This window comes from Myotis daubentonii, chromosome 10, assembly GCF_963259705.1.
Source record: "Myotis daubentonii chromosome 10, mMyoDau2.1, whole genome shotgun sequence".
Classification (NCBI taxonomy): domain Eukaryota; kingdom Metazoa; phylum Chordata; class Mammalia; order Chiroptera; family Vespertilionidae; genus Myotis; species Myotis daubentonii.
This window is the reverse complement of record NC_081849.1, coordinates 75118397-75179344: the sequence shown is the minus strand read 5'-3', so window position 1 is coordinate 75179344 and position 60948 is coordinate 75118397. Positions and strand designations below refer to the sequence as shown.

Below are 60948 nucleotides of genomic sequence, written 5' to 3'. Positions count from 1 at the left end.
GGTTCTGTTAGGCTGTTTTTTTGTTCGCTTTCTTCTGTTTTGTTTGAATAACAGCAAGTACCTACAACTTAGTGAGCATCAGGAATTCTGCTCAGCAGTTTGCATGCTCCGTCTAATGCTCTCACTGTACCACAGTGCAGGTATCATGCTGCGCTGATGGGAAAACTGTAGAGAGGCTACTATGCCAGAGGTTAAACATGGAGTAGTGCCCGCGTCCACGTGATTCCAGGTCCATCTGACTGAAAATCTGCTGTTTTGCCCATTATGTCAGCGGCTGTCCTCTTGAAGCCTTTAAAAATCACTGAGGCCAGCGTGGCTCAGTGGTTGAGCATCGACCTGTGTGAACCAGGAGGCCACGGTTGGATTCCCAGTCAGGGCACATGCCTGGGTTGTAGGCTCGATCCCCAGTAGGGTGTGCAGGAGGCAGCGGACCAATGACTCCCTCTCATCACTGATGTTTCTATCTCTCTCTCTCTCCCTTCCTCTCTGAAATCAATTAAAAATATTTGTAAAAGATCACTGAGACCCAGACTGCATCAGAGGCCAGGCGCCGGACTTTAATAAAACCTTCAGTAATTCTAATGTGTAGCCGGTTTGAGGCCAGCAGGTGACTGAAATAGCTCCTGAGCTCCAGCGCTGCTGTCTCAGCTCTGAGGCAGCCGGGAGCCATCACAGCCCCTTCCACAGGACAACGTGCTGCAACCTGGACAGGTACCTAAAATTGTTAGGCAATACCTCCATGTGGTTCCAACATCACAGCACCTGTAAAATACACTGTCTTGCAGACCACATTTTTGTTTCTCGTGCATCCTTGTTTTTATTATGCAATCAATGCACATGTATAAATACATATGCAGGTTTATATACATTCTAATTTCCTCCCTTCACACACAAAGGGAGTACACAATACACATGATTCTGCACGTTTCTTACTTATACAACCTAGAGCTCTTATGTCAGGACATAGGGCCACCTAGCTGTGTATTTCCTTTATAAAATCAGTTCTCCGTGATAGAGTGTTGGCTATTATTATTAAAAATGCTGAAATAAATATTAGTGTTTTATGTCATTTTGAATGTGTGCATTGGTCATTTCTACTGCAATGTAGGTAAATGCCGAGAGTGTGCTAATGCCAGGACTTGGCTAACATGACAACTGAAAAATAGTCTCATGGTGCCTTTAATTTGCTTTTCTCTTATGAGTGAGGGTAAGCATCTTTTCATATATTTGAAGTTTATTTGTTTTCCTCCTGTGAAATATTGGCCCAGGTCCTTTGGCCACTTTTTCTTACTAATAATACCAACAAGTATGACCCTCATTTATCCATGTGTCTGTATGTCCATGGGCATAGGCATAAAACAAATGTTCAATGTATGGTTGGTGGGTTAAAAAAAAAACACGGATTATATGAATCCTTTAAAAATAAAAGCTTTTACATATCAGAATTAAAACAATGTCTCATTTAAAATTGAAAAGATTTTGTTTGTTTATAATCAGCTTTAGGTCCTGAGAAACCAAGTAGAGGCTCCCATTGGGAAACCAAATAAGACCAAACAGATACAAGAAAGATGCAATTTAATTAGAGCTCCTGCTTGATTCTCATTGATTTGATCAAACCTCATTAGGCCAAATACCCCCCCCCCCCCTACTTGCAACCAGTGTGCCACAAGGATTTTTAGAGCAGTAAATACCTGACTTTTTAGTCAGGGGCACTGACCTCTTTTCCCTTAAACTGTCAAATTAAAAAATGACAACAGCCAACACAACAATAGCCTGCTGGTGTAAATGCCCTGTCTTAAACCGTAAATACACAGGTCATTAAAGAGTTGCATCTTATCGATTACACCACATAATAAGGTTGCATGTGATTGGTTAATTCTTGGTACTAGAAATCCTTATATACAAGTATATGCACCTGATTTTTTAAAAAGTTACTTTGAGCAAAAAGGGTAGGTAATTACTCTTATTGTTTTTATAAATTAATCAAAATTATAACTACTTTTTGTCAGATTAGCAAAAAACATTTTTTGTTGTGCTGCAGAGTATTACCAATTCTTTTACGTGTGCCATGAGATGAGAAAGATTGAAGATCGCTGATTTAACAGAGTTGAAACTATTTCTGCAAGGGGGAAAGGGAGAAGCAGAGGGAACTTAAAAATCACTGAGTGTTTTGTGTGCTAATTTCACAGCTGGGGCATTGCTAGCCAGTATCTCCTGTGGCTTCAAACTTCGTGGCCACTTCCTTCCCCAGCTCAACCTGGGCTCCCCTGACACCGGAGGCGAGGCGGAGAGGAGGAGAGCGGAGGTGGTGGTGGAGGAGCCAGTGTTGGTGGGGGAGGGTGCTGGTGCAGCTGATGGTGCTTCATGTTCTCAGGCCTCCTTTGTTTACGTGCTCCGGCAAATGTGGTTGATTCGTGGAAAATGCTCCAACTCAAACCGGCCCCCACTGGTTGGGTCTGTACCAGTGGTGGCTGAGGTGTTATAAGATAAAATAAGGGCAGTTAAACCACAACCACTTTGAAAAGGCCACAGCTAATGTGAAGAAAATATCCATCTACAGACACAAGCAGGCGGTCGTTATCAGACATGCACTTAGGCTGTGGGGAGGGGGTCCCCACTTTTCATATACAAGGCTTACTCCCATTACTCCTAGACCAGGAGGTCAATAAGGCTTACCCTATGTGAGTTGGAAATTTTATGCCCAGGACTGTTCAGATGCTGCCCCTTCAGGCCATCATGACGCTGTTCTGGAGGAAAGAGCAAACAGCACTGGGATAATCCCTAACATTTCACCCATTATCTGGGCTTTTCCACGGTATTTGATTTACTGATCCTGTACCTTTCAGGTTTCATTTTCTCAGTGTCGAGAGGGTGACACTGTGTCTGTGAACCTCGTAGCATGGACAGACCGTGGATGTGGGCAAGGGTGATGAGCTTTCTCCTTCATGAGAACACAGCGATAGCAAGGCCCTACTGTATCCCTGAATGTCCTATATGGAATCCTGTAAGCCCCCCTAAAGAAAGAAAAATACTTCAGTCAACCTGCGCAAAGCTTAATAGGGGACATGCACATCAGATAAAAGGGAGATTGGGGTCAAGTAGAAGAGGGCTGGTCAGCACTGTGAACACAGAGAGCAAATGTGCCCACCCCACCCATGCACGGTACAGAGGGGTGCCCAGGCCCACAGGCTCGGTCTGCACGGGCCTGGGGGAAGTGTGGCTCTATTGTTGAGAACAACGCTTCGGGCTTTCAGTCTCACTTCACGCACATTCAAACCAGACACCTCCTTCTTCTTGGTCTGTGCTCTGAGAGCCAAGTGCTGGGAGGCTTGGCTCCCTATGACGATGGGCTGTACCCCACGGGTCAGTCCAGCATGTTTGAGCGAGAGCTCTTTCTCAGCTTAAGTGATGGCAAGGACATCCGGTTTAGGCATCATCGAGGGCGTGGTGTAGGCGTCCACTCCTGAGACAGGGCCTTCTCGCCGTGAGAATACCAGTGAGTTCCTAAGGTTTTAGTCCAAAGCTGGCCCCTGGAGCTTTCCCTCACCCCTTTCTCCACCATGAGAAGCTCTTCCTGGTTAGGCTCCAGCCTCCTGGAGAGCCTCCCCCATGGCATTCCTGTCGTTTGGCCCATTCTCAGAACAAGCACAGATGGACTTGATGTCTCCCTGCAATCGGTCGGGTTTGGAGGCTGAAGAAAGCCAAGGTCTCTTAGATGACCATCTGGAGGTGGCCAAGCACTTCAAATCTCATGGGTTCTCCAGCGACCAGGCTAGAGTGGGCTCCTCTGCATGGCTGGCTGTGGATGGGCTGGTCAGTGCCTCAGACAGTGTAAGGAAGATGCCTTCTCCAGGACAGACTGGATGGTAGAGACATTGGATCCCAAGGAGTTTGACTTTGACGACCTGTTTAGATGACCTTGAAACATGCCCTATGGGCTTTGGCTACATGGGACGACACATGTGATCTCTGTGACCCCCTAGACCAGGAGATTAATAAGGCGTCCCCCTCACCCCTAGACAATGAACCCAATTAGCCATCTTTCAGAAAGTTTACTCTAAACTGACCAGGTTGCCCCCTTCACCTTCCTGCAACCTCTTCCCTTCTCCAGGGGCCCTGTCCACTCCGGATCATTCCTTTAGTTTAGAGTTGGGCAGTCAAGTGGATATTTCTGAAGGAGATAGGAAGTCCGACTCAACTCTTTTTATTACCACCATCCCTCAATGCATAAAAGAGGAGGATGTCACCTCAGGCAATGACAGGGGCATCTCTGAGCCCAGAGTCCTATCTGGGCTCTCCCCAGCAATAGTCCCTCTGCCTCCAGGGCCTCTCCAAGTAGGTATGTTCCTGCTGTCTCTAGGCACCCTCTGTGGCTCTGCCCACCCCAAACCCTACAGCTTTCTGGACACAAGATGGTAGCAGCAAAAGTAAAGGGTAAGAAACTAGATAAAAAGCTGAAAAAATGGAGCAGAGCAAGACAACAGCCACCAGGTACCACCAGAAAGAGGGGAGAGCAGGAGGCCCTCCCTGATGAGTATGAAGAGCAAGACAAGAAAAACGAGGCTCTGAAAGAGAAGGCAAATTCCTTCGCCAAGGAGATCCAGTATCGGAAATATTTACTAGAAGAGGTCCGCAAGGCAAGGGGAAAGGAAAGGCCCCCAGTTAGGGTAGTCGGTGTGTGCTTGTACATTGTACATAGGGGGCTTGTGCTGGAGCTGTGTGTTGTAATAAAGTATTCTGCAGTGAAAGTAAAAAAAAAAAAAGAAGACGACGACGCAGCAGCAGCTCACAATAAAATGTAGTCTACTTTAATTCAAACTAGGTAAGTAGTTTGAGGCAGAGGTTAAACATGGAGTAGTGCCCGAGTCCACATGATTCCAGAAGTCTCACCTCCCATTCCATAGTTAGAGCCTCAGTTACTTGGGCTGGCTCTAACTAGCTGTGTCATTTATTCTCTTTTTTAAAAATATTTTTATTTTATTACAAAGGGAAGATGATAGCAATGATTTCATAGTTGGGTTCAGACGCCTTTAGAACCACACTAAGAAAGATACTATTCATGATAAAAATAATACAAATGTCTGGTGACCTATTATATGTATTCACAATTCCTCCTTGTCCCCCTTTTGTAATTCCCACACTTTGGGCCAAATGCAAAATGAGAAAAATAAAACTAATAATTTTGATATGTTGGATTTTATTACTTTTAAAATTGTACAAAGAGCACATGTGCATGAGTTAAAAAAGACAAAGAAAATGTAGGGTGTTAAAAAAAGAAATCTGAGACATAAAACAAAACAATTCCACTCTGTGAATTCAAATAAAAAGGTATTTGCTTACCAAAGAAGTGTTATGCTAATATATTAAGAAGTCCTTTGATTAGGATACAGTATAAGACCATTCTGCAACTACTCATTAACAGGTCAGACTCAATCTCACCAATACAGGATGGATCATGACATTATCTTACCAGCCACAGGCAGGTTACTAAACGTTTGTGAATATGATACAGTGTCTGTGAGGTATTACGATAAATAAATTCTTTATTAGCCAATCAATCACGTCAGCAGTGATGTCACCATTTCAACCTTCCAGACGGAGACCCCATCTCTGGTGCTTTTTGCCTCCGGTGATTCTCAGTGAGGGTTTTTCAAACTTAGAAAAAGAAAGAACACAAAAATATTTGAGACGTGTTGAAAGGAAGAATGCTACATGTTGCCTTATGTTTTCATAGCAAAGTCTGTGCCGAAGATGGCTGTGTTACAGACACTTAGAGGGCAATGGTGTGGTCAGGAGAGAGCCTGTGTTAAAGGGTGTAGAAGAGGATCAGCTCTTCACGTGACCACACGTCTGCTTTGTCTCAGGACCGTTGTGCAAAGAACGGAAGGAGTACGGGGTGCTGCTGATGCAGGTGCAGGGCCTGCACTCGCCAGGACTCTGGCCGCCTCTGCCGGCCCGGCTGTCACTATGCTGGCTTCCCAACTATGCTGAAGTCTGTCTACTATGCTTACCTTCTTTTAAAAATGCTATTATTAGTTTATTGAGATCTAATTGACATATAACTTTATATTAGTTTCAGGTATATAATATGATTCAATATTTGTATATATGACAAAATGGTAGCCACCATAAGTCTAGTTAACATCCATCACCAAACAGAGTGACAACATTGGTTTTTTCTTCTGATAAGTACTTTTAAGATCTACTCTCTTTCCCCTTCTGTGTTTAAATAATTAGAGTCACTGCTACTACAATTTATGTTTATTATCTTCTTGTATTTCTGAGGTTAAATGTTCTCCTTTGATGATTTGAAGGGATTTAACAACGTGCCCCACCTTGAGGTACATCAAGCGCTACTGCTTTGAATGACTGATCACATCTTCCATCTCAGGAGCTCCACAAACTGGAGAGACAATCAGTGCAGGGTCAGAGCGCACACTGGAACCAGACTGGACGGCCTGCGTCCTGGCTCTGCCACTCCCTCCCTATCTGTGCGACCTTGAACAGGTTACCTACCCACCCACCCTAACTCTCAGCCGCCTCAAGTGTAAATGGAGACAGCAGCAGTACCACAGCTCATAGGACTGCTACGCTCACATCCTACATAAGCTAGGGTTTGTAATTAAACGATGTCTGACATGGAGACATTCTGGCCAAGGAAACAAAAATGAATTAATCTTTATTTAGAAACTGAGGTCTCTGAGGTATTTTTCATACTTCACGAATTTATACCCATACAAAAAATGTTAAGACCTTTTGCACAAGTTACAATATGATTAATAAATTCATGTAAATTGGAGAAATCTGGCTAAAGATTCACTCATATTCTTTGAATTTTACTTTGAATCCGCTCGAAGAAATGCTCCCTATTTCAACACTTTGCTGTTACAGTTTCATTTTCAAAGACTTACTTTAACAAAAGTAGGACTCATAGCTCTAAAAGTGGCTTTTCACTGTCCTGCTTTTCTTCAGCTTCTTCAGATCCTATGTGGTAAGAAAGGAGAATGAGAAAAAGTATTGCTTTCTATTAAAGTAACAAACGATGTCTTTAAAATTACAATATATACACATGTTTTAAATGAGAGATACATGTTTAATCCTCCAGAGATTTAGGTTAAAACTGTAACTATAAAATAAAGTTTTACTGTATTTCTTGTAGGAGAAACTTGGAGACAGGATCTATAACTTGCACTACTCTTTTAAAATGGATTTCATTTACATATGGTTAATAATCATACAGACCAGAAATTTAATTACCCAAGCTCTTCCTCCTCCACCTCTGTGCTGGCAAGCTTGCCTATGTTTTTCAAGGGCAAATAACTGAGCTTTGGTACAAATAATTTAATCTACATATTTTAAGAAGCACTGTCCCAGTGAGAGAGCAGTGAGGGCTTCCTGATGCCCAGGTGATGTCAGATGGTCCCCGCGTGTGCTGTTGCCAGTGACCCTGTTCTAACCCTTCTGGGCCAATGTCCAGGGAGCCTCACATTAGTTGTGCTTTGACCCAATCATTCCACTCTTGAATTATATCCTTAGCTTGTATCCTTGAGGAAATAGCACTTATTCTATATCATGTAGATTTTTTTCCTCTCAGAAGTAGGGGGAAAAAGTCTAATTCTGAGAGCAGAAGTTAAAAATGCTTACATTTCCATGAAATATCTTGCTTCCATTTAAAATTACATTTATATAGTTTATAACATAAAAAAATGCATGTTGTAATGTAAAAACAAATATATAAAGACAAATTATATATATATTGTAAGGACATGTTCGATAAAAATAAAACACTAAATACATATGTGCAAGTCAGAAAGACCAGGAGAAAAAACAGGGTGAGTTTGGGTAAGGGTGGTCACAGAAGTGCATTCTGCCAGGCTAAGGAGTCACGACTTTTGTAATCTTTGATGTCACTGAAGGCTTTTGGCCAGGGCAATAATGTGATCAATTTTTAATGTTCATTCATGTTAAAAGGCTATATATTTATTAGCTATGAGCGTGGACTCCAGCACTAGAGCCAGGGTTCAAATCCTACTTCCAACCCTTGTTCTTTGTATGATGTGGAACAAATACCTTCACCTCTCTGTGCCTCAATATACTTATCTCTAAAATAGGGAGAAAGACTTTCACATCAGAGTGGTTATGAGAAACACTTAGAAAAATGCGATTGTTATTTTTAATACTGCACTCTGGTGGCTGCTTGTGAGAAGGCAACTAAAGCAGGGAGATAGGCTGTTGCAGAAACTGAAGCAAGAAATGCTGAATTGAAGCTCAAGGTGGAATTAAGTGGTACACATCTGATTTCACTCATATGTGGAATCTAATGAACAAAAAACGAGCAAAATAGAGACAGACTCATAGATCGAAAGCAGCTGACAGCTGTCAGAGAAGGACTGGGGGGCTGGGTGATGGGGGGAGTGGAGGGATTGAGCAAAGAAGAGAAAGAACTCGTGAGCACATACAACAGTGTGGTAACTGCTGGCGGGGCGGGGAGTGGAGGGAGGGGGAGGTGGACAGAAGTCCCCTTCTATCACCATTTATCCCCGCACCATTTACAGGGGGGATGAACGGTAATAGAAGGAGACTTGACTTAGGGTGGTGACCATGCAATCAGTGTACAGATGCTGTGTTGTAGAGCTGTGCACCTGAAATCTGTATAATTTTGTTAACCAGTGTCACCCCAATAAATTCAATAAAAAGGGAAAAAAAGAAATTAAGTGGTACAATTTGAATGAGATACAGGAGGCAGAAATAGAGAGGATCAAAATGGCAGTCCCCAGGGAGGATCTGGTTTCTGACTTGGAAAACTGGGGGGACAGTGCTTCTATTCCTAAACATGGGGGGCCCTGCAGGAGGGTCAGTAGGGAATGGCAGGTAATAGAGCGAGCATCGAAGCCCTTATCTCTCCTGCCCGTCTTCTAGGCTGCAGGCGCTAAGCCACAGTGTCCCTGGCCCTCTATTCCACTTAGTTTTACATCTCTATGTCAGACCACTGATCACATGTCAAGACCATGTCTTAGCTATTCTCATATCTGAAATACCTGGTATGTTAAATATTTGCTAAGTGTTTTGAGAAGTAGAGGGAGAGACAGCGGCTGAGCATTTGAATAATGGACAAAAAAACACAAATGATAATCAAATTTTTTTACCTGCTTCAGATTCAGGAGGAGAATAAAACTGGCCATCGGAAAGGCCACCAGGAATGAGTGCCGCCCTCTCCGAAGCATCCTGAACTATCAGGAGTCCTGAAAGAGAAGAAATCAGAGGTTGGGATGGTGCCACTGTTCTGGTAGCTTCTTGGCAAGGCTAACCTCAATAAAGTGATGTTAATATTACATTTAAAAACAAGTCTTAGCCAAAGAGATACTTTGAAAATCTTTCCACCAAAAACTACATTTTATTAATAAACTGTGAACCTGTACTGTAAGGACAGATTTCAACTAGTTTTAAAAAACAGCCTCATGTAACTCATGTGATTCTGTGACTCGGTATTTACAGCATCTTCCCTTGAGAACAGCTTCTCCCTACAGAAATCAACATCAGAACCAAACACAAAGCAAAACAGAAAACCTGGTCAGCTCGGACAAGTGGTCTATCGTCTGCATGTGGTTGGAGAACTGCCAGATGTAAAACACAATGAATGGACAGACTCTTGTAAGTATGTAAAGAGTAATTAAGATGGTGAAGAAATATTATCCAGTAAAAAGGTCCTCACAAAAGAAGGGTATTAAAAAAAGAAAAAACAAAGAAAAGAGAAGAAAAGGAAGGATGATGTGGACAGTTCAAGAACACTAACACGTGATGAGAGGCGATCAACAATGAGCTCTGAATGTGAGTTAACAATGAGAAACAGCAGGCCAAATAGCAGATACCAGGTAAGTCTATAAAGTATGCTACAGACAGTAAAAATAAGTGCTATTGTAAAGTGTTTCATTAATTGTGTGTTCTGCTTTGTTACTTATTTTGAATCTGATTTAAACACATAAGCATTCAGGCCTCAGTCACATTAATAGTTGTTCCACTTTCAATCAAGTTCAATTTATATATAATTTAAAAAATGATTTCCATTAACTTTGTCCCAAGTCCACAATATGTTTTCATTAAGGAAAAGAAGGCACAGGATAGATAAGGCTTGGTCTGATTAATGTGTTTTAAAACCTACTCTTGAATAATTCTTTTATTGTAGATGTCTTCTCTGAAAATGAGGTTTTTCCTAAAGAAGGCCATTTCCAATGTTACTTTTCGTTCTGCTGTTCCTTTGGGTTATAATCATGTTTATCTTTACATAAGACAGACATTTTTTTCTATCAGGCAGGGCAAACAGAGCCAGGTGACTGAGGGGGCATGAAAGAGCATGTCTTAAATCTGCCTGGGTCTCTGTTGAGCTTGGATCATGTCACCAGCAAAAGGGCAGGTGGAGTACGTGGGCTCCCACTAAGGCCACAATTTAGAAAAGAATTCCAGCCCAATAATTAATCATAAAGCTCCATGAGTCACTTGGCCTTCCTAGTCAATATCCAGGGATGCTCAAAGCCGCACAGGGAGAGTACAACAGCTTTGGCAGGACGCACAACTCCACAACGCTAGCTATCACTCAGCCACTCGGAGCGTGGTGCATTTCTTGAATGGCTCGCTGGCTCGCTCTCATCCTCTTCCTGAACTCCACCTTCAGCATCAACCCACCACCAGTTGTACTCTAGGCGCTTAATGTTCTAAGTATGGCACATCCAAAGTCACAGCTGGCTGATAGCCATGGGAACTCTGGAGAATCCTGACGTTTAGAACGGCGGACTCAGTTCACCTAACATGTTTCACATTTCTCTGTCCTTATACAATAGTTCTGTTTAGATGCACAAAATGCCTTGTGCCCTGAGTATTAACAGGTAGAAAGGTCAACCTGTCTGAGGAGAAAGCGGTGTTTACGATTTCTGTTGTTTGCATGTCTTTGTCACCAGTGTTCACACGTCTTCTCAGGAAGCCAGGTCTAACAGCTGGAGGGAGGAGCCACATTCTGTCACTGCCCTTTCATCCAACTCTCCTTGCGATATCAGCTACACCCACTAAGGAACACAGACACCACGACCTGCTAACTTCAGCCACCGGCCGCTCCGTTCAAATGACGGCACCCTCAGCTCTTCCTTCCAGCTCAGCACTTAGCCAGTCCCAGGAGGCCAACGTTGAGAGGAACTTACTGTTTTCTTCTTCTGACTCTTGAGGTAACACTTTGAAGTCCAGAAACCACGTCTCGATCCAGGCAAGGATGAATGAAATGATGGGCAGCACATAACCGAAAGCCCCTTGAGAGAAAAGCTGGAAGAACAGATGTGAGCAGCAGAGGGAAATCCAGTTACCATGAGCTCACAGTGGAAAACGAGGCATGGTTATTATAGATGGCATTCTTCAGAAAAAGTGGTAGGCCATACCTTTGAGAGGATCACTTTTGCTAGTAAAAAGGCACTGGTCACTGCTGTTGTCAACTGAAAGACACAAAAGTCGGCACCATTCAAATTAGACATTGGACATTGTGGAGGCACCTTCCTCACACAAGAGACCCACCTGAGCCAGAAGTACACAAAGCCCGAGAAGCTATGCCCAGGCCAGCTCCTTCCCATATCACTCTATCTCTATCCCCTAAACCCAGACTGTGGCAAAGTGGACTTCTATGTAACACACAATCCCTGGCTGGCTCTAATGGCCTTTCTCCCACATTTAGCAAGCTGGTGTGTTGGGAAACTAGCTGGTGTGTTGGGAAACTAAATTTTATCCAAACACACTATCACCACAGAAGAAAGGACAGTGAAATGCAGAGGCAGGGGTCCTGGGATTGGGGTTGGGATTATCCCATAGGACCTGGCCCTAGTCACTCTGTCCTCCAACTAAGATTTGTGGCAATATGAAACCTGACCAAAGTGAATGCCAAATAGTCGCCTTGATTGACAGACTGGAGGTCAGGGGACATCAGGTGTTGTGCTTAGTGACGATTAACAAAGTTGCAGAGTAGGTATTTGTTAGCAAAACACGCCCCGATACACACACACACACAAACACCAGCTAAAATGAGTTACTAGGAGAAGAAGGATTTTAAATTCTGATACTAATTAACTTTACAGGCTGAACTAAGTGCTGTTTAGCTACCAGCTGACTTCTTCCAGCTGCCTGGACCCTTCTCTACAAACATTTTTCAAAATAAAAACCAGAAGCAATAAAATGAATATGCTAAATCTAACCTGTCCTCTTGATAATTTACAATTAGAGACTGAAGATACTTTGTTAAAACTCTCACAGAATGTCAACCATTTTTCTGAACACAAAACACTGAGACAGTTGGACTGACAAATCCTACTGCATGTTACAGAGACTCAAATAGGGACTATTGTAGAAAATCGGGAAGGGACCATCATCAGCTATTTGGTATTGCCAAAGAGCTATTTTGTATTCAAGAGAGGAGTCAAGTCTGGCTAAAACCGTCCGCCGATATCAATGAAATGCAAGCTTGGGGCTCAATGGATGGTCTAAGGATTCCGTGGATGCTCAGAAGAGATGGCCCAGGCAGAGGCGCCCCCTGGTGGATTGTCTTAGGAGTGCTGGACAAGCCTGTGCCAGCCCACACACAGACCAAGGTTTCCCACTCAAAAGCAGGACTGCAGGCTATTTCTAAGCAGCATTCCCCTCCCTCATATACCTGCCTTATTAGAGCTCTCAAAAAGGTGAGTGTTCAGGTATCTGTGGAAATAGAAAAATTGCTTATAATTCTTCTTTCAATCAATAAATATTTGTTTAGGGTGAATAGTATGTGCTCTCTGCTGGATGCAAGGAAACAGAAATGAGTAAAAAGGCCACTGCCTTTAAGAAGCCTAAAGGCAATAATAAAAAGGAACATGAGAGCGTTTCCCTCTAAGACAGGAGGAAGGGGAATAAAACAGGGAGGAAGGCAATTATCAAAATGAGCAGAGAGCAAGTCATGAACAATCACTAAGCAGTTTCAACCAACAGGAAAATTTCTAAATATCCTTGTGGCAGAGATACTGATCTTATGTCTCATACAATGAGGCAGAGGGTGAGTTGGTGCCTGACCAGTAATCCTATTAGGCCTCTGGGTTTCTGAATTGGTTCAGTATGCATATAGACAAAGCTCGTTAGTCATTACCATTGGAAAGAAGCTAAACTGTTGAAAGGTAGAGGAACGGGGACTCGGGAAAAGCCAGATGAAAACTGCCTCTTCTCCCAGCTCAGCCCTGCTGCACGCAGGCCCTAGCCACCAGCACCGGAGGAGGCGAACCACTCATCCAGGTATACTCACTGCTATTGCCCACCAATGGCGCAGTCTGCATACAGCGTAGGCAAGTATTAACACTTTGAACCGAAAAACTGCCAAAAGCTGTATTAAAAAAAGAAAAGACGAGTTTTTAAAAATATGTACAAAAGAAGAGTAACTCAGTTTTATGAAGAACCCACCAAAGTGCCTTCATTATTCTGATTTAGCTGAAGACTGCCATAGACTAGCACTAGTCTACAGACCACCATTTGAGATCCCTGCTCTAGAATTTATGTAGTTCCATCCAAATAAGGATTCAAATCAATTTCCCATTCTCGACAAAAGAGCATGAAATTAAATGTTTGTTTTTCCTTTCTACTTAAGTCCACATATATTTCCGATTCCACTTCAGGGACAAATGCTCACTTTTGGAAGACAGCAGGGTTTTAGTCAAGTCTTCAGCAAAGCTCTGGGTTACTGGGGTATTGGGAGAGTTCCGCCTAGCCCAGTAGTTACTATCTGGTTATTCAGGATGGTTCTGGGACTTTTGTGAAACCCTTTATGTGTATTATTATCCCATGTAATTCCCACCACAACAACCACATGAGTCAACCACTATCATTAATCATATTATACAGATTAAGATGAATAGAAACATTGTTCAAAATCCCACAACTCCTTAGTGAGAAAGCCAAGATTTGAATCCAGGTAGCCTGACTTCAAAGACTAGGCTCTTAACCACTATACTACAGCTGTCTTAGTAACTCTCATCCACTACGAAATAAACACAGAATAACAATTTACCAATTTTACTCAGAAAATATGTTTATTCTGAGTTGGACCCTTGAGACTCAGGGTAGAGGTCTGCCAAAGTTCCTCACTCGTCAAAACAGCTAAAAGGCTGCAGGCTGAACATTTTGCTGCCATTGACTAGATACCTCACTTAAGATTCTGTTACATAAATGAAGTTCACAGGTTATATTTGTCTTTAATTTGCTGCTTTCATTAAAAATGTGTTTGCCAATAATCTAACCATTTAGTTTCTCTCCATTCCAAATTCTATCTCCACATTCGGGACTTGGCAAAGTATTTCTTTACCCCTCTATCTTGACATCTCCCAGGTCCCAAGGTTTCATGCTCCCAGGTCCCCTGCTCAACAGTCTTTCCAATCTGAGCTAATGGGCTCTCCCTATTTGTCCAGTAACCCCCTAAGCATGGGGCACAGACAACCAATGAGATCTGACCAGCGCATTAACCTGGCTTCCTGACAATTCCTGACTCAGGCTAATTTAAGATAAACTCAGCAAGGGAAATAAGAGAAAAAAAGAGAAATCAATTTTGTTGTTGATATGTCAATAGTTTCAAAATAAATATCATAAGATTTGGAAAATAACATGTTCTGCCACCAACTTCAATGACCTAGGCTAGGTCAGGATACTGAACCATGAAACACAATTTCTTCATTTGGAAAAATAAGGGGATTGCATTATATTAGTGTTTCCCAAATATTTGGCAGCATTCAAACACTTTTTCAACCTACTGTATAGAATCTTAACATACTAGAAGTTAAAATGAATTTGGGGGAATTCACTGTGAATCTTAACTGCCTATGCTCTGTCTACAGATAAGAATGAACCCTCACATTCTATACAGATAAAAATGGAGCTAGTCAGGTTTCAAGGGGGTGATAGCAAGGGAATCCTGAGCTCTACTTATTGGGAATTCCACTTTGTTCCCCAGACACACTTATTCCGGCCCCTTCAAAAAGGAAACAAGAATTTTAGAATAGTTTGAAAAACATTAGAAAATATAATCATTAAAGTTTTCAACAAAAATAATGACATTGATTGCAGATCCTGAGCTCTACCTATCATGGGGTTATGTGTTTTCCATGTATGATTTCATTTACTTTTCAGAATGATGATGATGATCTCATTTTAAATACTAAGGAAACTAAACTTAGACATAATTTATTCAAAGATATACAACTAGTAATAGTGTTGTGAATCAGGTTTTCTGACTTTAAGGGTTCTATAGTTTCTAAAGACAGTGAATAAAGAAGTTAAAATGAATTTGGGGGAATTCACTGTGAATTTTAAGTGCCTATGCTATGTCTAACACAATGCTAGAATCTGATCTACTTACGTCATAAAGAGATATACCAGGGAGATGTGTCAAACCCAATCGAAGTGTGTCCTAGAGCCAGCAGGCATGGCTCAGTGGTTGAGTATTGACCTATGAACCAGGAGGTCACAGTTCAACTCCCAGTCAGGGCACATGCCCGAGTTGCGGGCTTGATCCCCAGTGGAGGGTGTGCAGGAGGCAGCCGATCAATGATTCACTTTCATCATTGATGTTTCTATCTCTCTCTCCCTCTTCTTTCCTCTCTGAAATCAATAACATATATATTAATAATGTATATTTTTAAAGTGTCCTAGAGACACTGCAAGCATGTATTTGAATAAATGAATGCCTCATCTACAGATAACTGCATCTGTAATTCCACAACTGACTAATGTACCCAAGATTACCAATACATAACTTTCCCAAATTATATTAGAGAAAAATGAAACAGATTTATTATTGAAAATATACTGAAAAGAAAATGCATTTTCATAATGTTACATAAATAGGTAAATTTTCCTTTTAGTGATTAGTGCCAATGGCTTCTATTTCAGCTATTTGAAAAAATAAAGAAAATCAGAAATGGCTTTTTCTTCTGCCTTTCTTATATCTTTTATCATCTTGAGATGACCAGTTAATTCCTTAGAAAGAGGTAAAGAGAACAGAGAATGGGCCAGTAACTAGGGGGGGAAGGAAATATAGTGTTCAAGGGAGGAAACAAATAGAACTACATAGAATATGAGGTCTATTGGGAGGAAATTTGCCTTTTGGTTAGTTTCATCATATCTGGCATAAACTATAATAGAAAATACTTACAAATATATCAAAATAAGAAGAGTAGAAATCATATTGCACCACCTCCTTCTCTAACGTGTTCTCAATGCCTCCATTCACCTAGGAAGGAGAGTAAAAAGTAAAAACAAAAAGAGATTTATGTGTGAAAGTAATGCAAGAGAACATGTACAGAAGACAATTGATCAATGTTTCTCTCTCACAGTTATCTCTCTCTCTCTCTCTCTCTCTCTCTCTCTCTCTCTCTCTCTCTCACCAATAAACATATCCTCGGGTGAGAAAAAAAGAAAAGAAAATGAAGGGAGCAGATGAATTTTGCCTGGGAGGAAAGCCTTTTGGAAGAGTTTATCTTGTATTGTTGGTAAGAAATGTAAACAGAACCAAGGCTTTGGGAGAAAACAGGTATGTTGGGTTAAATAAAATATATTAAAATTAATTTCACCTATTTACTTTTAGTTTTATTAAATAAATGTAGCCACTAGAAAACTTAAAATTACATATGAGGTTTGTATTATATTTCTATTGGGCAGTACTGATCTGGACCAGTGATTTTCAACCAGAGTGCTGCAAGAATTTTAAAAACATGCAATGCCTGATTTAGTCAGAGGCACTGACTTCTTTTCCTTTAGATTGTCAAATAAAAAAAAAATTACAGCCCTAGCTGGTTTGGCTCAGTGGATAGAGTGTCCACCTGCAGACTGACGCGTCCAGTGTTCCATTCTGGTTAAGGGCATATGCCCAGATTGCAAGCTCGATCCCCAGTAGGGGGCGTGCAAGAGGCAGCCGATCAATGATTCTCATCATTGATGTTTCTATTCTCTCTCCCTCTCCCTTCCTTTCTGAAATCAATAAAAATATATTTTAAAAAAATTATAACAGCCAACACAACAATAGCTGTCCTGTGTGAATGAATCAAAATTATACCTATTTTTTGGTCAGAATGGCAAAAAATGTATTTTTTTGGTGCACCACAGAATTTTACTAATTAGTTTATGTATGCCATGAGATTAAAAAAAAAAAAAAGGTTGAAAATCACTGATCTATATAACTAACTGCATAGGTCAAAATATAGACAAACCTCCAAATGGTTCTAAAATATTTTTATAACATGAATTCATAATCTCTTTGCAAAAAGGTAGAGTAAATAACATGCAAAATCTTAAGTATGGGAATCAGAAAAGGAGATGCAACATCTAAAATATATTCCAGAAGCATGCTACATTTTTATAGAGCAAGGATCAGCAATCTATTTTCTGAAAAGGGCCAGGGAATAAACATTTTTGCCTTTGTGGGACAGAAGGACTCTGTCACAAATACGCAACCACTCACATTAAAGCCAGCCATAGATAATAAGTAAACAAATGGGCAGGGCTGTGTTCCAATAAAACTTTATTAACAAAAGCAGTCCAGCTGAATTTGACCCCAGGCTGTAGTGTGCCAATTCTCACTATAATACAAAACACCATGAATTCAAATTCCGAAATCCCAGACAAAATGAATTTTAAATTAACAAGGTTTGGTTTACACAGTAAAGAAAAAGAAATGTCCAATTCAGCTGGAGATCAATATTGCCTCATTTGGGGGGAAAAAACAAAATTCACTGACTGAGACAAAAATGATATAAAAAAAAATAAGAAAACGGTTTTGTCTCTGGAAACAATGCTTATACTGCTATGGGGAAAAAACCACTTACATTTAACTCTATTATCCACAGTAATGTTACAAATAAGAGGTCAAAGGTGACAAACAAACAGAAAGTCCTCCTGACATCAGATATGCCTTTCTTTTCCCTTCCTTCATAGGACTCAATCCTGGCCATGAGCTGTGCAGGGTTGATGGAATGGACATCGCGCAGAGACGCGCGAGAGCTCTGGCTCCCTGTGAGCGCGTTCTCCATGTCTGCTGGCAGGGAGTTCATCCTGGAGGGGACTTACAGGAGCCTTTTTCCAACCTCACCATCCCTAGAGAGCAGAGGCCTGAGGGAATAAAAGAGGGACACCATGTGAGATCAGAGCTCACCCAACCCACAGCATCACCCCCGCCTCCATGCACTGTTTCTCTAAGGGAGCACGGAGAGTCTTAGATGAAAGCATTTATGTCTTGATGAAGACATAAAGAGAAAGTGAAAGGAGAAGCGATCCTTAATGTTAACAATTAATACTACAGAACAGCTGCATGGAAAAGAATGGCCATAGAGAAGAATGCAAACTTACAGTGGTACAGGATCAAGACAGGATGTTAACCCCAACAAAAAGGTGTGCCCGGTAACCTGGAGAGGGCCCGCTGGTGAGCAAGCCAAGCCAGGTCTCTTGCTGTGCCAAGAAGAAAACCTCTACAATTCTGTCCTCACCCACGGACTAGGAAAACTAACTGAATAGCTTCCCAGAGAGCATGTAACCGGAATGTGTAAACTACCTAGAAAAACGTGTGCCCTAAAGAGGAACTGCTTTCCACCAAAGGTATCTCATAAACCAAAGTTCGTTTTCCCCCATCACCTCTTAATGAATAAGCATGTTTCTGGGCTTCTTTAACAAGAAATGCGCACACTGCAAAACGTTCAGCAACACATAAGCGCCCCACTGGCAATGACAGTAGTTCCACACTCCTGTAGGGAGGTGCAGAACCTCCTCCCCCAAGGCCAGGATGTACGTCATTAGTAAAAGTAAGAGATTTATATGGTTGGACAAGCATGGGAGAAGGCATGTTCTTTTCACAGCAATTGGCAAGAGCACATTAGAATAGCTAAAACATGTAAACACATTTAACATCTCTGTATATACATCATGTTTGCTCACATTCTATTGGTCAAAGTATATTTCAAGGCCAAACCCAAAGGCAATAGAGCTGGGATGTATATTCCACCCAAAGAGGAAGAGTAGGTAAGTGAGTATTTGTTGATTAATATTCCAATCTAGCACAGCTATCAATGTTCTAAATCCCAGGTTGACAAACTATAGCCACAGAGCCTGCAGGTTAAATATGGCCCACTGCCTGTTTTTGAATATCGCGTTTTATTAGACCACCACCAGATCCACTCTTATTGCCTATGGATGCTTTCACACTAAGATGGCACAGATAAATTGCTGCAACGGAGACCATATGGTTAGCAAAGCCTAAAATGTTTATTTTATTATCTGCATCTTTTTTCTAGAAAGAAGGACTACTTTTTTTATCAGCTTCTCAAAGGGGACCAAGGTAAGACTGAGAGTTATTCAGATTAGGCTAATTGACAAATATTAATTTACATGCTCTTAAACTTGTAATTCATTTTTATTTTCCACAGGTTGCTCTAGTGACACACTACAGTTTAGGTACAGATGGTCTTACCTTATGTTGGCTTATCTGAGGGCCACTTCAACAGAACTTACAGTATGAACACCTTATTCTCTTTCTTTTATTCCACACTACTAAAACTGGAGAAAAATTCTGCCCCATCTGTACTGGTAGCTTCCTAAATGATGACATCTTTCCCACATGAAAACAAAAATAAAAATTGTATTTATAAGATCATTTATTAAATAGTGTGGACCAAATGGGGACCATGTATTAATCCTGACAAGCTCAGGAAAGGCCTACATGGTGGACTTACAAACTCAGAGATCTAAAGGAATCACATAGGATGGTCTGAAATTAAAACCTTTTTAACTAAAAGCTGTTTATAGCAGGTAGTCATGTCCTAGGCTAGAATATGCCCTGACAAAAGTCAATCTTTACCTTAATTAAGCCTGTCAATTGTCTTTTTGCATCTATGATATCATTACTTTGGAATGTCAGGGTAACTTCCCTTTTACCAGACCCTCAAGGCACAACCAATGCACCTGACAGAGAATAAAAATCCTCTTATTGTTATTATTTGTTGACTGTTAACTATACTGTACCTTCCCTATGTAAAAGAAGCATGTGTCTACATTTTACTTTTTATCCAGTCCCAGAATTCCCACCTCACCCCGCCCCCTGCTATGCTTCCTCCAATCTCCCTAATCTATTACCAATGGATTTCATGTAGCCCACTTACGTTTTCTCTTTTGATTATAATGTATAGAATAAGATGCAAAACTGCCATTCTCTGGGACATTTTCTTAATCCATTGTCCACAGTTTGGCTCAAATAAATTCACAAAAATTCTCTGCAGGTTTGAATGCTTCATATGTTGACAAAAGTTTACTGAGACCTTTAACAGACCACAAACTCCTTAATCTTGCCTAATCTAGCAAATGGCCTAATTTTATCTACTTCTCCAGTACCACTTCACCACACTAAAAATCACAAGCAGTTTCCTTAAAAAAAAAAAAAAAAATCACATTCTCTGGAACCTCTGTTTCAATTTTTCTCTCTTCATGGAGTGCTACTCTCCTTACCTCTATGGCTCTTACTCTTCCTATCAGCCTTAATGCAAAGGTCACTTCCTTAGGGAAACTTTTGATTCCTCCTACTCTTTCATCCATACCTATCAGAGAATAGTGTACGCCAAGCATGTCAAACTCAAAGGCTAACATGGGCCAAATGAACAAGGTTTAAGTTTATGTGGGCCGCAAAAAAATCAAAAGCTTCAATTTTCATAGAAATGTAGGTTTATTTCAATAGAAGACATGCTGGATACAAAGGGCTGAAATAAATGAGTAATCATTAACATAAAATAATAGAACATTTTAATAAATGTTGATGTAGGAGTTTAACCAGGTCATCAGCTTTCAGCACTGCTGGAGATGACAATGGAAGAGGAGCAGTAGATGATAACAAGAAGGTAACAACAGGCAGGGGATAATACTCCATTATAAAGACTCTGAATGAGATAGAAAGCCTTTGGGAGGTTTTCAGTAGAAGAGAAACATGATCCAGGTAAAACGTTAAGAGGCTCTCCAGATGAGAACCATAGAAGTGGCAAGACCAGTTAGTGGACTATGGCAGTAATTCAAGAAGAGAGATGACATATTGACTCAGTAGACTTGGGCTGTGGTAGTGCAGGTGGTGAGACTGACTGGCTCTAAATACAGAGCCAGACGCATTTTGTGATGGGATGGATAAGGGGGATGGGATAAAGGAAGGACTGAGGGAAAACTGCTAGGTCTATAGCAGCCGTGGGCAAACTACGGCCCGCAGGCCGGATCCAGCCCGTTTGAAATGAATAAAACTAAAAAAAAAAAAAAAAAAAAAAAAGACAGTACCCTTTTATGTAATGATGTTTACTTTGAATTTATATTAGTTCACACAAACACTCCATGCTTTTGTTCCGGCCCTCCCGTCCAGTTTAAGAACCCATTGTGGCCCTCGAGTCAAAAAGTTTGCCCACCCCTGGTCTATAGTCTGAGGAAAAGGAAAGGTAGAGTTATGTACTGAAATGAAGAAGATAGAGAGGGGCAACTTTGAAGAAGAGTATCAGTTTAGTTGGACATATGAAGTATGTGATGCTTTTCAATATTCAAGTGGGAACAAAGTAAGTGGTTGGACATAAGTCAGGACTTCAGTGGGGAGGTGTGAGCTAGAGGTAGAAATTTGGGAACAGATAGATGGAACTTAAAGCCTTGAGCTATTAATTGTTGTAGTAAGTGCTAACTGCTTGTAGTAAGCGCAAGCAATTTTCAAACGCTCTCTATTCTCAGGTCAGAACTGGCAAGCTTACTGATTTAGATCTGAAAATCATTAATGCCTCAAGGCAGTGAGCTCCCTGCTCTCCCAGGAAGAGAAGGCGGCTAAAAGTGTACACTTCTTTTAGTAACTACTTTCTTCATCTTAAAGACTAGAATTAAAAATTGTTTATCACACATTCTTCATAGCCTCCCTAGACCTGCCTTCTCTATACAGACAAAACAGAAGATACACTCCAAGGAGCCCACCAGTAAGTAGATAGCAAAGCTGCCAAGGTGGCTATTCAGAGTCAAACAACACAAGGCTTCTTCTCTACAGATGAGGGATCCTGAAAGTGTCACTTTAATTGACAGAGCAATCGTCTCCTCACTGCTCCTGTGGTGGCCCTATAGCTGGTAGAAGTAGCACACTGATGACAATGCTAGGTTAGACATGACGTCAACTGTCCCTGGAGTTTTCCAGGGCCAACTTCCTATTTCAGAAACTAGAGCAAGTCAATAAAAGGGAATGCTATTCACACGTTTGCCCAGGAATATCTAACCAACAGGCAGAAGTTACATATACTGTACTTTGATATACAAGGATGATACAAAGTTTATATAAAAAAAATACTAATGTCTACTATGAAGGAAGGGTTGAGGTCCAAAGCTTGGTGCATGTGACAGATAAGGAAATCCCAAAATCTTAATGCCTTGATTTAAAAAATATCAGTAGTCAGTACCCTAGTCTTTTTTCATCAGACTTCATCACACAAGAAACCAGACCCTCAAGATATCAGCATCAGATGACTTTTTCAACCTAGCTCATGATGCAAAAAACAGAATCACATAAACATAGACTCAATGCAACTATAGGGTAATATATCCAGAAAACAGATCATGAATTATAGCCTAATAATGAGAAAGGGTTCAGATATTACAAAAGTAGTAGTAGGGCTGAAACTGGACAACCAATGGGTACAGGCTGGCTGTCACTACTTGAGCCAATTAAGCAGAAACAGGGCTGAATCATATATGAGCGTTTGTTCCATTAATGCTGGCACTATGGGAGAGCCTCGGGTCATCCATGAAAATCTGCCTGGCACCCCTCATACGCCAGCTGCTTATATTGGGTAAGACAAAGATTACATGAGGAAGTAGGCCAAAGGAATAAGAATGGGTATAACGGTTACAGGTTACAGGCAATACAGGGCAGGGACTCCACTGTTTGGGAAACAAGGTTACTAATCTTTCCATAATAGACTGCATTCCAAGGTTGACTCCTAGGTCCAAGGTTGACTTCCAGGTCCCAGGGGCATAAAACTCCCAGCCAGGTTAGAATGTGCTTTCTTTAATCAGAACAAAGCAATCACAGTTAACAGAGTATGATTAATATTTCTTATATAACCAATCCCCAATATTTTATTTCTGCCCCTAACAGGGCCCTTTTTCAGATCACAGGTTCTCAATGAAGATTTGAAACTAACTCCACTCTCAAGAAATTTGCTCTCAAATTATTTAACAAGGGTAAGCAGTTAGAAATCAAAAAGGAAAACAGTAAGACCAGCAGGAGTTCCTCTGCTACTAAAATGTAGGCAGAGAGCCTGGTCAGTCAAAGAGAGTTAAACCCAGACTCAGCTGTCTAAAGGCTGTTGTGGACAAAAACGGGCCACATGCTAACCCCTTTTTGTTCGAAGTGTGATGGATGGCCAGCTTTAATTCTCACTCTTTTGACATAAACGCTAGTCTAGAAGCCCCACCCCAATCATCCTCGTTTCCTGAGCCTTCAAAGAAGGAAACTCGCCCTCCACACAGAATCAAATGAATGTACACTTCTCTATAATCTCACATTGCTACAAAGTCTACACAGAAAAAAACTGCAAACTGATAGCCTGGAGTCAAAGGTTATCCATATACAGGTCACAGAGTTGTCTGTCTGTTGGCTTGAATTGTGTGTGTGTGTGTGTGTTGATTTCAGAGAGGAAGGGATAGGGAGAGAAACATCAATGATGAGAATCATAGATTAGCTGCCTTCTGCATGCCCCAACTGGGGATGGAACTGCAACTTAGGCATGTGCCCAGACGGGGAATCGAACTGTGACCTCCTGGTTGATAGGTAGAAGCTCAACCACTGAGCAACACTGGCCGGGCTTATATTTTGTTTTTTAAATATCTAATTATTTGCCAATATTAAAAAATGAGAGTTTCTCACACAAAGAAAATCCAGATTTCCAGAAACAGGTAATTCTGGCAATACTCTCCAGTTCGCCAATTTACCACCTAACCATCTCATTTATTTCCAATCCTGCCTGGTCCCTGTTGGCATTTCTTTTGTTTCCTGTGTGGATGAAAAAGGGGCCACATGCTAACCTGACTAACTCAGGGAAGGCCTGCATGGAGGCCTTGCAAACTCAAGAAACCTAAAGTAACCACAAAGGATGGTCTGAAATTAAAGCCTTTAGTTAAAAGGCAGCTTATAGTGGGTAGATATGTCCTAGACCAGTATCTTCCCTGATAAAGGTCAACTTTGATCTTTACTGAGCCTACTGTCTTTGTGCATCTAGATAACATACCTGTGGAATATCAGGATAACTTGTAACTTCCCTTTTTTCCGGACCCCTCAGGGCACAAATAGTACCAGCAAGGAAACCGCAAATTCCCTCATGGTTGTTATCCTGTCAATTGTCAACTGCTAACCATCCTGTGCCCACCCATGTAAAAGAAGCATGTGGCTATCATTTTACTTTTTATCCAATCCCAGAGGTTCCGCTCTCCCCTTAGCTTTCTCCCGCCTCCCCTAATCTATCACCAATGGATTTCATGTACCCACTTATATCTCTCCCTTTGATGTATAAAAAAGGGGAAAACCCACCATTCTCCAGAGCATTATCCCAATACGTTGAGATTCTGCTTCCTGACAACTGTTAACAGTTTGGCTCAAATAAACTCAGAAATTCTTTACAGGTTTGGATGCTTCTTATGTTAACACCTGTTTACATACATGGGTCTTCAGATCCCTAGTAGTTGGTGCCCAGTCTGAGCTGGTTGCATTTAGACCAGGGTTCCAAAAGAAACGATGCCTAGTTTCACATCTGGTACTATTGTTTACTAACTGTGTAACCTTACAAATTACTTAACTTCTCTATGCCTCAGCTTCTCCTTTTAGTAAATGAGAACAACAGTAATACACCTTACCTTAAAGATTGTTAGGAGGAATCTATAATAATAAAAGCGTAATATGCTAATTAGACTGGGCAGCTGAACGAAGTTCTGGACATCATTCTGGACGTCCTTCCAGACAAAGCCGCAGCGGTGGGGACCAAGGTAGAGTGGTTAGGAGCGATCAGGCAGGCAGGCGAGCAGTTAGGGGCGATCAGGCAGACAGGCAAGTGGTTAGGGGCAATCAGGCAGGCAGGCAGAGGGGTTATGGGCAATCAGGCAGGCAGGCAGAGTGGTTAGGGGTGATCAGGCAGGCAGGCAGAGGGGTTAGGGTCTATCAGGCAGGCAGGCAGAGGGATTAGGAGACAGCGGTCCCGGATTGTGAGAGGGATGTCCAACTGCCAGTTTAGTCGGACATCCCCCAAGGGGTCCCGGATTGCGAGAGGGTGCAGGCCAGGCTGAGAGGGACTCCCCCTCACCTGCCATGCACGAATTTCATGCACCAGGTCTCTAGTAAGTTTATATAAAGCAGTGATTCTCAAGGTGTCAGAGGCTGGGGAGACATTTCCCATTGTCACAATTTGGGGAGGTGCCCCTGGCATCTAGTGGGTAGAGCTCAGGGACTCTGTTAAATATCCTGCAAAGCACAGGACAGCATCACAACAAAGAAGTATCCAAAATGTCAATAGCGCCGAGGATGAGAAATCCGGGCAAAGCACTTACAAGAGCACCTGGCACAGAGGTCGCCCTCTCTCTGTGTTGATTATCAATAATGACAAAAGCAAATCCTGGCTGGTGTTCCCACCTCAGCTGATGAAACATGTAATAGCTCGAGAGCTACTTGTGTTACCTTTGATGAATTCTACTACCATACAAATAGGGAAATGTACTTAAAATTCTCTGGTTCCACATCATTACTCCAACAGGCAAGTGATTAATTAAAAAAATAATTATGAGAATACATTTTCTTGAAACAAAAAAGCAGATAAGAATATACTTTGGCAAACAATAATGCACAGTACAGTGGGGCCTTGACTTACGAGTGTCCCGACTAACAAGTTTTTCGAGATACGAGCCGTCTCTCGGCCGATTTTTTGCTTTGAGTTGCGAGCTAAAATTCCGGTTACGAGCCAGCTTCAGATACCCCACCGCCAGTTGGCACAGCGAACGTCACAGTGAACGCCACAACATTAGCCCAGCATCACATGTCTCACTCGTTCACTTTTTGATTTGACATACAAGTAATTTGAGTTATGAGCTCCGTCATGGAACAAATTAAACTCGTAAGTCAAGGCCCCACTGTATTTGAAAAGTATAATGTTCTAGAAAATACAAGACACAGAAACTTGTGATTACCACAATGTATAAGGCACTAAGCCAAATTTTTCAAAATCCAAGTTTAATGGGGTGAGGATGCCCACCAGTCCCAATATATTTTTTGGAAAACTAATGAGAAGGGAAGTGGAAGAGAAGCCTTTGAACTATACAGGGGTCTACCAAACCTGACACTACCCCCATGCCTGCCCAGGAAGATCCTTGGTTAGAGGCCCTGCTTTGATCTTGAGTCACCACCAAGAGGTTATCTTCCAGACCCAGGTCAATTCACAAGAAAAGCAAACAAAACTGTCCGGAAATGACTGAGCTGCGCTGATAAACTTGTGAGAGGCTTTCAGGAGCTCTGATGTACGACATTGGAGCCAACAGATGGCCTGCATAAGCTCCTGCTGCCGTGAACCAGAGGTCCTGACCAGGCTTCTTAGCCCAACACTGCAGGGGTCTCCGGCTAGTCTCTCTGTGCCTGCATTTTCTTATCTTTAATATTGAAAAGCGGAATCGGCCCTGCCCATCTTGGCTCGGTGGATAGAGCATCGGCCTGCGCATTGAAGGGTCCCAGGTTCGATTCCGGCCAAGGGCACATGCCTGGGTTGCAGGCTTGATTCCCAGTGGGGGGCGTGCAGGAGGCAGCCAATCAATGATTCTCTCTCATCATTGATGTTTCTATCGCTCTCTCCTCCCTTCCTCTTTGAAATCAATATAGAAATATATATATTTTTTAAAGTGGAATCGCTGTTATTTTTTTTTCTGACACTATAAAAACACACAACATTGATTTTTATTTGCGACAATCTCTCTTCAACATTTACAACCCAAAGATTTGAGTTCCTCCCAAGGGACCCCTTGTTAACTATAGAAGTCAGAGCCTTAACTGAAACAGGAAAGAGTCTGTATGATTCAAAGCCAAGAAAAGCATTTCAGTGCTTCTCTCAAAGATGAGGAATAAACGCAGGAATAAAACTAAAGGGCTCTACAATCTACAAAAAACTTTGCATGTATAACATGAATTAAGTCTCTTTTAAGTTCAAGCTAACATCTATTTGAGCACCCATGAATAAAACAGTGCATTACCAAAGGTATCAAGATTGGTAACCTGTGCAGAGAAAATCTCCCCAAAGTGCTGTGAAAAGGAAGGCTTCCATTAAGGAGATATGGGAAATATCTCATTGAGGGAGTAGCATAGATGGACGCAGATGGACAGGGAGAACTTTGGCTGCATTTGTCCATCTAGAAGGCATTTCAGGCTGCGAACAAAGTACAAACAATGGCACTGAAGTTGGAGGAAAGGCCAGGAGTGCATTTTGGGGTTCAGGGTTCCTAGTGGAAGAAGGGCACTGTGATTTGAGGCCAAATGATCATCATGATCATCAGAATGGGATTCAGTTGCATGAACGATCTTACAGGACAGAGGTACCCGGACAAAATATCCAGTAGATGGCTTAAAGATCAAAAGCTCTCTTTCCCCTAAATTTAAATTTCTTCCAACATTTAAGAAAAAAGGTGCTAATCCATTAACATTATTCTAATTGACTAATGAAAAAGCTTCCCATACTTGTAAGCATAAGGTTAAAGGGAAAACAGTAACAACTTTAAAGTCCCTTTCAAAGATTTGTGAAATAAAAAAATTAAATATTAAAGTTATTTGAAATGACTTTCTACTAACAGAAACCAAAGATTCATTCAGAAAGCTTATACTTGTTTAATACTTAGAAAAGGGAAGGAAAATAAAACAAAGGATTTCTTTTAGCCCCCCAAAGCAGCACTTTTTAATCTTTTAAAAATAACCTTGGATGAGTTTATGGACATTGGAATGCTATGTTTTTATATATACAGAAACCCCCTGTGGTGAGATTTTCAAAAAGCATTTGGCTGAAAATCGGCAGGGGGAGGATTTGGCATCAGTTATGTCTTGAAAATCACTAAACATCTATACATCTCCACAGCCCAGCTTTCAACTGAGAGTACTGAATCATGATCTCTAAATGCCATTTTATAAAATAAAATGTGAAATAATAGAGATTTGTAGCAGCTGTTATATACTCAGGAAAGCAGGAAAGTGACATGGATTAGGCTTTGGGGACGGGTTAATTGGGGTGTTCAAATCTAGACTCCCTCAGTATTAGCTAGGTTTAGGTTTCCTTTTCCATAAAGAAGGGATAATATTTACCTTCCCAATATGTTGGAAGAATTAAAATGTATGTAACATGCCTGGAACACGGTAGGCACCAAATGAAGGCAGATATTAAGTCTCTAACCAATGGAAAATGGTTATTAACTTCATTAACGCAGTTTCCAAGAACTCCGCTTGGAGAAGAGCAGGGACTAACGTCCAGTCCTTTCCAAAGAGTGAGAACATAAATGATACTAGAGAGGACTCATGGTTGGCAATAGGAAGGATAGAACCAGGAAGTTGAACACAAGCAGAGGCTCAGAGTCCTGCACATAGTAACAATGAACAGGGAAGAAACATCTTGGGACAGAGTGCTTGAGGGAAGAAGACATTTTTTCTTTAAGAAAGAGGACCTAGGGCGAAAAAAAAGATATAATGGATTATTGCAATGACTTCATAACCAAAATAAAGCAGAGAGATGGTCAGAGTCTATCACCATCCCTAAAGAAAACAAAGAGGGCTTTGGCAATACACAAATCCTATTTCCTTTGTCTGTCTGATGACCTGGCTCCTGCCCATCTCTTGAGTGTCTTCTCCTACCGCTGTCCTTCCCTTCACTCTTCCTTAGGTTCACTCCACTCCAGTCACATGGCTTCTCTTCTATCTCTGGAACTTGCCTAGCACATTTTTCCTTTAGCTCTTCTGCACATCTGCCTGGAAACTTCCAGCAGAGCTTGCCATGGCTGACTCATTCTAAAATTCAGGTCTCACTCAAACTGTCACTTCTTCAAGAAAGTCTTCACTGACCACCATACCTAAATTTCCCCCCATATCCCAGTCACACTCTAGTCCCTTACCCTGTAATATTTTTTTCTGGCATTTATCATTATCTAAAATTGACATTTTTACAAAATATATATTCTTATTGATTTCAAAGAGGAAGGGAGAGGGCAAGATAGAAACATCAATGATGAGAGAGAATCATTGATTGGTGCCTCCTGCACGCCCCCCCCTGGGGACTGACCCAGCAACCCGGGCATGTGACCTGACCGGGAATCGAACCGTGACCTCCTGGTTCAGAGGTCCACGCTCAACCACTGAGTCACACAGGCCGGGCTCAAGTTGTCATTTTTGTTTACATGTTTATTGTATCTCCACCAAAAGCTAAGGTCTTTGAAGGCAAAAACCTTACATACATTTTTCAGCACTCAGTGGCCAACACCTAAAACAAAGTGTGGCATAGATGATACACTCATCAGATAAACTTGTCCAAAGAATAAATTCAAATGATATTACCATCCTTCTGTGGACACAAGTTAGAAAAAGTCCCCGGAAATGGCTTTAGTTTCATTTCTTTAATGCGGTTTTATGCAATAATGCAGTCTTAAAAGATCAATGTTTGAGACAGCAAGATTTAAAGAGAATAAATCCTTCAAGATCATAGAAAATATGTATGTGTGCATATAGTACGTGATATATGTTTTTACTTTATGAATATAGCGACAGTACCATAAGTTTTGTGAGATCCTGCTTCTAGAAGGAGAGGGTATCTGAGTAGATGGTTAATATAGAAATTATCATTCAGAACCCTTCTCAACAGAGTTCAGAGATAAACAAACCGAGTTAATTCCACTATATCTGAGCGGTGAGACCTGTTACTTTACCTTGCTAAACTTAACCAAGTGATGAATTCAGTGATTCCATGTGAAATAAAGACAAATGACCTGATGACAAATTGGCACATTAAGGGAATGGTAAGACAAGTTCATGTTTGAACTAAAAGAGGAAAGAAAAAAAAACACACACACGAAAAAAAAACACAAAAACCCTTGCTAATCCTAAACGAAAGTAAGCATGCTAATGAGATTTTGAAATATGGCCAGGAGCCCATCAGTGAGCAAAGCAGTGAACTAAACCACAGCCAACTCATCCGTGACTTGTGCTTTCATTTCTAACTTTTGTTTCGAACACAGCTTTTTGACTGAAGAATATCAGATGCCGGTTACACTAGCCTGTATAACCCGGGCATCACCCTGTCACCATTCTCGGTCGCTCTGGAGGGCCCACAGCGCCCACATGAGGCTGGACCCCACCGGAGACTCCCCTGGGTCCGCAGGGTGGAGGAATGGAGACCTCGCTCCTGCAATCAGCCCCCGAATCCCCGCCCAGGCCCCAGATGAAAACGGGCTAACAGGCTGCAACTTCACTTTCGCGGATCTTTTATAAACAGAGCCTGCCTAGCCCATCCTCCTCCGCCTCCTCCGCCTGCTCCGCCTCCGCCTCCGCCTCCGCCTCCTCCGCCTCCTCCTCTCCGGGGGGCGCAGCAAACAGCTGGATGCTCGGGCTGCGGCCTCGGTCGGCGGGGCTCCGGTGAGCCCCGGGGAGGTCATCTGGCCCCGGCTGACTCAGTGTTCCAATCTGTCAAATAGGATGACGAGAAACCCAGCCTACCTCATGGGGTGGTTCCGGGCCTGCTGCCCCAGGCTGGCCCGGGGACCACAACTCCGTGGTCGCGCCCGTGGGGGGCCCTCGCGAGCAGAGGGGCGGGCTCTGCAGGGCGGGACCCTGGATCGAGCCCCGCAGGCGAGGCGCAGCCCACCGCCCACCGCCCGCCACCGGCCGCCAGCCGCCCCCGAGCCTCCACGATTACCCGGCTCCTGACGTCAGCACGCTGACGTAGACGCACAGAGTCCGCAAGTCGCCCTAGGGACCAAAGACCCGGCTGGGGCCCTAGTGTCGTAGTGGACTCACTGATTGGTAAGTATGTATGTCAATCATCAGTCCGCCCAATAAGCGAGGCGGAAAGGCGAAAGAGGGCGGGCTTATCTGCCCCCAAGGAGAGGGTGGGAATTTGGAACTCCGGCGTTGAGGGCCAGCGCTGGTTGCACTTGACCCAATCCGGTGCCTCTCGGTTTTGCTAAGAGGCCGCTTCCCCACCGTCATCAATTTTGCTTCTTCCGCCTTGAAAATCATATTGGATCTAGATTTCAGGGCCCGTGGGCGCCTCGGACTAAGCTCTCCAGGAATGAAAAAGTGGGACATTTCTTTTTTTGTTGTTCTAGCGTCACCTCCGTTTTGAATCCTCTAGACCAGTGGTTCTCAACCTTCCTAATGCCGCGACCCTTTAACACAGTTCCTCCTGTTGTGGGGACCCCCAACCATAAAATTATTTTCGTTGCTACTTCATAACTGTAATTTTGCTACTGTTATGAATCGTCATGTAAATATCTGAAATGCAGAATGTATTTTCATTGTTACAAATTGAACATAATTAGAGCATAGTGATTAATCACAAAAACAATACGTAATTATATATGTGTTTTCTGATGGTCTTAGGCGACCCCTGTGAAAGGGTCGTTCGACCCCCAAAGGGGTCTCGACCCACAGGTTGAGAACCGCTGCTCTAGACCTATTTAGGAGACCTTTCTCTGAGCTCCTATCACATAGCTGACACCAAGATCTTCACAATAGTCACATTTAATTATGTTTTCCTAGGAGATTGGGCATTTCTTAATTATTGTTTTAAGTCAAGTTATCTATATATTTTAATTAACATTCCCCCTCCCCCAAATAGATGCTACAGTTATATCCTTGAAATATTTAAAGACACAGAGGGTTATACTGTGAAAATTCTTCCAGTTTCCCGGGCACTCAGTTCACCTATTGGAGGCAACTAGTGTTGCTGACATCTTGGATATTCTTTTAAAGACATTCTAAGTGCTGTTATTAATTTTAAGTTGCACATAGTCATAAATTTAAACATTACAAGTTAGGCTAATATCCTGCACAGGCACTAATTGCAAACCCAGTCCCTATCTGATGACTCCTAGTTCCTATGCATTTACATATGCATCGATGTTCTTATGTATCAACATTATATATTTGAGATCTTTTCACACCTCTATGTAAATTTACCCAGTGCTTTCAAAATACTTCACGGGAGTCCTCAGAACCAATAGATATAATTATGATTCTCCTACCCTCCTCTGTGTGTGTGTGTGTGTGTGTGTGTGTCTGTGTGTGTGTGTGTGGTAGGAAGTTAGACAGACTTGAGCAGAGCAATGGCAATGGGCCAAGTACAGAAGGTCACCAGGGTGGAAAAGCCCCTGGTGCCTAGAAATGGACAATTTTAGGGTGGGACCTTGCCCTGAGGGTGACACCCGCACACACTTTTCCTCCCTGGAGATAACATCTATGCCTCAACTGTATTTCAGCTCTAGGTCCAGATAAGCAACAAAACCAGCCATGGCTGATATCTGGACCAGCTGCACTGAATAATGACCCCTGCTCTGGTGCCAGCCAGTCAGGGAAAGCCAATCAATCAATGAAAGGACCCCCCTGGAAAACTGCTGACTATTCTCTCCAAGGGCCCTTCCTTTACCTCTATAACTTGTTGCCCAAGTCCATTTCTTCCAGGAATTACTTTCTCTACCGCTATAATTTATCCAATAAATATTCTATTAACAGTTTGAGTCTGGACCCTGAACTCTTTCCTAGACAGGACCCACGTACTGAGGTTGCTGAACCCAGGTTTGCTTTAACCCCACCGGCCATATAACTCGTGCCATTCCATTCCCACCTCCTACAACATTTGGAAGCATTGTAACCTTTAACATAAGTGCGTGTGCCTTTTTGTACCTATATAAGGGTCCTGGAAGATACAGATACTAGCATGTGAATGCACTTCTTAGAGTATGCACATTTTAAATCTTAGTAGGTTTCCTCCATTTGCTCCTCTAAGTAGTTGTCACAATTTACATTCCTAACCCTAATATATGAAAAGCCCTTTTCCTGTACCCTTGCCAAAATTGATAAAATACAATATTTAAAAATTTCTGAAACGATGGGTGTGAAAAATTTTAAGGGATAAAAGAACTGCAGTAATCATGACTGTATATCTTGGTAAAAAAGTGAATGAACTAGTGTAATTGCCTCCTGGATCAAGATTTTAAATGATTTCCAACAATGCAGAAGCTTTCATGTTTTGTCTTAGTCATTGCATACCTACACAAAAAATAACCACTGTTCAGAATTTTACCACCAAATTAGTTTTGCCAGTTTTTGAATGCTTAAAAATGGCCATACATAGTGTGTGCTTTTGTGTGGCTCTTTTGCTTTATAATATACTAGAGGCCCGGTGCACAAAAATTTGTGCACTCAGGGGGAAGTGGGGGTCCCTCAGCCTGGCCTGTGCCCTCTTGTAGTCTGGGACCCCTCAGGAGATAATGCCCTGCTGGCTTAGGCCTGCTCCTGGGTGGCAGAGGGCAGGCCCAATCCCTAGGTGCAGCCCCTGGTCGGGCTCAGAGCAGGGCCAATCCGGGGGTTGGGGCTCCTTACCCTGTCACCCACAGAGTAGGGTCGATCAGGGGGTTGGGGAGCTCTCCCCTGTCACTCACAGAGCAGGGCCCATCAGGGGGTTGAGGAGCTCCCCCCTGTCACTCACAGAATAGGGCCGATAGGGGAGTTGGGGCACCGCCCCATGTCACCCACATAGCAGGGCCGATCAGGGGGTTGGGGCACCGCCACTGTCACACTCAGGGCAGGGCTGATGGGGAGGTTATGGCTCTACCCTATCACACACAGAGCAGGGCCCGTGGGGGGGTGGGGGGGGGGGGAGGGTTCGGGTGCCGCCCTCTATCACCCACAGAGCAGAGCTGAATCAGGGGGTTGGGGCACCGCACCCCATCACACACAGAGCAGGGCCGATCAGGGGGTTGGGGCGCCGCACCCTGTCACACACAGAGCCGCAAGGTGATCAGGGGGTTGGGGAGCTCCCCCCATCAGGCACAGAGAAGGGCTGATCAGGGGGTTGGGGCACCTTCCCCTGTCATGAACAGAGCAGGGCGGATAGGGAGGTTGTGGCCCCACCCCCTGTTACACACAGAGCAGCAGGGCGATCAGGGGGTTTGGGCGCTGCCCCCTGTCACGCTGATCCTGGTGCCGGGAGGCCTCTCGGCTCCACTGATCCCAGTGCTGGGAGGCCTCGCAGCTCCGCTGATCCCGGTGCTGGGAGGCATATTACCCTTTTACTATATAGAATAGAGGCCTGGTGCATGGGTGGGGCTGGCTGGTTTGCCCTGAAGAGTGTCCTGGATCAGGGTGGGGGTCCCCACTGGGGTGCCTGGCCAGCCTGGGTGAGGGGATGATGGCTGTTTGCAGCTGGTCACACACCTTTCAGGGTGGGGGTCTCCACTGGGGTGCCTGGCCAGCCTGAGTGAGGGGCTGATGGCTGTTTGCAGCTGGTCACACACCCTTCAGGGTGGGGGTCCCCACTGGGGTGCCTGGCCAGTCTGGGTGAGGGGCTGAGGGCTGAAGCTCCCAACTGCTCCTTTTTTTCTTTTTTTCTTTTTTTATTCTGGCTCCAGCTCTGAGGCCTCTGCTGCTGAAAGCAGGTATCTGGTTTGTTTGGGTTCTCTAATCGAAACAATATATAACTCCAGCTCTCAGATCCCGGCTCACTGAAAGCAGGTTTCTGGGGTTTTGTTTAGCTTCTATATTTGTAACAATGTTTCAAACTGCAAGCTCAGAGGCCGGCAAGGCAGGCGGGGAACGTTGGTTTCCTCCGTCACTGAAGCAAGCAAGCCTCATCATGTTAGCTTCCAGCTGCCTGGCTGCCGGCTGCCATCTTGGCTGGCAGTTAATTTGCATATCTCGCTGATTAGCCAATGGGAAGGGTAGCGTTTGTACGCTAATTACCATGTTCCTCTTTTATTAGATAGGACTAGAGGCCCAGTACGCAATATTTGTGCGCTTGGGGGGCCCTTGGAGCTTAGAACTGAGGAAGGTGAAGGTGACTTGCCTGGGAAGATGGGCAGGGGTGGGAAAGGCTTTGGGTGCTTCAGGGAGAGAGAGCAGGCTGGATCCTCCTTCCTAAGGGTTTTAAGGGTAGAGATTTTAGGGGAAGCCCCAGGGAAAGATCTCAGTAGAAAATTCAGCTGCGTTCCAAGTGTGTTCTTTTAGGGTTGCAGTCTCCACAGATGGATTGGTCGGCGCCAGGGCAAAGGTTCATTATTCAGTGCGGGTCCTGAGGTCAGCCCATGGTTTTGCTTGTCTGATTTTGCTGCTTTTCTGAAGCTGAAATACAACTGAAACCTAAATGTTATCTCTAAGAAGAAAAGGTCAGGGGATCTAAACTGAATGATCCCCTGGGGGAGGAAAGGTCACCCTGGGGGCAAGGTCCCACCCTACCATTGTCCTGTGCTAGGCTCCCGGGCTTTCCACCCTGGTGACCTGCAACAGGCCCATCATCTTTGCTCTGCTCATGTAGATCTAACTGCCTACCTTTCTTTTTTTTTTTCTTCTTTTTTTTTTTCAGAAATAGAAAAACAATCCTAACATTTATGTGGAACAACAAAAGATCCAGACTAGCCCAAGAAAGAAGAACAACGATAGAAGCATCACACTTCCTGATTTTGAAATATATTACAAAGCTACTATAGTTAAAGCAATATGATACTCACATCAAGACAGACATACATCCCTGCTGTTGTCGTTCAGTGATTGAGCATTGACCCATGAACCAAGAGGTCAACAGTTCAGTTCTTGGTCTGGGCACATGCCTGGGTTGTGGGCTCAATCCTAGGTGCATATGTGTTTGTGTTTCGCTTTTAGGATTTTTCTTTACATAAGATTATGCCATCTGCAAACAGAGACAGTTTACTTCTCTCTCATCGATGTTTCTATCCTTTTCCCGTCCTCTCTCTCTAAAATCAATAAAAATATATTATTTTTTTAAAAAGCATGGTGCTGGCATAAAACAGATATACAGATGAATAGAAAGAAATAGAGAGCCCAGAAATAAACCCATGCCTATATCATCAATTAATATTTGACACGGAGGCAAAAAAATTTAATGGGACAAAGAAAGTTAATTTAATTAATGGTTTTGGGAAAATCAAACAGACACATGTAAAAAATGCAAATAGTGCATGTTCTTACACCACACACAAGAATAAACTCAAAATGGATTAGAGACTTTGATGTAAGACTCAAAATCATAAAACTCCTACAAGAAAACACAGGCATGAAAATCTCTGACATTTCTCTTAGCAATATTTTTTTCTGATATATCTCTTTGGGCAAGAGAAAAAAAAGAAAAAAATAAACAAATGGGACTACCTCAAACTAAAATTTTTGCACAGCAAAGGAATCCATCAACAAAACAAAAAGACAACCTACTAAATGAAAAAAGATATTCATCAATGATACATGTGATAAGGGGTTAATATCCAAAGGTTATAAAGAACTGATACAATTCAACACACACACACAACAAGCCCACAAAAATAATCCAATTAAAAAATGGACAGAGGACCTGAACAGATTCTTCTTCAAAGAGACATACAAATAGACAATACACATATGAAAAGATACTCAATGTCACTGATGAGAGAAATACAAATTAAAACTACAAATTCAAACCTCACACCTGTCAGGATGACTATCATGAATAAACCAACAAATAACAAGTGTAGGTGAAGATGTGCAGAAAAGGGAACCCTTGTGCTTGGTGCGATTGCAGATTGGTGCAGCCACTATGGAAACAGTATGGAGGTTCTTCCAATAATTAAAAACGGAACTGTCTTATGAACCAGTGAGTCCACTTCTGGGTATATATCTGAAGAAATCCCTAATACTAATTTGAAAAGATATATGTACACCTATGTATAGTGCCGGGTCACTTATAATAGCCAAGATATGGAAGCAACTGGTGTCCATCAATAGATGACTGGATAAAAAAGTGGTTTCATATTCAGGGTGTCCCCCCAAAATGCACACACACTCTAACAGCTGATATCTCAATTTTGAAAATGAAATGTATTTTAATAAACATTTATAATTATTCAAAGTGTGTGCATACATTTTTTGTGATATCCTATATATATGAGTATTATTACTCAGCCAGAAAAAAAAATGAAATCTTGCCATTTGTAACAGCATGGGTAAACCTAGAAGGTATTATGCTAAGTGAAATAAGTCAGTCAGAGAATGACAAATACCATATAATTTCTCTTATATGTGGAATCTAAAGAACAAGATAAATAGACAAAATTGAAACAGATTCATAGATACAGAGAATAAACTGTCAGAGGGGTGTTGGGGGTTCAGTGAAAAGTTGAAGGAAATTGGCAGTTAAAAACAGTCATGAGGATGAAAAGTACAGCCTAGGGAAGATAGTCAATAATTGTGTAATAACTGCGTATAGCGCCAAGTGGGTACTGGAAATATCAGCGGAAATACTTTGTAAAGTGTATGATTATTTAACCTCTGTGCTGTACATCTGAAACTAATATACAATCATATTGAATGTAAACTGTAATTGAAAGATAAAATTTAAAAAGTATCAGTCTAACAGCTAAAGCATATTTATGAAATCCACCCAATATCAACAATAAAATATTTATAATTGGGAAAAAATGAAATATTTGTTGAATGGTGTTGCAATGTGTATATATATATAAAACAAAGTCATGGAAATACAATGCTCCCATCTAATCCATCCTCCAGTCTGCCTCTAGTTATGAGATGTGATGAAAGCGTGAAACCTTACAATAGATATGTTGATAATGGAAATCAGTAATATACATTAGTGTGGGTTGGAAAGGAAGTGATGGATATGAAAGCTCTTAAGAGGTGGAGTTGACAATTTACTTTATTTGGTAAAATAGAGGGCTAGGTAAAAGGTGATTGGTTGGAGAATTTTGCCTTTAACTTATATTAGGATTTTAGAAGGAAGGCTGGATTGGACAGGGCTGGGTTATAAACTCGCTTTTGAACAGTCTGAGTTTGAAATAGGTGTGGTTCATTTGGAAATGTGTTTAGTGGGCATCCAGATTATAAACCTGGAGAGTTCAGGAGAGACACTCCAGGGTAATATCGTTCAGCAAGAGAGTAAGAGATTGAGAAGGGGGAACCCTGGGCAGGATTCTGGGGAATATCATTTAAGAAGTAGGTGGAAGCAGAGAGACCAAAAGGAAACTTAAACACAATGAACTCAGAAATCAGAGAAGAAACAACAGAAGAGTCATAAACGACTAGAGAAAATAGTGTTTGAAAAATGATGAAGTGATAAAGATTTAAGTCAGAGTGAGCAAGAAGTATGAAAACACAGAATACAAACCCTAGCAGAGCAAGGCAAATGTGAAGATATTTACTTAAAGAGATTAATTGTAACTTGGCTCTTTAAGAATATAAGAGATACAAAGCAGGAGGAAAGCCAGTGGAAGTTGGAGAAGGACAGCATTACAGGAAAATAAATGGAGGCAACGATCTGTAACTGAGCAGCCTGGAAGGGTAGCCTTGATTGAACGGCACATGGAACAGTAGATCCCTGAATTATCTAAGTTGACAAATCACTTTCGATTCTGTGAGGACCTATGGTTGGTCATATGATGAAAGGAGGCATTGATTTATTTTGTTTGAACATTTTTCTGATATTCCCTTTATTATTAGTTTGCAACTAAAATCACTTTAGGAGCTTATCTAAAAGGGACAACCCTTTAGTAATTTGATAATTAGACAAATCACTAGTGCACATAGTGCTCATTATAATTTAGTTCCTATTAAGTAATCCTGAGTAAATCTGAGAATGGTGTTTTTAATTTAAAAGAAAGAAAGAAAGAAAGAGAGAGAGAGAGAGAGAGAGAGAGAGAGAGAGAGAGAGAGAGAGAGAGAGAGAGAGAGAGAAAGGAAGGAAGGAAGGAAGGAAGGAAGGAAGGAAGGAAGGAAGGAAGGAAGGAAGGAAGAAAGAAAGAAAGAAAGAAAGAAAGAAAGAAAGAAAGAAAGAAAGAAAGAAAGAAAGAAAGAAAGAAAGAAAGAAAGAAAGAAAGAAAGAAAGAAAGACATCAATTCTGGAGAAGAATTCAATAGTGGATAGCTGTTGTCAGTATTCATAACATCCAAAGAGACATGGGTCCTGAGGCAAGTTGGGATATTTAGGTCTGATCCAAGACTTTGAATATGAATTCACTCTTAAACAGAGTGTAAATTCCTACAGAATTTATTGAAAAGTCCACTTTAGCTGCAGCAGCTTACCTATTAGAAATGAAAAAGGCAAAGTAAAACACGCTTTATGAGCCCAGAGCTAATGTTAGCACTTCATAGAACTGCGCCAGCCCAAACCGTCAGTGAGTTTGGTCATGCTCATCCTGTTCTCTCCCAATTTGAGGGATTTGGTTGCATGTTGGTGAAGCCATTTAGCTCACTGCGGTCTCTCACATAAGCCAGGACCACAATCCCAGCGAGCATCCTCTTCTGCTCCCGAGTGAGTCAAGACAACCAGGAAGGAGGCTCTCTTCCGCCACTATGACTCATGGCACATGAGACTGAGCTGGTGCCCGGGGTAGGGGCCACTGCGCCCGCCTTACATGTGGAGCTGATGTTAGCCAAGGCCAGTCAAACCACCAAATCCACACATAAAATTCGGCTTCCCTTTTGCAAAGTTGCTAGGAAGTCATACAGAGGTCACTGGCCTGTTCTTCCCAGCTATGTTTGTAAAGTTTTCACACAATGCTTATGTTGGCAGGAAGCAGCTCCTGTAAGATTCTGGTGGTAACATTGAGGAAGGGCCAAAATCAAGGCAGAATATCCAGGAAAACAATGTTTACCATTATCACTAAATATTTTTCAAAGAAATTTAACCATTTAATGTATAACCTTCCCAATTTGCTTGTGTGACTCACTGGGGGATTTCTGAGTCTTTTTGTAAGCATCTGTAAGCTAATGTTGTTTCTATGCGAAAGAACGGAATTCTGGTAATTCTTAACTTTTGGAGGCACCATGTTGATGTAAAATTTCTCCATAAAATTATGCTCTCCATGAAATTGCTTAAAAAATAATACAAGCAAGACAGCACTATAGTGCTCAGTATTTGTTCTTGGCAAATTCATTTCCTATTAGCAGGAACTAATGAAGTTAGTGAGTTTTTTTTTGGGGGGTAATTGGTCTGTTTAAAAATATATAGGAAAAGGAGATTGAATCTACCTTCCTTTTCACTCTTCCTTCTTCCCCCACTCCTCTTCTTCCTCCTTCCCTCCCTTCCTAACCTTTTTTCCTCTTTTGCTGCAGAAAAAAAAAAGAGAAATCTAGAAAACAGTCTTTACACCTAGCCCTATTATCAATGCTGGGTTCCAACAATTTTTTAAAAAGTTTGTCTTTCTGAAGAGGTTTATTAATAATATCTGGTTATAACAAAGTAGACAGTATTTAGACAGAACCATTACTTATATGAAATAAAACTGTATAATATGTTAAACATCTCACATCACTTAGGTAAGTGATATAGGAATACACACTCCTTGCAAATAATTCAAATAGTAGATATGCATGAAGTGTAAATATCTTCTTTCAAACACACCCCCTCTTTTTAGGTCATCCCCAGATCTGACTACTGTTAACCATTTAATGTATAACCTTCCCAAATTTTTCTCTATATTGACATTATCTACGTTGACATTTGCAATCAGCACACTGGACAGGTAAAGCACATTGGATATAGTTAGAAAACATCTTTATTTCTGGTTCCCATTGTCTCTTCAAACAAGCTCAGTAGGAAATCTCTTTCTCTGACAATGGATGTCTATTCACTCTTCTGCTCATTCCTAGTTAACTGTAAGTTGTAAACTATAGCCCTCTATCAGAAATGAGAGTGCTAAGTGCTACATCTTAAAGACCACTTCAAATCTCCTCTCAAAGCAAGCCATGTCTCTTACCCTGGCCGGGCTCACTTGGTGCCAGAGAAAACAGTGCCATTTTTCTTCCCTCTGTGAGGCCTCCTCCCCAACTCAGTCGCAGTGATGTTGACCCGGCTGGAGTTGGAGACGATGCAGTGGTTAACGGGGAAGAAAGAGAGATGGGATTGGGGGGCATGTAGGAAAGGTGTTAACTTGAATGTAATTTTGTAAGATGACTCCATGGTTTCTGGGCCTGGGTGTTTCGTATTATTTTAATTTTGGTTAAAAAAAAAAAGGTGACATAAAATTTACCATCTTAACCATTTTTAAGTGCTCCATTCAGTAGTTTTAACCATATTCACAATGTTGTGCAATTAATCTGTAGAACTTTATCATTTTTCAAAATTGAAACTCTGTATCCATTGAGCTCCTCATTTCCCCCTCCCTCTTAAACCCTGGTAACTACTATGCTACGTTCTGTTTGTATGCGTTTGACTACTTGAGATAACTCAACACATGGAATCATACACTATTTGTCCTTTTGTGACTTACTTATTTTACTTAGAATAGTGTCCTTAAGGTTCATCCATGTTGTAGGACTTCCTTCTTTAAGGCTTAATAATTTCCACTGTATGTGTATACGCATTTTTTTAAATCCATCTTTTGATGGACATTTGGTTTGGTTCCACCTCTTGGCTATTGTGAGCAATGTTTGTGCAAATATCTTCCATCCCACTTTGAATTCTTTTGCATAAATACCCAGAAGTGGAATTGCTGGATCATATGGTAATTCTATTTTTAATTTTTTGAGAAACCTCCAATGTGTTTTCTATAGTGCTGCAAAATTTTACATTCCCACTAACAGTGCACAGTGTTCCAATTTCTTCACATACTCACAAAGACATATTGCTACTTTTTTGCTTTTTATGTATGTACCATCTCATTGCATTTCTCTAATGATTAGTAAAGGTGGACATCTTTTGGTATGCCTGTCGGCCATTTGTATATCTTCTTTGGAGAAATACTTATTTAAGTCTTGTATATTTAAAACGATGGTTTGTTACTGTTGAATTGTAGGAGTCCTTTGTCTATTTTGCTCAATAATCCCTTATCATATTTATGATTTGCAAATATCTTCTTCCAGAAAAATATACTTGCCATTTCACTTTAGTGATTGTTTCCTTTAATGCACAGAAGTTTTTAAGTTTGGTGTAGTCCCATTTGTCTACTTAAGCTTTTGTTGCCTGTGCATTTGGTGTTGCATCCAAGAAATCAATGATAAATCCATTGTCATGAAAGCGATTCACTTACAGTTTTATAGATTTAGGCCTTCCATGTAGGTCTTTAATACATTTTGAGTTAATTTTTATATATGATATAAGGTAAAGATCCAATTTCATTCTTTTGCAAGTGGATACCCAGGATTCCCAGTACCATTTGTTAAAGATGTTGTCCTTTTCCTATGAGTAGTCTTGGCACCCTTGTCCAAGATCATATGACCATATGTGTGATGGTTTATTTCTAGCCTCTCTAATCTGCTCCATTGGTCTATATGTTTGTCTTTATGTAGTATCACAGTGTTTTGAGTGCTGTAGCTTTGTAATGTTTTGAAATCAAATATGGAGGGTTAAATTTTTTTTCTTTTAAACAATGTTAAGTTTTTTATTTCAGATTTTATTGTCTTATAGTCAGAGAATATAACTTACATGCTATTGATTCTTAGCATTGCATCTTTTCTAAATATTCTATGTGTACATTAAATGAATACATTTATACATTTTGTGTATTTCTGTGGAGTACTTCTTATATACACACTGGCAATTTCATTTTGTAATTTAAATGTATAATATCTTTTCTAATTTTCCCCATTCGATCTAATATTTTCTGATAGATGAATATAGACATTCCCCCACTATAATTGTGGATATGTACTCTTTCCTTGTAGCTCTGCCAATTTTTTCCTTACAATTTCTCTACATCCTAATCAACATTTATTATTTTTTCATTTTTAAAATATAATGAATAGCCTAACAGGTGTGGAGTGGTATCTCATTTTGGATTAGATTGCATTTTCCTAATGACTAATTACGCTAATTACTAGTGATGTCTTTTCATGTTCTTATTGTCTTGTATTTTCTTTTTTTTGAGAAATCTTTGTTCAAGTCCTTTGCTCATTTTAAAATTTAGTTGTTTTTTCGTTCTTGTTATGGAGTTTTAGTTCTTTCTTGATATTAATCTCTTATCAGATATATGACATGAAAGTATTTTCTCCCATTCTGAGTTGTCTCTGCCCTGTCTGGATAATGTTCTTTGATGCACAAAAGTTTTAATTTGGATGAAGTCCAATTTATCTATTTTTTGTTGTTGTATGCTTCATATATCTTGAAACTACTTTGTTGGTATTTATTTACTTACAAGTTATAGTTTCTTAATGAATTATTTGTTCTTTTAATTCAAATGTACACATTTATTTATATTACATATTGTAAATTTTCAAATCTGGAAGTTATCTCTGCCATTCCCTCCAATCTTTTCTTTTGAAACTTTTATGAGATATATTTTAGAACTTCTCAATCAAAGTGTCAGCGGGGCCATGCTCCTTCTGCAAGTTTTAGGGAATATCCTTTTTTTTTTTTAACTTTGCATAGCCCTTTTATGACTTTCAGTCCATGGTGTTCCTTGGCTTACAGCTGCATCACTCCGGTCTCTGCCTCTGTCATCACATGATGTTTTCCTGTGTGTCTGTCTTCTGTCTTCTTTTTCTTCTAAGAGTACTCGTCATATGGAGTTAAAAGCCCATCCTACTCCAGTATGACCTCATCATAACTAATTCCATCTGCAGCATCCCCATTTCACATTTGGAGGTGACACATTTGAGGCATTGTGCATTGTGAAAGTCCACGGCCAGCATGACTTTTGTGATTCAAAGGCTTGGAGGAAGAGCTGACGCTCAAATGACACACAACACGAAATATTAATTTGGATACCAGGGAAACCAGAGGAAAACTCGACCATAGCAGTCAAGTTCTCTCTGAGTCTCCATTCCCAGCTGCTTTTATTTACTAAAATACACAATTGCCTTTTAGGAATGCAAACAGACATATCAGTGGTAATGTTTAGTAAACAGTAAGATTGTTAGGTTTTGGGGGAGTTTGCTTTAGGCCATTGAGTAGGCAGCAAGTAATAAAATGTAAATATTCACGCTGTGAATATCAAAAGGAGTACCGGCTAGCCTTCTGCCATTCTCCTCACATTTATATTAATTACTGTTGATCTTGGTTTCCAGCAGAGCATTATAACTTCATCATATCTTTAGGGATGACAAATTATAACCCATAACAAAGGCTAAACCCAGTTTTAGAGGTACTGGAGTAGTAGGGTCAGGTTACATACAAGTGTTCTAGAAAACACAAAATATGACAGAAGTTCAACTTTAAATATATATATATTTTTTTATTGATTTCAGAGAGAGAGATAGAAACATCAATGATGAGACAGAATCTTTGGTCGGCTGCCTCCTGCACGCCCCCTACTGGGGATCGAGTCTGCAACCCAGGCATGGCCCTGACCTGGAATCGAACTGTGGCCTCCTGATTCATAGGTCAACGCTCAACCACTGAGCACACTGGTTTGGGCCAGAAGTTCAATTTTAAGAATTAGGACAAAAGGTCAGAACCAAAGTGAGATCAAAGATAACTTACAGCCAAAGAAGACCATTATAAAAAGAGAAAAGGAATTGTAGCCAAGATTGGGTTTTCTTGTAGAGCTAAATATTGTGGTTAGCTGGAGAGCAGGGATTGTGGAAATTGGAAGCCAGATAGTCACATTTAATCGTTAACATATTTATCTTACGTCTAATGATGTGAATCACTTTGTATAGACCTTTAAAGTTTGCAGAAATAAGAGACCATCTTTTATTTGCCAGGTCTGTGGCTGAGTAGCTGGGCAGATATTGTGATGGTAGTGTAGTGTCCTTTTGGGCTTTCTAGCATTTTGGCAAGACACACATATAGCATTTATATATACACTAGAGGCTTGGTGCACAACCGGGGCCGGGTAGGGACCGCGGGAGGGCTCCAGGGCACGTCCGGCCCATCTTGCCCAGTCCTGATCAGCTGGACCCCAGCAGCAATCTAACCTACCAGTTGGAGCATCTGCCCCCTGGTGGTCAGTGTGCATCATAGCTACTGGTCTAATGGTCACTTAGGCTTTTATATATATAGACTATTGGTATAGGCAATCAGTAACATTATATCTCCTAACTGAAGCATAAAACATTATTGAATGGAGGGGAAGATAAATTCATTTTGACAGGGAGGATATGTATTCTGTATCCATCACCCACTTTGCCGGCGATCAGGGCCAATCAGGGCCTTGCGGCTGCCGGCCAGGGCCTTGCTTCTGGCTGCTGGCCGGGGTCTCCCTTTCCTGTCTGCTGGCCACCAGCGGGGCCTTCCTTCATTCCACACCACTCACTGGTGCTCAGCGCATGTCATAGCAAGCGATCAGTTCTCCGGTTGAACTCCCTTGGAGACAATTTGCATATTAGGCCCGGTGCACAAAAATTTGTGCACTCGGGGGGGAGGGGGCATCCCTCAGCCTGGCCTGTGCCCTCTCACAGTCTGGGACCCCTCGGGAGATAATGACCTGCTGGCTTAGGTCTGCTCCCGGGTGGCAGAGGGCAGGCCCAATCCCTAGGTGCAGCCCCTGGTTGGGCTCAGAGCAGGGCTGATTGGGGAGTTGGGGCGCCTCCCCCTGTCATGCACAGAGCAGGGTGGATTGGGAGGTTGTGATGCCACCCTCAGTCACACTCAGGGTAGGGCCGATTGGGGGGTTGGGGCACCACCCCCTGTCACTCACAGAGCAGGGTCCATCAGGGGGGTTGGGGCTCTGTACCCTGTGACGCACAGAGCAGGGTCGATCAGGGGGTTGGGGAGCTCCCCCCGTCACACACAGAGCAGGGCCCATCAGGGGGTTGAGGAGCTCCCCCCTGTCACTCACAGAGCAGGGCCGATCAGGGGGTTGGGGAGCTCCCCCCGTCACGCACAGAGCATGGCCAATCAGGGGGTTGGGGCGCCACACCCTGTGACACTCAGGGCAGGGCCAATGGGGAGGTTATGGCTCTACCCCATCACACACAGAGCAGGGCCCGTGGGGGGTGGGGGGGGTTGGGGCGCTGCACCCTGTCACACACAGAGCAGGGCCTATCAGGGGGTTGGGGCGCCACACCCTGTCATACACAGAGCTGCAGGGCGATCAGAGGGTTGAGGAGCTCCCCCTATCAGGCACAGAGCAGGGCTGATAAGGGGGTTGGGGCACCGCACCCTGTCACTAACAGAGCAGGGCAGATAGGGAGGTTATGGTCCCACCCCCTGTCACACACAGAGCCGCAGGGCGATCAGGGGGTTTGGGCGCTGCCCTGTCATGCTGATCCCGGTGCCGGGAGGCATATTACCCTTTTACTATATAGGATAGAGGCCTGGTGCATGGGTGGGGGCCGGCTGGTTTGCCCTGAAGAGTGTCCTGGATCAGGGTGGGGGTCCCCACTGGGGTGCCTGGCCAGTCTGGGTGAGGGGCTAAGGGCTGTTTTCAGGCTGGCAGGTGACTGAAGCTCCCAACTGCTCCTTTTTTTCTTTCTTTTTTTTTTTTTTTATTCTGGGCCAGCTTTAGCTCTGAGGCTTGGCTCCAGCTCTTAGGCCTCCGCTGCTAAAAGCAGGTATCTGGTTTGTTTGAGTTCTATAATCGAAACACTGTTTCAACTCCAGCTCTGATATCCCGGCTGGCTGAAAGCAGGTTTCTGGGGTTTTGTTTAGCTTCTATATTTGTAACAATGTTTCAAACTGCAAGCTCAGAGGCCGGCAGTGGCAGGCGGGGAATGTTGGAGTCCTCCGTCACTGAAGCAAGCAAGCCTCATGTTAGCTTCAAGCTGCCTGGCTGCTGGCCGCCATCTTGGCTGGCAGTTAATTTGCATATCACCCTGATTAGCCAATGGGAAAGGTAGCGGACGTATGGCTAATTACCAGGTTTCTCTTTTATTAGATAGGATAGTTGGCATATAAGTCCCCAAAGAGCAGGGATTTCCATTTTACTGATTAAAAAGCAGACCTGGAAAAGCACAGAGTCTTTACCATGGTCATAGAGTATGTGGCGGACCAAGATCCAAACCCAGGAAACTTACTAGGACAGCTCAATCAGTAACTAATTGGAGAAGAAAAGTTTGAGAATTCATGTTGTGTTTTAAAAATAAGTCCACCTATACAGGAAAGCTACACATGTTTATTTTAGCTTCTGGAGAGCCCACACTGCTATGGAACTGGCAGTTGTGTTGATATAACAGCATCAGTTGAAGTCACAGACAGTGGATTGAATTCTACAAGGGTGATGATTAAGTTTAACTCTAGCAAACAAACAATTAATCAACACAATTTCCCACAAAAAAACAAAATAAACATCATGTGTCTGGGTCTTATGCAAAAGCAAACCATAGGAAACTTTCTCGGAAAAACAAACTCAACTTTTTAAATGTCAGAATGTAGAATAATGGGACTTAAATAGTATTCTCCAGCTTCTCTAAATAGCTAACTCACTGCTTTGAATTCTACAGATCCTCACATCAACTATCTTCTTATTCTTTCATATTTTCCTTTTGAGCGGGTTTTGAAATTTAATAGCCTCTTGTGTTGACTCTAATTGTGAACAATGTGAAATCTAACTACTCAGCTTTATAATTTTCTAAGACCACCGTAAGCGAGATCTTCTCATTGAAAATAGTTACTGATTCATTTATGTTATCTGCCTTTCAAAGATAAAATATAAACATCTACCAGAATCTGTGTCCAGAAGTGTTTTGCTGCAGACAATTTATCAAGTATTTAAAGAGAAGATATCAAACTTGGTAGGAAATCAAAGAACTTTACAGATATTAAGTAGGAGAAAGTATTGCCATGGTCTATCATATAGTGCTTTAGAATGTACACTTGACTTTCATAGAGGATTCTGACTCAAACTCAGCTTCTCAGATATGTTTTTCATTTTTAAGTTATAACTTATTCAAGTAAATTACATATGTAAGCTCTTAATAACCTCTTACTCCAAAAATAAAATCATTCCCATGAGGATTACACTGAGCTAATTCATGTTAAGCACATAGTGTTATGTCTGCTCTCTTGTAAGTCACCAATAAAATTTAGTCATTATTAAAAGTTGTTGTTATTATAGCTGCCTCTAATGGCAGTGGTTCTCAACCTTGGCTGCACATTAGAATCGCCTGGGAATCTTTTTAAAATCCTGATTTCTGGGCCTCATCCTTTGGAAATTTTGTTTCTTTGTTATGGGATGAGGCCACAACATTAGTAACAAAGAAACAGAATTTCCGGAGGATGAGGCCAAAGTTGAGAACCACTGCTCTATGGCATGTCTCCTTCAAAATGAGGAGTTCTGCTGAAAATAAATGTTAAACAAGTTGTGTGGCTGATTGGTGCAGCAAGAAACTTGAAGACAGCACACAACTTTATAGAAAGAAATCATATAATATTGCAGTAGGATCCTGAAAGAGCTTAAATATGCATATACAAGTCAGTCACCCACATGGAAAATTACAAAGATTTACAAATATACAGAGAATAGTACATGATTCCATCACCAGCTTCAATAACCATCAACTGATGGTCAGTCTTTTCCAATGTAGTTCTCCTCCCTCCACCACATGCAATATTTTGAAGCAAATTGCAGGCTCATGTAAAGTTCCTTTTTTTATCCTCACATGAGGATATGTTTTTCATTGATTTTAGAAAGAGGGGTTAGGGGAGGGAGGGAGGGAGGGAGGGAGGGAGGGAGAGAGAGAGAGAGAGAGAGAGAGAGAGAGAGAAACATCAATGATGAGAGAGAATCACTGATCAGCTGCCTCCTGCTCTGCCCCTACTGGGGATTGAGCCTGCAAACCAGGCATGTGCCCTTGACCGGAATGGAACCTGGGGAATGGAACCAGTCAGCAGGCCGGTGCTCTAGGCAGTGAGCCAAACCAGCGAGGGCTCTGCACTTTTCATGAACTTGTTGTGAATAAGATATTGGACCTCTTGAATTGATTATTTTTAATCTATCAATTTTTCTACTCATTCTGGGGTTTTGGTCATGCTTTTGGGACTTCCTTAATTTTCATCTCTCCATCCTCTTGTTGACCTTTAAAAAGTTATGTTTCTACCCTTTTTTGTTCTCCAATGTTTCTTTTCCTTAGCACTGTGTTCTTGTTTTGTAGATGAAATATCTTCTCTGATTTTTCTGAAGATATTAAAGATGACAGTTTGAAGAAAACCTCAAAACTTCAGGGTTGTTTTTTTTCTGACCAAATCTTTCTTGAATATGGGAAGTTTTTCTCAAATATTTTATAAAATTTCATTTTCATTAATATTTCCTAGTGAGACTCTGAAAAGCAGATTGGGAGCTATGTGGTTCAGCTTGAGGACTGCTCATTCATTGGCTGTTTTTTTCTTATTTCAGTAAAATGCCTTTGGTGGAGGTATAGTATTCCTAGGACCACTAAATTCTTCAGAGAAGAAACTGCCAATCTCTCACCTGGGGTGGGAGATGGGAGGAGCTTAGCCATCAGCCCTCCATGCATAGGAGAGGGAAGGAGGACGAAGGAGTGAATTCTAGACAATTTTGTACCGACTATAGAAATTCCGTTTGGCCTGTGCCTCCTCATCACTTTCTTCTTTATTTTGGGTCTCCAAGTCCTTTCAAATGAAACTGTCGCTCTCTATGCATTGTCTGGCTTTGTAACCATGGCTTCCTCAGCCTTGATAAATCCATATTGGTTCTGTTTTCTAGAAATTAATTGAAATTCCTTCTTTGATGCTGTCTCCCTTCCCACGTTATTCTTGTATTTGTCAGTTTAGATATTTTTTTTCTTTAATATTATTTTTAGGGGATTTTTAAGAGAGAGATTAGATGATAGTTGTTTGACTCCATGTACTTAATACTCAATTTGGTTTCACCTTGCATTCACTAATTTTAATTTTATTGAAATATATGCTTTAGTGATTCTATTAAATGCAATTTGAAGTTAGTACATTTTATGATTTTTACTTAGTTTGCCCTTACCCTTGAACAACAACTTATTTAGCAGGGAAACTCCAAAGGTATTTTTGCTCAGAACTTAGAAGATACCACCTCATTATCTTCTTGTGTCTACTGTTACTAGTGAGATGTCTGATTTTAATCTGACATTGGAGTTTATAGATAGTTTTTAGTTGTTAGTTGCCAGTCAACACGATCCTGGGATGTTTTCCCCAACTTTATAGTAGGAAAGTGTTCAAAGAAATAGGAAAATTGAAATGATGGAATACTCATGTATCTACCACCTAGAGAAGCATTTTTCCCCTCAAATATATTGTGTCCTCTTACGCTTGTCTTTATTTGTGTTGCCCTGTCAGGCCTCTGTGGACACAGTATGCTTTTACCATCATCTTCCTCTTTTGATTATGAGAAAGGGATAGGATGTGCTGACAGGTAGGTGGCGGTTAGTTAGTGTTCTTTATGTGGGGTTCTCCCCATTATTCTTGTGTTTTGCTAGCATGGCACCAACCTAATTCTTAGCAGAAATCTCACCACTCTGTCCTGCTGAGCACAGATTCTACGCCTGCCTGCTCACATGCACAGGACATCTCCACGAACTACTGGGGCTGGACCCCTAAGGACTGTGTGGATCCCCCCGAGGAGGAACAGAGAAAAGAGACTATCCATCAATTCCTGGCCCGTGCTGCTGGGGAGTTCCTCTGTGGGTTGCTGATGCTTCTGAGCATCTGGCCTGCGAATGCATGCATACAGAGAGGTCTCCTGTGTCCTCGGCTGCACCCATGAGAAGCCCTGGGCAGAGAGCATGGGCAGCTGAGGTGTTGGTTATATTAGTGTGACATGAAACAAAGTCCTCATGGAGGTTTGCCACAGCTGGGGCTGAAATCCGGGGTGAGACTGAGAAGGTCTAAACCAGGCACTAGTGGCATCTAATACAGGGAAGAATTAGAAAATTTCAAGCAAAAATGATAGATTCCTTCCAGAGTCGTGGTCCCTGTGAGACACAAGAGCAACTATCTAGTGAAGACAAGTCTTGCTTGCCGTTATCTCCTACCTTGCTTTACAAGGACAATGACATGTCCAAATAAGCCTCAGATGGACTCAACTCCCCACAGCACTTCAAACATGATTGGAGGATGACACTTTAGACCCAGACAAATATCACCCCAAACCCTCTTCTCAAAGCTACTTTTATGGCATTGCCGCCGAATTTCAGAATCCACTCAACTCTGTAATAATTCACAACACAGCACTGGGAAAGTGGGCCATCATTAGGAGATATGGAAGTAACTAGGGGTACATGCTGCCTTCACCTACATCAGGGATGTTGGTCCTTGGAAGTCTCCCACAGTTCCTTTTAACTCTTTGTGTTTTTCAGCATCTTCCCATAAGTACTGAAGGACCTGGACTGTACTAGGCACTTCAGAACAGGATTATAACTTTCAATCATTATTAGATCCAAAGTATGTCAAAATTATGTGTACTCTCTATCTACTAGGGGAAATTATTCTCTGGTAAAAATGATGAGTGAACTTTCACTGAATAACTCATTTTATAGAAAAATAATAACAAAAGGCTGGTATTGGAATCCTGGAGGACAAAAAGGGGGCGGGGGGGGGGGAGAGACAGGATGTGGAGAATTACTATGAAGAGACAAAACCAGCAGCAGAGAGAATATTTAGACATCTTTTGCATCTCCAATAGGATTATGATGGCAGCCTCTTGCCTGGCAGTTATAAAGTAGACAGAGAAGAGAGTTCCAGGTACCAGAATATTTGAGATATAATCAATGGCTAAGTTGGTGAATATATTTGTTCAAATCTCAAGAAGGGGAGGGAGTTGAGTTGAAAATATAGGTTTGGAAGTCAAAAGCATACTGATGATAGTTAAAATGACAGGTTAACTTTACATAATTTTTTCGGTGGTTAAGGCAGAGAACTGAAGGAATAATCTAAAAATAAAGAGTATGTGCGAGAAAGATTCTACTTATAGAAATAGGGTTAGAGGTAACAAAATAGTGTACCTTGGAAAATAAGGGCATAACAAATTTGAATAAAAATGGGGTGATAATGTCATATAAAGTAGAGAGAACCAGTAAGATAGAAACAGAAATAACTATTAAATTTGTTCAAAATATTGTTATGGACTCCTACAAGAGTAACTTCAGTGGAGTGCTGCTGAGAGTGGGAGCCAGAATTCAGCAGATCAAGATGGCAAATACATGGCACACCTCACCTTCAACCCAGTGTCCTGGATCATTAATAGCTAAGCATAGCATTTTGGGAGGGGGCTGTCAAGGAGCAGGTGGGGCAGAAGAGGTTGAACATATAAGTGAGACAGTGAATGACTGAAGGAGCATGGGGTCAAGGGATGGATGGTTGGCTATCACTTGAATAGGGAGAATTTAGACCAGAGGAAAGAAGGTAAAAGTGGGTTGGTATTAAATAAATTTGTAGATGGGGTGGAAAGTAGAGAATGAAAACAAACACATGACTGAAAGCTGTAAGCATCCTATCTAATAATAGAAAAACATGGTAATTAACCATACCTCTGCTACGCTTCTCATTGGCTAATCAGGGTGATATGAAAATTAACTGCCAACCAAGATGGCGGCCGGCAGCCACACAGCTGAAGCAAACATGAGGTTTGGTTGCCCCAGCGATGGAGGAAGCCAAGGTTCCCTGCCTGCTGTGGCCCAGCTCTGAGCTCCGGATGCAACAATGTTGCAATTATAGAAGCTAAACAAACCCCAGATACCTGCTTTCAGCCAGCCGGCCTTGGAGCTGGAGCCACAACAAAGTTTCAATTACAGAAGGTAAATAAATCCCAGAATAATAAAAAAAGAAAAAAAGGAGAGACTGGGAACTTCAGTTGCAGGCTTGGCCTGCCTGAAAACAGCCCTCAGCCCCTCATCCAGACTGGCCAGGCACCCCAGTGTGGACCCCCACCCTGAAGGGGGTGCGGGCAGCCTGAAAACAGCCCTCAGCCCCTCACCCAGACTGGCCAGGCACCCCAGTGGGGACCCCCACCCTGAAAGGGGTGCGGGCAGCCTAAAAACAGCCATCAGCCCCTCACCCAGGCTGGCCAGGCACCCCAGCAGGACCCCCACCCTGATCTGGGACACCCTTTAGGGCAAACCAGCCGGCCCCCACCCGTGCACCAGGACTCTATCCTATATAGAAAAAGGGTAATATGCAAACTGACCCTAACAGCAGAAAGACTGGGAATGACTGGTCACTATGACACACACTGACCACCAGGGGGCAGACGCTCAATGCAGGAGCTGCCCTCTGGTGGTAAGTGAGCTCCCACATGGAGGAGCTCTGCTCAGCCACAAGCCAGGCTGATGGCTGCCAGTACAGCAGTGGTGGTGGGAGCCTTTCCTGCCTCCTCAGCAGCGCTAAGGATGTCTGACTGCAGCTTAGGTCTGCTCCCCGCTGGCAAGTGGACATTCCCCGAGGGCTGCTGGGCTGCCAGAGGGATGTCTGATTGCCAGCTTAGGCCCAATCCCCTGGGGAGCAGGCCTCAGCCAGCAGATGGTCATCCCCCCAAGGGGTCCCAGACTGCAAGAGTGCACAGGCCGTGCTGAGGGACCCCCCACCCCAAGTGCACAAATTTTTGTGCACTGGGCCTCTAGTAATCTAAATAGAAGGTAACACTGAAAAGATGTATGAGAACAAGAGGTAGAAAACTAGAAGTTGAACTGTGAATTTAATGCAAGAGAAGTGAGGGTTTAAATTTAGAAGAGACATTGAATAGAATGGAAGGGAAAACCTATGTTAGCTAATAAAAGTGCAGGTAGGAGCCACTAATGGTTCCATGAAGCCAGAGACTCAAAGTTAGGTTTCATCGATTTTCGGGGTCATGCGACTTTCTCCAGCAGGGCTCAGTCCCCTGGATAGAGTAGGAGAAAAGGTGGATTATTCCTTGTCATTTATCCAAAGATCAGGAAATATGCAGAGACAGCATGGTAAGAGAATAGGGTGTAGGTAAATTAAAGTGCTAGTGAGAAGGTGGATAAATTAATCACAAGGTTTAGGGTAGGTGTAAAGCTACTGATGAAAACACACATTTGGATGAAGGTAGATGAGGAACTAGGGAGAGGAATGTCTATGGGTAAAGATGAGGAGATCCTCTGAGAAGTAGGTCAGGAGGTTGCAGTGAGAGTAAGGGTTATTGGAATCTATGATTTTTGAGGACTAAACACATCCTTGCGGCCAAAATTGTACCAGATCAGTCTTTGGGCTTAAGGAAGAAGATGAACACCCAAAGGATTATTTCAATCGTATTTAATGGTCTCTTCATCAGTTCCTCAGATCAATACTAGAGGATAAACAGCAGAGTGGTTATGGACTCACAGTTTCTGATTCCCATTCTTTGTATCTTGCCATTTAAGGGAAATTTGGTTAAAAACAGCTATTAATGGGAGACTGGGAATAGCTGACTTTGCAGAAGAATGGAAAAGCTAATCTATTAGACATTCCCTCAATCACCACTCAGACATAATGTGATTATGAGCAATCACTGGTGGTTAATATTTGCAAGGTGGGACTATTGTACCACAGGAAATATATTATATACTTGTTTCAATGCATTTTAACAAAATGCTATGTGATGGAATAATCTGATACTAGGTGTAATGTTTAAAGATACGTCAAAGAGAGGATGACTTAACCTAGAGGTTTTGAAACACTATGGAAAAGTGGAAATCTTTGGCTATTCTCATTAACTATTGTGGATAACCACTGTATTTCCCAATCTGCAAAGTTTGCAAATTGTGGAATATTCACAGAAAAAGTTTTTGGAAAATGGCAATAAGAGAGTAGATAAATGATTTTTCTTCCAAAGCAGATGATCAGAGTGTGCTTTGGTATTCCATTTTACCCTTGAATATTATCACCTACAGTTCACACAGAAACTAGACTACCCTGTACTCTGTTTCTGTTTTGGTTACATGTCTGTGATATTTGAAAGCTTCATGAACTTTCTTTAACCCCCAAATCATATGACCTTAGGACCCTGAAAGAGTAGAAATTAGCATGCTTTTACTAGCATTCTTGGGTCACTTTGTAACATTATTTGGATTCTCTATCCTCTTCCTTCAGGATTGGTGCTCTGACCTTAGGAGGAAAATAAGGCAAAGGCTTGACAATGGAAACAAGACCCATTGCCAATCCAAGCAACTTTTTAATATATCTTGGACTGGGTGGGTGAAGTTCAGCAATTAGCATCATAAACACATCATTTTCTTGCTTTGCTGGTTTAGTGTGTTTATGTACTCTACGGGTATATGGTTTTTCTTTTTAAAGTCCATACTTGTACTTAAATTTTCTGTCCCATCAGCAAAGTTTAGCTAAATTGGGCCTAAAACTTGCCTTCTGATAGAATGAGGTAGTCTCCAAGCTACTGACACCAAACTCGGTTGTTCCATCAAGGGTGTATACATTTAGGAAAAAAGTAGTTTGCTTGACCCATCAAATGTAAATGTTTAATAATTCAGAAACACAAGCCCACAGCTTGTTTTGGTTTAGTCCTCAACTTTCCAGATCCAACATAGCCTCTGGCAACTTCAGAAAATTCTTTTTTTTTAAGTAGCAGGGAAAAGAAAGATTAAAAATAATAAATCAAATTAAAATCCTTCTGGGCACTTTAACCATCTCAGGTTCACAGAAGAAGGAGACGGATGCAAAGTAGGCTTTATTGAACCCAAACCAATAGAGTGGTAACAGGAACTCACTTGGAAAACTGATGACAGACTTTTAGTAAAAGGCGAAAGATTTATGCGATCTGAAGAGAAACCAGAGTATGATGACAGACTTTTAGAATCCTTCTTCACACATGTTAAGTAACTCTACATATAGTAAAATATTTTATTTCAGTTCTTCTAACCCTAAATTTCAGCCTTACAGAATTTATTTTTTCTGTTGCCAAAGGACATCTTCATTTACATATCCTGTCCTGCATCTCTCTTTGGTACTAAATCTCAATACATATTTACCTGCTCAATTTCCAAAGATAATTTGATAATATAGTTTCCATTGAAAGAAGGGAGGCCCAGCCAGTGTGGCTCAGTGGTTGAGTGTCGACTTATGCACCAGGAGATCACGGTTCGATTTCTGATCAGGGCACATGCCCAGGTTGTGGGCTCAATCCCCAGTGTGGGATGTGCAAGAGGCAGCCAATGAATGATTCTTTCTCATCATTGATGTTTCCATCTCTCTCTCTCTCCCCACTCCCTTTTCCTCTCTAAAATAAATAAAAATATATCTTAAAAAGAAAGAAAGAAAGGAAGACATTCAGTGAAAGAGGCTGTAAAATGGTTATTTTTTCAGTTCCCAACTCAGGTATTTTCTTTGTACAACCCTATGGGAAATTCATTCAGTGAGACAGATCTATTTATTGGGAATTTTGAGCACTGAGGCAGACATGTTATTTCTGAAGGAAAATCCTCTCCTCAGACTAATTCAGAAAGGGAGGGAGAGCGCTGGTGTTTCTTTTGTGGTCCGTTCTGTTTTACTGCACTTTGTAATAAACGCTCTGGTCAAAAGACCAAGTTCTGATGAAGTGGCACAAAACTGCCTGTCATCCCACAGCCTCAGAAAGGAGGGCTCTGTTTTTATTTTAAGCATACCGTAACATGGGATCCCATCACAGTCTTTGAGATTTGAAATGTAACAACACACATCTGATGTTTGGACTGCCTGCAGACCACAAGAGAATGGCCACAGTTTTAGCAACTTTCCTTCTTAGCTCCAGCCAAGTGTTCTAAAAGCGATAGTCTGAAATTGTAATGTAGAATATCATTGATTTCTGGGGTGAAATCGTGGTTTCAGAAGACAATGACTGATGAGTTCTAATGCAGCATGAGCTAATAGAAAGTGCCTTAGATAAGAATTGTAGTTTTTCCCCCATCCCAGTAACTCTGTGATTGAGGTAAAATCATTTGAAGCCCTTGTTTAACATATGAGAAGATTAATATTGAGTGCAATGACCTTCCTTATCCTAAGTGAATAAGTCAGAAGCTTGAATTTCTTGATCTATAAACCTTTCTATAATTCTAAACTTTTCCTTTTGTTTTTGGGAGGGATTCTATCACTGATGTAAAAAATATTACCTAATACCTTCCATTTTTAAGATAACTTCTCAGGAAATCCATTTTTCTTAATTCATAGGGAAATTAAACAACATTCTGCTAAGTAAAAAATATGGTTTCCTTGGCTAATTAATTACCTCTAGAACTTATTGACAAGAAAAGATGTGCAATTCTACCTCCTGGAAGACCATAGCGACTAGGATATAGGCACTTCTCAATTACCATGGGATAGAGTAGATCGAAGTCCCAATTACCTATGTAGATAATGCAGCAGGACTCAGAAATCAGGCAATGGTTATTTATCACTTGTTGCTGTAGATATTCACTAGAACACCCTTCCTCCACTCTCAGAGGACAGAGGAAGTTGGTGGCTTTAGGAAAATTAGAACCAGGCCTTGGAGATAGGCTGCTTATAGCCTTGTGGAAGGGAGTTGGAACACAATGGAAGGTGATGCGTAGTTTATTTCAGCTATGGCTTTGGGCTATTTGTGAAATTCTCTCTGTTCTGATTAGTTGAGAGTTGACTGTATTACTATATGTCCAGAACAAAACAGACAATTTATCAAGGTTGTTTCTGGGCTGATCATTTCATGAGCCCCCAAATCCATCTTTAGCATATTCTCCATGTTTACTCTTTATTTCAAATCTCTACCCAAAGATACAAAAATATTTCCATGAGAATTACAGTGGAATTAAAAGAGAAATACCTTTTACTGAACTGGAACCTTTATGAAATACTAGGAGCCTGGTGCACAAATTCACACACGGGTGGGGTCTCTCAGCCTGGCCAGCGATCGAGGCCAATCAGGGCCATCTTGCCCAGTCCTGATTGGGGCCGATCAGGGCCAGCCAGCCGGGGGAGGGACCACGAGAGGTTGGTCAGCCAAGGGAGGTTGGCTGTGGGAGCACACTGACCACCAAGGGGCAGCTACTGTGTTAAGCATCTGCCCCCTGGTGGTCAGTGCACATCATAGTGCCCGGTCAACTGGTCTCTCGGTCATTTGGTCATTCGGTTGCTTATGCTTTTATATATATAAATAATTTGTGATAACATCAGTTATTTTTCTTTCTTTTTTTTAAACATCAGTTATTTTTTAACAAGAAGGGATTTGGGGATCAGCCTCTTGACACTAACAGCTGAGGGTGCTTCCCACGGGAAATTCACACCCAATTCTCTGAAACCAGAATATAATCCATACAACGCAATGTAATGCATACAGAGTACGGATTTCTCTGAGCAGCAGAAAGATTTACAAACATTAAGGTTATAACTGCTTTTACAACAAGCTCAGATGTTGCCATAAAGGAATATAACTCTTCCTTGAATAAAAAAGAAGATGGTCATTGGGACAAAAGATGGAGAGGGAGGTCTTTCCCTCTAGGGGTTGGTCAAAGAAGATGGGAGGCAGAAGAGGTTAATTCTGGGCAATGACATGGCAAAGACTAAAAATCCCTTCAAACATAGTGACCTTTGGGATTAAGCGTGGATCTTGAAAAATGGCTTTATATGCACATTCAAGTATTCTCTTAATTATAAGATGGAAGCTGTGGGTGGGGGCTGGTAGGGGGTTGCCGGGAGCCGGTCCATCCTTGCTGTTTCAAGGGACCTGGCATATATGGCATACGGTTCTTAATATGTTTTCTCACCTTCTTGGTGCTGTGTTTTAACCAAGGTCACCTCTCCGAGAAAGGTTGAATCCCCAGGTAGGGATTTTCCCCTGAAGTTAGGGAGGGAATAAAACCCCTCAACTAAGTGCCAGGCGGGTAATTAATCCCTTTAACTACGAACAATCATGCTTAAACTACATAATCTTTTCTCCCTGGAATGGAGATAAGAAACGCCCTAACCTTTGTAATAGAGATTGATAGGATTGAATCAACTGGTATAAATACAGTTGTAACAAGACAGAAACACTCAGAACTTAGAACAGAATCAAGAAGACAGAATCTACACGGAGCCTAGAGACAGAAGAACTTTGCTGGAGAGAGCATGCCGGAGGATCCTGGAGAGGGACTGGCCTCGGAGCCTAGAGACAGAGCCTAGCGGGAGAACATGGCAAGGGATCCTGGACTGAACCTGACTACAGAAATTGGCAAGAGAACCTGACTAGAACCCGGTGACTGAACTTGGCTAGAGGTCCTGGCTAGGCTGCTGATCAACTGAACGCTATCTCCGTGTCATTCCTTCTTCGCCGACTCCGTCCACACCTTTGGGGACCCCTGGACCTGCTGGGGTTGGACCCCGGCAGGGGGTGGAGATGCTCAGGCCGACATGGCATAGACTTTCATAGTTGAAAGTGACTCTAAGGACAGATTTATTCTCTCTGTGCAGCAGCTACTGCCAGACAAATGATGGGTGGCGGTGGTACTTGTAGGTCACCGAGGCTCTCCTCTGCAATGGTCCCCCCAACCCCAGCACCTGCCTGGGAATCAGCAACAATTTTGTGCCCCAGAGACCCTATCTGGGTGGCTTTGTTCCTTGCATTTCAACAACGCCTCCGTGTAGCAAATTATACAAAAAAGAGTGGCCTCCACCATTACAGAGCAGATTTTCTGATTCTCTTTGAGGGTGAGGACTGACTCCTTGGGAGTTTTGGAATTTTCATTGGAAGGAAAATCCCAGGGAGAGAAGGGGAAGAATGACTGCAATCCAAATGAAGGGGTCACTATTAAGAAAGAGAATCTTTACTCTCTAATCTTCAAAATGAAGAAGACAGGGGAGAACTCACCTACTGTCCTCCTTTAAGACTTATCTCCTCATTCAATAGGAAAAAAAAATGTGAGGGCTCAGAAAGATCCAGTGTTAATAGCAAAGCACACCAACATAGGTCTCAAACCGATTGCCAAGTAATCTCTCTCAGCAAGGGCTTCTGAGTAAAAACTATAGGTGTGGGCTTTGCCTCAGCCCTACCTGGGCTTAAACCCAGTTCTATGATTTTGGAAGTTATTCACTCTGGGGCTCACTTTTCTTAATGAATAATGGGATGGAAACAACACACCTCATGGAATAATTTTGAGAATTTAATGCATGAATGTCCATAAAGTGCTCAGCCCACCACGGGACCCAGTCAACTGATGTTTGTCAGATACGCTTGCTTTTTATCTTCGTATACTGCCCTGCTGCTTACCTTGTTCTAAGGCTCTTTTATGCTCATTAATTCAAGTAATATAGTAACCAGATCTTGATTCCTGTCTTATTTCTGCTCTTTTAATTTTACATCTATATTTCTGAGATATATCTCAGTATTAAATTACATTTTTCTTAGTTTGTTTGAATAGACAGCCACTGCTTGAGAACTCCTGATGTAACTGTAGCGCAAGGATCACAAAATTAAATAGCTACAGGGCCAGATGGGGCTATAAGTGATTAAATGAGACGGATGAGAAAAATCAGCAGTGCCCTGCATGCTCTCCCTACAGAATTGCCTGGTAGAGTCACCTGGCTGCTGGCAGGTGGGGTAAAGACCCAGTGTTTTCAGGTCTATTTTTCAAGAGAAGCAAGAAATGCAGTTAATTTTATAATGTAGAATCCTCTAATCTTAAACATTGACCGTGATGGGCCAATCAAAACACATTTGTGAGCCAGAGCCCGGCCATATAAGTTTAGCTCCTTCCTGAGTAAATACAACTTTGGATGGGTGCCATCTAGTGGTAAGAATTATAATTGAACAATGAGTTCTACATACTGTTTGCTAGTTTATGATTATAATGCTAAGTATAAATGGTGGTTGGTGACTTCCAAACTTTGCCTAATAATTACTCATAAATACTAGTGG

General features: G+C 41.9%; 1 protein-coding gene and 1 pseudogene across 1 annotated transcript; one reads left to right on the top strand and one right to left on the bottom strand.

Annotated features, from left to right (window-relative positions):
* Positions 1-3609: 3609 nt before the first annotated feature.
* On the top strand, positions 3610-4802 carry LOC132242551 (cyclic AMP-dependent transcription factor ATF-4-like; annotated as a pseudogene).
* A 378-nt stretch (positions 4803-5180) lies between these two features.
* Positions 5181-31016, bottom strand: STARD3NL (STARD3 N-terminal like). Its single transcript, XM_059655725.1, has 9 exons — positions 30788-31016; positions 17862-18144; positions 16193-16270; positions 13298-13375; positions 11421-11474; positions 11190-11307; positions 9147-9242; positions 6912-6984; positions 5181-5655 (listed from the first exon to the last, which is right to left on the bottom strand). Exons 2-8 carry the CDS (start codon positions 18084-18086, stop codon positions 6929-6931), a joined length of 705 nt encoding a protein of 234 aa, XP_059511708.1. The 5' UTR covers positions 18087-18144; positions 30788-31016; the 3' UTR covers positions 5181-5655; positions 6912-6928.
* Positions 31017-60948: the final 29932 nt, after the last annotated feature.

Bases quoted from the DNA above. Each gene is read 5' to 3' on its own strand.
- STARD3NL (XM_059655725.1), bottom strand. From the start codon at position 18,086: ATGAACTCCCTGCCAGCAGACATGGAGAACGCGCTCACAGGGAGCCAG. The intron at 16,271-17,861 runs GTAAGTGGTTTT...TCTCCTTCCTAG, and splicing joins TGTGGATAATAGAGTTAAAT to GTGAATGGAGGCATTGAGAA. The intron at 11,308-11,420 runs GTATGGCCTACC...CTGTTCTTCCAG, and splicing joins CAAAAGTGATCCTCTCAAAG to CTTTTCTCTCAAGGGGCTTT.